This window comes from Molossus molossus, unplaced genomic scaffold (assembly GCF_014108415.1).
Source record: "Molossus molossus isolate mMolMol1 unplaced genomic scaffold, mMolMol1.p scaffold_m16_p_1, whole genome shotgun sequence".
NCBI lineage: Eukaryota > Metazoa > Chordata > Mammalia > Chiroptera > Molossidae > Molossus > Molossus molossus.
The window spans coordinates 10,954,789-11,018,795 of record NW_023425344.1 but is presented as its reverse complement, the minus strand read 5'-3'; the positions used below and the strand labels follow the sequence as shown (position 1 = coordinate 11,018,795).

General features: G+C 47.3%; 2 protein-coding genes across 2 annotated transcripts; one reads left to right on the top strand and one right to left on the bottom strand.

Moving 5' to 3' along the window:
• Window positions 1–3,273: 3,273 nt before the first annotated feature.
• Window positions 3,274–11,976, bottom strand: CLRN2 (clarin 2). The gene is made up of 3 exons (XM_036246638.1): window positions 11,625–11,976; window positions 6,080–6,259; window positions 3,274–3,561 (listed from the first exon to the last, which is right to left on the bottom strand). Exons 1-3 carry the CDS (start codon window positions 11,875–11,877, stop codon window positions 3,296–3,298), a joined length of 699 nt encoding a protein of 232 aa, XP_036102531.1. The 5' UTR covers window positions 11,878–11,976; the 3' UTR covers window positions 3,274–3,295.
• Window positions 11,977–15,712: 3,736 nt separating this feature from the next.
• QDPR (quinoid dihydropteridine reductase) lies at window positions 15,713–33,352 on the top strand. The gene is made up of 7 exons (XM_036269686.1): window positions 15,713–15,839; window positions 18,854–18,946; window positions 23,137–23,233; window positions 25,599–25,739; window positions 29,314–29,422; window positions 31,386–31,469; window positions 32,813–33,352. The coding sequence occupies exons 1-7, from the start codon at window positions 15,744–15,746 to the stop codon at window positions 32,916–32,918; spliced, it is 726 nt and encodes a 241-aa protein (XP_036125579.1). The 5' UTR covers window positions 15,713–15,743; the 3' UTR covers window positions 32,919–33,352.
• The last annotated feature ends 30,655 nt before the right edge of the window (window positions 33,353–64,007 follow it).

Sequence of the window (64,007 nt, the reverse complement as noted above, 5' to 3'; positions counted from 1 at the left end):
AATTTATTTCATATTTAGACCATGTCATATTAGCAGCAGGAAACCTTTTAAGTACAATTTTCGGGGAGATTAATAGTCTGTGAATCACCCTAGTCACTTTGTAAGAGGGAATGGAGGGGAGCCCCAGGACACCTGTCCCCTCCACTCCCCCAGGGCAGGATGCTGCGCAGACACCAGGTGAGGCTCCTGGGCTGCTAAGGCAGGTGGGGAGATTCCGCAGCAGAGCCTGGGCATGGACCAGGTGAGCTGGAGTGAGCGAGGACTTGGTGGACACTCAGGGGTCTGCAGCCAGTAAGATGCAAGATGAGGACGAGACTTCCGGCAGGGACTGAACATTTCACGGATTATTCCAGCCTCGGACAGTGCTGGGGAGGCTGGCAGGGCAGCAGTCAGGGGACAGGAGCCAACGAGCTCAGCCAGTGCACCCCGCCCAGAGCCCGCAGGAGGCCAGGGGACATTCCAGAAATTGGGGGTACTATATGTGTGTGCATGCCCCCCTCTTCCATGACCTGAGAGCCACCTTCAGGAGAAAGGCGGGTACAGATAAGAAAAATGACGAAGCAGCCATTTTATCCCAGGAAGGCTTAGCACTACCCGGAGAGTTAGTATAAATGATCAGATCAGGTTGAATTCAAACAGAACTGGGCATCTGTTATTATTTTTTGCTTATTCATAAAATGACTAGACAAAATAAAGGAGCTATATTTTCTCTACACCCCTGAGTGGTCATGCGAGTGACTGGTGTTGACGTGATTTTCTCCAGCAACACTGCAGCTGTACCTGATGGGTCGTGGTTTAAAACTTTTAAGGTTTGACAGACACTTCTGGAACTCTTGAAAACCGTGAACGCGCGCTGCCAGAAAAATGCACGCATGCACAAAAGCCCGAACTTCGACTCCTTGGAACACGCCCACCTTGATTAAGGGTACCATCTTTGTAAGGTAATTCTGTTATTAGGAGCAAAACCAAACCCATCTGTCCCTATGTGACAGTCTGCACATACCTGGGGCCGTGATCAGGTTGACGGTTTGGCTGGGCTAAGGGTTTAGGGCCCTGTCATCCCCAGCGGCTTGGAGAAGGAAATCTCTGGAGGGCAGTGAATTTTGTCTGTTCATTGCTCTGCTCCCAGCACTCAGATCAGTTTCAATACTTGTTGAATGAATAAATGTACCCAGATTCCCAGATGGTCATCATATAAACTGTTGCCTAAGTTCTGTATTTATGTTATTGTTAATTAATTAATTAACTAATTAATTAATTTTGTTACAGATGTTTCTCTTTTTCCCCTGCAGACACCCTCCTCCCTATCCCGCTGTGTTATTGTTTTTAACTGTCAGCAGGACTTTATGTTGAACTTGCTAGGACATTGACATTTCCACATGTTCTGGGACAGCACTGCAGTCTGTCACTCATTTGGATCCATCGCCTGTTGAATTAGCGATCCCTTCCAGCCATGTGCCATCTGCATATCTGCTGAGTGACGTCAGTCCACTAACGAGTACTGAGCTGTGTCTGGGATGGGGGTAGAGGCCTGGAAGGGACAGATGGGCCCCACGGTGTGTCATAAGCAATTAGGACAGAGAGATGCCATGGACACTTCCTGAAGCTCAGGGTTAAGTGAAGGGAGAGTGGGTCCCATCAGGTGTCATGTAAGATGGAGCTAATTTGGGGATTAGATACTTTTACTGGGCATGAAGACAGGAGACCTGGGAAAGGATTCACCCCAGCTGGCATCACGGAAAAATGAATTAATAGGCTGTATACCTGTATGAGTGAGGGTTCTCCAGAGAAATAGAACCAACAGAATGTGTGTGTGTGTGTGTGTGTGTGTGTGTGTGTAAATAGACAGATAGATGGATAGAGAGAGAGAGATTTTAAGGAGTTGGCTCACATGACTGTGGAGACTGGCAAGTTCAAAATCTGCAGGGTAGGCTGGTGGTCAGGAGATACAGGGAAGATTTGCATTTTAAGTCCAGTGGCAATTGTTGACAGAATTCCCTCTACCTTGGGACTGGAAAGTCTTTTTCTTCAGGCCTTCAACTGATTGGATGAGGCCCACCCACATAGGGAAAGAAATCTGCTTTATTCAAAGTCTACCCATTTAAATGTAAATCCCATCCAAAAAATACCTTCGTAAAAACATCTAGAATAGTGTTTGACCAAATATCTGGGTACTATGGCCTAGCCAAGTTGACACATAAAATTAACCATCACAGTACCACTTAGGAAAACCCAACCCCCCCCCCCCCCAAAACAGCTGGGTTGATCCAACAGGTGAATGAGCTCTAATCCCACTGGGTATTCATGTGCTTCCCAGCCCTCCTTGTAATTTCACACCTGTGTCTTCTCTCAACCTTGACACATCCTGGAATGCCCTTCTCCAACCTGCTTCTTCCCCACTGGAAAAGAGCTACTCATCTTTCAAAGTTCAGCTCAAATGTCACCTCCGTGACACTTCCTTTAATTCCACATTCCATCCTGTAGAACTGGTTCCTTCCTCGGCCCTTTAAGTCTGTGCTATTATAGCACCGATCACACTGCGTTCCAAGTGCTTGTACATCAAACCACAGATTAGCAAAGTGGTTACAAATACAAACTCGGGCTCCAGCTTCCACGATTCAGTTCCTGACCTCGGCAATTTATCCAACCTCTCTGTGCCTTAGTTTCTTCATCTATACAGTGGAAATAAAGTCGTACTGACAGTCTATGGTTGCAGTGAGGCCCTAATGTAGGGAAAACTCCAAGAACAGTTTTCAGCATGTAGTGACCATGACAGGTAGTTATTTTCATTCTTAGTGTTGTTGTTGCTGATTCCCATGTCATGTGAAAAGATTCAGTGTTTCTGGAGGGCAGGGACATCAATGTGTCCCCCTTCACACTGTGTGGAATAGACCAGGGGTCCGTAGGCATCTTTTCGAATGTTCAGGGTCTTATATTTGTGGAATGCTCTATAATACTCAAAGGCTTGCAACATTATAGCCCATTAAAACCTAAGTACAATCATGTGAGGTCATTCTTATCCCCATTTTACAGATGCGGGAACTGCAAAGCAGACATTGAGGGAATTGTCCAATGTCACACGGCTGGCAGGTACAAAGTCTCCCCTTCAACTCTAAGCCCAAGGTCGGTGAGAGAGAAGGACAGAGATGCCCAGACACCACCCTTCCTCCTCCCATCTCCTTGTTCTTATTGCCCAGGTCACAGGTGTTCTGGACCGTGAAGCCTGCAAAAAAGATGAGGCCTCTGTTCCTACGACAGAACTGATTTCGGAAAGGGTGTGGCCAGGAGAAGGCTATCAATACAAGATGTCCTCTGCCGTGACGGTGGCCTCCTCGACTTTGGTCTTAATCTCTGGGAGGGGAATTTGACTGATGGCCACCACGACCAAGTTGGCAGCGTGGGCTGAGGCGCTGGCCACGCAGATCCAAAACGACTCCTCATACTGTTCTTCCACCACGACAAAGCGAAAGAGCCTCTCCTGAAAGTTGGCGATTCGTTCTGTCAGGTCGTGGAATTTCACCGCAGCCATGAAGCTGGTGATGGCCAACGCCACCACTCCACCTGAAACGCAAAACGATGACCCTTAGTGGCAGCTCCCTTTATGGAAGGTGGCATTTCTGTGGCACAGGCAACAAACTTGCTTTGGGTTTAAAAATCCTTAGGGTGTCCGGCTGGTGTGGCTCAGTGGTTGAGCATCGACCCATGCGCCAAGAGGTCGCCAGTTCGATTCCCAGTCAGGGCACATGCCCAGGATGTGGGCCCGATCCCCAGTTGGGGGGCATGCAGGAGGCAGTCAATCGATGTTCTCTCTCATCAATGTTTTTATCCCTCTCTCCCTTCCTTTCTCTCTAAAGTCAGTATTTTAAAAAATCCTTAGGGGGACACACATTTTAAATTGCTGTTTAAAGCAGCAGATAACCCACACAGTGGTGACGGAGAAAGAATAAGCTTCATATCAATTTTCCCCTCGCCTAATGCCATTCTGTCCAGGGTATCCACATTTGGATAACTTCAAACTCTAAATATCTTAGGATTTGGATGTCGCCCCTCAGGGTGATGTGGGAAGATATAAGAACATCTTATGGTGCAGCTTGGGGTTTCAACGGAGGGTAGACTGTTCTCTGCATTTTTTTTTTTTTATCCTCACCTGAGGACATTTTTGCATTTATCTTCAGATAGAGTGGGAGGGACAGCGGGAGGAAGAAAGAGAGAGAAACATCAATGTGAGAGATACATCAACTGGTTGCCACCCACACGACCCCAACCAGGGCAGGAGACAAACTGCAACCAAGGTACGTGCCCCTAGTGGGAGCTGAACCCGGACTCTCTGGTCTGCGGGCTGACGCTCTAGCCAAACCTGCCAGGATTGTTCTCCGCGTTTCATTGAGTCTCTTCCTATGCTCCGGATGAAGAAGAACAGATAAGAGGAGGAGGAACGGGGAGTAGGGATATTGGAAGGGCTCCAAACTCCACCTGTTCCCTACCTGTTGCTTCAAACTTTGATCTCTGTCTGTCTGTCTGTTCTCTCTCCTTTTCTACTGCTTTGATTTTAATTAATATTAAAAAAACACATTTACTATGCTCATAGTTTAGATTACTACAGCTTCATTGAAGAAAATTTGGATACCAGAGAAAATCATAAAAACAAAAATACAAATTTACTTTTATCCCAAAAGCCAGGTATAAACATTTTAGTATATTCCTTCCATTTCTTCATCTGGAACAAAATCAGTGTTATGGTGCTCTTACCTTTTTACACCTGATCCCCCCCTTACTCGAGCATTTTCCCACACTGTAAATACTCTGTTACAGTACCACTTTACACTGCTACCTAGTATTTTATCCTAGCGACAAACCTAATTAATTTAATTAAGTCTAATTAAGTGTGATCTTATTTCTGGGTATCTAGATTGCTTCTACTTTTTGACGGTAGAAAGTGCGGCAGTTAACCCCTTTTTACGAATAGCTTTGTGTTCTTTTCTAGTTATTTCATTAGCAAAAATCCCCACTGGAATTGTTTAATGAAAAGATATTCATCTGTTTATGCCTTTTGATGCTAAAGTTCTGTCAAAATGCCTTTTTTTTTTTTACTACTCTGGTCGGTGGAGCTTGAGAGTATTGTCTCTCTGAGGAAGGAAATGGACAGAGACAAGCTTTTACCTAAGAAGCAGGACTGAGCTCTTGTTACATGTCAACACTGTGTGGGTTCATGAACAGGACCCCGGAGTCCAGGCGTGGGCGAGCATGTGTAGAAGTGATTCTATAGGATGGCCAGTCTGCAAACACGGGTGAATATGTAGTAACTGACTTACTGACACTGCATTCAAATGTATGATCAAACAACAGTGCCTGTTTTTATGCCTCATGGTCACCTTGTGCAAGGTAAAGGTAGTGGAAGATTACTGCTGTAGTACATTGACTATTGGACCTGGGTTTTCTGAAATGGCCCTCATTTCTCAGAATTTTGTTATTTTCATTATGGATGATTTTTAAAGTTTGTAATTAAAACTGAATTGATTTCTATGTATCAGTACACTTCAAAATCAACACACACACACACCTCTTTTGTATTGGGGTTCGGCTTGGGAAATAGGTCACGATGACCATAAAGAAGACCATGAATTAGTGAAAAAGCAAAGGGTTTAGACTCAGTTTCACCTGGGTTGGAATTCTAACTCTGCTACTTATTGCTGTGTGACCTTAGGTGTGCCTTTTGACTTCTCCGAACTCCAGGCTCCTCATCTGTAAATATGGGTCTAATAATACTTAATACCACCTTATATGGAGGTTGTGAGGTTTAAACAAAACAGGCAGGTAAAACCCCCGGGTTTCTCCTCCTTTGCCATTTGTGAGGTTCCTCCCAGCCTCCCAGCAGCAGCTGCACACTAACTCGTGCACACTAACCATGTGCTTCTTTGTTGGGACAGAGCTCCTGCAGCGTTGGGTAAAGAGGACCTCCGTGCCCGACAGGAAGGTACGGGCCCAGGGAAGGCAGGCCGAAACACCTTCCGCCCAGTTTCTTGGAACTCAGCCTGGTGATGGTGTGGACACAAATTTCTCCCCCAGGGGCCTTCCTCACCCGCCAGGACGTTCCATAGGCAGATGCCTCCGGGGCCATTGACTGCCTTGTAGGGAACCTGGATCATGTTGAGAATGGCAAAGCCCATGCTGACCAGAGCCAGGGCCAGCGCCAGGAAGAGGAGCAGCAGAATCATCACGTGGAGGCCTGCGTTGAGTTCCTTCACCAGCTGTGGGAAGACTGAGGAGAGAAGACACGGCCATTATTTCAGTGCCAGAGCTGGTCTCACGTTCACAGGGCCCAAGCCTGCTTACCACGGAGGCTTTGATTAACAGAGGGGTGTGAGGGCCGGGCAGTAAGCGCTGAGTTTTCAAGGAGCAGGAAAGTCATGGCCCCCAGATCTGCCAGTTGTCAGTTGACCCACAATCCTCTCTTCCTTAGAGAGAATGAAAAATAAGAATGTTTCCTGGTTGGCAATTTAAGTTGCGTTGACCTTATAGCTCTGGAATCTGGTGTGATCTGGTGCAGATAAGCCCAGATGGCATCTCTTTAGCAAAGGAAGCTGGCGAGAGAGTCGGCGAAAGAGTGCTGATTGCAAAGCTTGAATCTGGGTCAGAGAGTTGCCTTCGTTAAATCAGAATTGGTCTCAGGCATACCCGTGAGGAGGGTAGCGGGGTGTAGCTGAGTGAAACCTAGATCTGGCATCCAAAGATCTGGGTTCAAATCGCAGCTTTGCTCATTTGCCACAATTGTAAAATAGGATCTTCTAAAGAACCCTGCCCCCATACTCATCTTACAAGATTGTCGAGTGGATCAAGCATGGGGTAATAATAGCGCCCTCTATTGGGCACTATGGGAAGCAAGGAGTATCATCCTGCATGCCTCATAATGACTGCAAGGTAGACATTATTTCCCTACGTGTGATGGACACTCAATCCTATGTTGCACAATGCTCTTTTAAAATGCCCTTATGCATGAGGCAGGATAAGTGAGGGAAATAGTCATTTGTATTTGTTTTGTCCATATTTGCCACCATGTCCTAGCTGTGAAGATTAAATGATATATCATAATAGAGTATTTTAAATATTGCCTGGGAGTCAGTTCTCCAAAAGGGTGGGAGTCAGTTTTCCAAAGGGGTGGCTGTGGTGTTGCTGTTACTTTTTTTACTCTCTGACTTGAGGAAAATCACGTGATTTCTCAGAGCTTCAGTTTCCTCATCAGCGCAATGGGGATAATAATACATGCATGGTGCCCGGCCGGTGTGGCTCAGTGGATTGAGCCTTGTCCCATGGACTGAGTGGTCCCGGTTCTATTCCCAGTCAGGGCGCATGCCCAGGTTTTGGGCTTGATCCCCAGCAGGGGGTGTGCAGGAGGCAGCTGATCGATGTTTTTCTCTCATAGATATTTCTATCTCTCTCTCCCTTCCTCTCTCTCTAAAAAAAAAAAAAAAAAAAAAAATCAATAAAAACATATGTAAAACGTAAAAAGATATTAAACTCCTGACTCCCATTCTTTATTTACAAAGTATACTTGCAGCCCTGACCAGTGAGCAGTGGTTAGAGCATCAGCCCGTGAACCAACGAGTCGCAGGTTCAATTCCGGTCAAGGGCATGTACCTCAGTTGCAGATTGTCCCCGGCTCTGGTCGGGGTCCTGTGGGAGGCAACCAGTCCATGTGTCCCTCTCACATCAATGTTTCTCTCTCTCTGTCTCCCTCCCTCCTACTCTATCTAAGGATAAATAGGAAAAAAAAAATGTCCTCGGGTGAGGATTGAAAAAAAAACCTGCATAGTGTATGAATTGAGGGTAATCAGCATTTACTGAGCACAGTCATGAGCCAAGCATTTTACATTTGTTGTGACAAGGATGTGAGGTTGATTTTATGAGCCCCTTATAAGCCCCTTTCCCCAAAGGCTTGGAGACTTTACATCCCTTATCTTTGGGCAAGGTGACCCTGAAGTCTATATATAGGGTTATAGTCTTGTATAGCATATGGTATACAGAGTTTAGATCACTGTTTTCAGTAGTTATAAATGAAAACTTTACAATGATGAAAACTACAGAACGAGGCATACCCACTCTTCTGCAACTGTCCTGAGGTTTCTACTGAACACTTCCTGGTCAATTTGGGGTCCATCTTTGAGCTCCAAACTCCCTCCTTCATCATGTGACACCTCTTTGTCCCTCAGGAGCCAGGACTTGAAGGTCTCCCTGTGGCATCTTTGCTGGCTCACGGCCTCCCTTTATTCAGGGCAGGTCGACGTCGCCCACGCCTGAGACCTAGTGGTTTTGGCCCGTCTCCCTTTAAAGTGTCCTCTCCACTCAGCAGTCCCCAGATACTCCATGCTCCTTCGTTCCGATCTCTCTTTCTGTCCAGTTCTGTTTCCATTTGCAGTTATCTCCACCAGGTTATCACGTCAGCATTGGAAACTTTACCCTGGAAAATAAACGTCTTTCCAAGGGATTCTCCTGTGTACGGTTTCTCTCTTCCTTCTCCTTCCCTTCCATCTCAGGGCCCCTTAGATTCTTTTTTTTTTTTTTCTTTTTACACCTTCAGCCCCTTTTTATTCCAAACATGGCAGCTTATGCCTGGTTACCTAACTGTTTCATTATCCCCTTTCTTGAAATGCAATCCTGAGAACACATGACTAGCTTCATAATCCTCACCAAACACTTAACAGAAAATAATCACCTATGCGATTGGCAAAGATAAAAAGTTTGCTAATACACTGTGTTGGTAAAGGTGTAGGAAAGACGGTGCTGTCGAACTTCGCAGGAATTTTAATTCATACACCCTCCTTGGAGGGCAATTTGGTAATGTCTATCAAAGCAATTTCATGAGCACACCCACCTGGGCGCAAAGCTGTCTATATCGGATATTCATCACGGCAGCAAAAGACTGGAGAAAAACCGAACCATGAAATTGCTAGTCACGTGTTCTCTGGTATATAAAAAAGATCTTAACTGATTGTGATGTGCAGTTGACATTTTCTCCCTGAAAGTTTATTGATTGATTGATTTTAGAGAAAGAGGAAGAGAAACATCAATTTGTTGTTCCACTTATTTATGCATTCACTGGTTGAATTTTTTATTTTTAATCCTCACCCGAGGATATTCTTCTATTTATCTTCAGCAAGAGAAACATTGATGTAAGAGCAACACATCGACTGGCTGCCTCCCGCAGGACCTCAACCAGGGCCAGGGACGAACCTCAATCGAGGTATGTAGCCTTGACCGGAACTGAACCCGAGATTCATTGGTCCTCGGGCCAGCACTCTGACTGCTGAACCAAATTGTCCAGGGCCATTGGTTGATTCTTCTATGCCCCCTGACCAAGATCAAACCCACAACCTCTGTGTATCAGGACGAGGCTCTAACCAACTGAGCTACCTGGCCAGGGCTACAGTTGACTAGCACAACATGCATTTGAACTTCATGGGTCCACTTACATGCTAATCTTTTTCATCTTGTAACCAGACAGTGTAAACTTACAGTATGGATCGATACAGTACGGTACTGGAAATGTATTTTCTCTTCCTTGTGACTTTCTTAATATTTTCTTTAGCTTACTTTATTGTAAGAATATAGTATGTAACACATATAACATATACAATATGTGTTCATCGACTATGCTATTGGTAAGGCTTCTAGTCACAGTAGGTACATTTTGGGGGGGGGTCAAAAGTTATACACAGACTTTTGATGTTGGGGGCATTGGCATCTCTAACCCCCATGTTGTTCAAGGGTCAACTGGATAAAGTTCTTTGGTTTTCTCTATAATTGGTTTGGAAATTGATTCTCTGGAGTGAGTTTCCTTTTAACATGTCTTTTATTTTGATTTTTTTGTTTGTGTGTGTGTTCAGTCTTTTGTTATTATTATTTTAAATTCTCACCCAAGGATTTGTTTTTTTAAAAATTTGAGAGAGATGAAAGAGAGAGAGAGAGAGAGGGAGACAGAGAGACAGAGAGACAGAGACAGAGACAGACAGAAAGAGAAACATCAATCTGTTGACTCCCATATGCACCCAGACCTGGGATTGAACCTGCAACCTTTTGATGTATGGGATGACACTCCAACCAGCTGAGCTACCTGTTCCTAACAGCTGTTTTTTCCAATATCCCCATTCCAATTTAATTGCTGGGTAAATGCAACTATTCCTAGAGAATTTTTCTTGAATACACATAATAAATATGTATTTCCTTCATGTATATAAATGATGTCAATTTGTATTAGGGTATTTGTCAATGGCCCAGCTTCTATCTTTATAAATTTAATAAGATAGTAACCCTGGCCAGTTTCCTAAGAACTATAATTCTGAAATATAGAAATCAAATAATGAATAAAATTCCATATTCTCTTGCATCAGCAATGTGTTGATGAATTATGACTTTGTATTTTATTTTATTTTTTATCCTCACCTGAGGACATTTTTCCATTTTTTTGTTCAGATAGAGCGGGAGGGAGAGAGAGGAAGAGAGAGAGAGAGAGAGAGAAACATCGACGTGAAAGGGACACATCGAGTGGCTGCCACCCGCACGACCAACCAGGGCCAGGGACAAACTGCAACCGAGGTACGTGCCCTTAGCGGGAACCGAACCCGGGTCTCTCTGGACCGCAGGCCAATGCTCTAACTGTTGAGCCAAACCGGCCAGGGCGATGAATTATGACTTTGTAGGACACTGTTCTCACCAGCGATCTAACAGATTCTAAAGCTTGCAGGATATTGCCTTTTTCTGTTTTGTTGTTGTTGTTGTTGTTGTTGTTTTGTTTTGTTTTCCTTCCCAGAAGACCCTGCATGAGCCAGTCAAGGAGCCCTGCTCTATTTACATCCAGAGCAGCTCTGATGTGACACTGGATGCCAGCCAAAGTTCCTGCCTGCCAGTGGACATCGGTGCCCGCCCCCGCTCGTGCCCGCCCACATTCACAGCCAGCAGCCTTGCCTGAAGTCTTCCGCCAGCAAACAGGCAAGCTGGGCTTTGAACCGGGGTAGTCTGATTCCAGAGCCCAGGCACCGAGCCCCTTCACTTTTTCTCAGACTTCCAAGCGTATAAACGAACAGAGGTGGAGGCAGCGGCCACACCCCCTGAGGCTCATTTCTGCAGGCTGTCTACTAAACCTGCGTGCTGGACGGCTGAGAGCACCCGAGTCCCCTGGCATGGCTCTGAGGTCTGGCTCTGCTCTTCCCTGCCTGGGTGACCTCAAGCAAGCTAGGCAACCTCTCCGAGCCTCAGTGTAGTCCTCTGCAAAATGGGATCGCTAATAATTCCTTCTTTAAAAATTCATTATAGGGTTTAAGAGATGAGTCAGGTGAAGCACTAGTAGAATGTCCTACACATGTAAGCACTAAATCTTTTAGTAGTTATTATTAATAGTGCTGAACTTAAAGGAATACAAACCCCTATTTAATGTTTCTATGAGCCTCTATGAGGCAAGAAAAAAAAAAAGTCCCTTCTTAGTGCTAACCAAGAACCTTTGGGCTAGTGAGGACTTAGCCATTGTGCTTAGAGAGAGGCAGAAGTGGAGTTCCACATTTAGACCTAAGCACCCTTCCAAATTTGAAAAAATAAGTGCTCTAAAACATCTTTCATGCCCCGAATATACTCACTCGTGAACTGGGACTGGCGGCCCCCCAGCCCGCACTGCCGCACCTTACACCCTCGGAAGAGTCCGTAGTAAATGTCCCCAATGAATTTGACCAGCTCCGGATCTGTGGCGTTGACCAGGTCCACTCCAGTCTGACAAAGGATTTTCCCACTCAGCCAGTGGGGCACTGCCAGGGCCACGATGATGAGGATGAAGGAGGAGAAGCTGAGTAAGGATGCCAGCCCGTACCACACCTTTTTGAACCATCCAGGCATTCTAGTGGGTGCAGGTCATCGCCCAGGTGTCTGAGCTGCAGTGGGGGCGGTTGACATCTTCTGGGCACTCGGCAATCCTCTGGTCCAAGGTCGGCTCTTTGAAACACACCATTTCAAGATCCCAAGTCCATCTCCTGGTCCTCCCTCGCTGCCTGTGTCCACAGCCCGTGTTTACTACAACCACATCAGTACGTCTCTGCAGAGACGGTCTTCACCTGACAGTGTAGAGGAGTGTGTTACTGAAGGAAGTAACCCTACACCTCCCACTAGACTAATGTTTCAGCGGAGGGTTTAATTGTTCCTCGTTTCAAGTATTTAAATAACCCTGGTGTAGACCTCTTCATGATGAGGACATTATTAGCAGGCAAAACCAAGTAGATATGACTATAAAGAGACACTAACAATTCTCAAAAATGCACATGGTGGAAGGAAAAAAAAGGGAATGAATAGCACTTGAGTATTGCCAGCAATGAATGGTATCAAATGTCCATCACTCTGATGCGTGCCTGGGCATTTCTTTCTCTAAAATGTCACCGCTGTCAGAATTCCCCAGAACTGTTATTAATACCACGAGATGACCTCTGTGCTGAAGGCTTTTAATTGAAATGTGTAAACAAGCTTTATTATTCTTGGATTTATCACTGGGTGAATCTGCAGCATGGGTCCATTTGTGCCTGCTGGGGCAGCCTGGCCCCCAACACTTACATTCCTCTCTTCTGCCCAGTCTGTCGTGTCACTGAAATGGAAAAGGAAAGTGATTCCCTAATGTGTTAGCAAATAATCACCCAGTTGGAGTTTCTTTTTCTTTTAATCTGCAGGAACTAGAGATGAAATATTCCCTAATTCCTATCTTTTTTTTTTTTTGGACAGAGTGGGAGGGAGAGAGAGGAAGAGAGAGAGAGGGAAACATCGATGTGAAAGGGACACATCGAGTGGCTGCCACCCGCACGACCAACCAGGGCCGGGGACAAACTGCAACCGAGGTAAGTGCCCTTAGCAGGAACCGAACCCGGGTCTCTCGGGACCGCAGGTGGACGCTCTAAACGCTGAGCCAAACCGGCCAGGGCCCTAATTCCTATCTTACACAGTATCTTTAAAATTTTGACTTTTAGTCAATTGCTTAAATGTCAACTTAATATGGTGAGATTGGCCACAACCACTGTCACTGGCTTTGGGGAGCGAGACTGGGCAGAGGGTCACGGAAAAATTTCTTTTTTGGTCACAGAAGCTTGGAGGAGGTTTGGGAGGTTTTCTAGGTAACCAACAGGAGTTTCCGGAAACTCATCTGGACAGCGCCAAGGAGGAAGAGGGACCCGGGGATGGACATGCCAGATTCCTTCCATGTAATGGTGGGTCTCTCCATAATAAACACGAAGAACAGTGCCTCCGAAGCTTCTGCAGAGCTGCTTCCACCTACAAAGGGTTTTCCATGTGCTTGCTCACCCTGGTGCTCAGTGACCCTCTGTGCTAGGCAGGGGATGCACTATTCCAGCCATTTCCCTCCTGAGAAAACTGGAGTCGGGTCTTTGACTGCAATAGCTTATCTTCACCACAATGACCTTAAACTAGCAAATATTTTTCTGGTAATAAGTAACAACATACATATAAAGGAGTGCTTGGCACATTAATAAGTGAACAAGAATGATGTTCTTATTTTAGCATTTAGCATGCTTTGTGAGGCAGGACACATGTTATACTTTTGCATCACATTTCGGCTCCAAAAGATGGACCTAGGTCAACTTTTGGTGTTTTAGAGGTTAAACAATTATTATTATTTTTTTAATCCTCATCCGAGGACATTTTTCCATTTTTTGTACAGAGTGGGAAGGAGAGAGAGGAAGAGAGAGAGATGGAAACATCGATGCGAAAGGGACACATCGAGTGGCTGCCACCCGCACGACCAACCAGGGCCGGGGACAAACCGCAACCGAGGTACATGCCCTTAGCGGGAACCGAACCCGGGTCTCTCTTGACCGCAGGTGGACGCTCTAACCGCTGAGCCAAACCGGCCAGGGCTAAACAATTATTTTTAGACAAATTCTATGGGAGAAACTGATTCTCAACAAGCCCTGTCGAGACAAGCGGAAGCCGTGGTTAAGCAGAACTACCGAAGGCCTAGATTCAAATTCCTGCTCTTCTGGGCAAGTGCCTGGGACACTCAAGACTCCGTTCCCTAACGTGTTATAGGGTTGTTGTACGAGGCAAAATAAAATAGCACACGCAGAGCACTTAGCATAGTGCGTGGCATAAAGAGGGCCCTAGATAACTGGAGTTCTCCCCATCCAGTCTTCTAGCAAATCTATTTCTGGTTAATGAAGTTTCTGATAATAAAATCAGGTACAGGATGCAGCCTGTTCTCTCATGACCTATTTCTGCATGTCTTATCTGGCACAAGCATATTGTGCAAACATCTGTGTACCTGCTGGGTACAAGGTCCTGTGTTTGGGTGGAGGGTACACAAAGATGTATACATACACAAAGATGTATAATGTGGGATCCCGCTGTCAAGGTTACAAGAGTTAAGACAGTGATTTTCAACCAAGGGTGATTTTGCCTCCCTGCTCCTGGGGGACATTTGGAAATATCTAGTGATATTTTTTTATTGTGATGACTGGAGGGGTGGGGTGCTGCTACTGGCATCTAGGAGGCAGAGACCAGAGATTCTGTAAACATCCTAAAATGCACAGGACAGCCCCCCCCCACAATGCCTGCACAAAACCGACAGGGCTGCGATTGAGAAACCCCGTATTAGGGGCACAGGCCATGGGCAGAAGTGAACTAATAGACAAGAGAGAAAATGCCAGGCTCTGTTGGTGGGGCAGGTGGTGCCATTTGGTGAGGGCTTACATACAGTCACAGAGGTCCAAGGACAGTATTATAGGACTTTACATCATTGAACTTGTGTCCCTACAAGACGAAAGGCCTGTTATGTACTCCTATTTTTAAGCTTGTAATCATTATCTATGGTATTCTTTTTATTTTTTATTAAAAGCCTTAATTTGTAAAGTATAAACACTTAAAATATAGTATACTACAATTTTCGTATCAGTCGTTTGGCAATTTTTAATGCTTAACTATGCCCCCAAATAGATATTTAAATATCCCCCCTCGCACTCCCCAAATGCAGGAAGCCTGGAACTCACAATCTCTGAAAGGCCCAATGAATTGTAAGAGAGGTATTGGCAAAAATGACAATGTTAATAACGCTCAATCGGCATTCACTGAGCTCCTACTACTAGTCACACACGCTCTAATACTCTAGTGTTAGCTCTTTAAGAAAAAAGGAGAAACATCTGTAACAAAAATAAATTAATAAAAAAATAAAAGAAATCCTTTCCGAAACCCTAGGAAGATAGGCCATTAGTTTTCCCATTTTATTGGCTAGGGGACTGAGACTATCAAACAGGGTGGCCGGACAGTATGCTTCACTCTGACTTAGCGGAAAACTAGATTATACGTGGTTGGTCTTATCTCGCAAACAGACTCATTCTCTTGGTGCCGAGATGATGGCGGGGGCCACCCGCACTCAGCCCCGCGCTCTGCACGCCCAGGGTGCCCGGAACCTGCCGGCAGGCGGCGGTGCTCGGCCGATGGACCCGCCCCTGGGCGGGCCAGCCGGGTCCCAGCGCGGCCGAGAGCGCCCGCCCCGCTCGGTGGCCGTCCTCGCGGGGCGCGGCCGCGCGCTAGGGGGCAGCAGTGGGCGCAGCGCGGGGCCGGCCGCCGCGCGGTCCCTCCTGGCTGGTTGGCTGGCGCGCCGGGGCGGGGCGCGCAGGGGCGGGGCGCGCAGGGGCGGGGCGCGCAGGGGCGCGGCGTTCGGGCTCCGGGCGTTGAGCTGCGGGCCGAGCGCGAGGAGCGGGAGCAGCAGGATGGCGGCGGCGGGCGAGGCGCGCCGGGTGCTGGTGTACGGCGGCAGGGGCGCGCTGGGCTCCCAGTGCGTGCAGGCGTTCCGGGCCCGCAACTGGGTAACTCCGCGGGCTGGGGGCGCGGGGCTCCCCCTGGTGGGGCGGGCTGGGGGCGGGCAAGCACGATGGCCACTGGGGTGCTGGGGGCCTTCTGGTGCATCCTGGGAGGGCATGCTGGAGGAAGCTGGGACCCCGTGCACCCCCACACGTGGGTGCTTGAGAGTGCAAGCAAAAGTCGGCACGTCTGTTCCTGCCTCCGAGTACTTGCCCACGCCGGCCATAGGCTCGGGCCTTTGCTCTGCAAGGAGAGGGGGGGCTGCCCCTCGGACTCCGCTGGGCCCCCAAAGGCCGGGCATGACTCAGGAGAGAATTCCAGAGGAGGAGGAACAGGAGCGCAGGTGAAGGGGCCAGGAAGGAGAAGGAGAAGGAAGGACTGGGAAATTGTGCCGCCTTACTCTGGTGACTAGTCCTGTTATGTGCTCCTATGAACTGATTGCTGAACTTCCACACACCTGTTTCCACGTCTGTAAAATGGGGATTATGATAATATTTGCCCTCTGGGGAGTGGTCTGAGGATTAAATAAGATAATTGGTGCCCTAGTGTGTAAATTACCTGACTCCAGGTCAAATGTTAGCTATTATTGATGTATTTATTTTGTATATTGAAGGGGTTCAGAAGAGGCCTCCCCAAAATGAGCTACTTTGGTACATGAATTATTTTTAGCTGAAGGCAGTAGAGAACTTGTGGGTTCAAGAGAAACGTTTACCTTTCCCTTAAAAAGTTTAAATGAGGGGCCTTACCCATAATATGAGTTATTACCAGAAATATATTTTTAGGACCTATCTATAGGGCAGTGCAAACTTCTAATAACTAATCATCTGCTTTTTAATGCCCTTTAAATGACCTTTCTCTCTTGTGAAGCACCAAGGCACCTTACCTCATCCTTAGCTGAGACTGTCATATGTACTTTATTTTAACTTTCTGCCTCTACCCTCTCAAATATGTGGGGTTCCCATATGTACGTATGTAATTAAATTTGGTTCTCCCCCCCTCCCCTTTATTGATTTTAAAGAGAGTAAGAAAGAGGGAGAGAGAGATAGAAACATCGATGAGAGAGAGCATCTATCCGTTGCTTCTTGCATGCTCCCCACTGGGGTGGGGCCCAAACCTGGGCATGTGTCCTGATCAGGAATCAAAGCAGCGACCTCTTGGTGCATGGGTCCACTCTCAACCACTGAGCCACATTGACCGGACAAATTTGGTTATTTTCTCTTGTTAATCTCTCTCATGTTGGTTTCATTATTTGACCAGCCAGAAGGATCTAGAAGGGTAGAGAAATGTTTCTTCCTCCCCCGTTATTAATAATTGACCTGTACCCCTGTTCCTTTAGCCTCCTTTGGACCCGATACTTAGAGGTCTGGGCCTCTCGAATACTGGTGACTTCTTTGTTTTGCTGTCTATTTCAACTACTCTGCATAATCAGATTTTCACTCTCTGGAGGCAGCTGGTAGGAACTGAGCTCGTCTCAGGCCAGGAACCCTGACTCCAGCCTCCCAGCAGGGATCAGCACATTGCCCATGGAGACTCTGCCCTGTGTCTTCCTGCTGCAGCTGTCACTTGCTCAAAGTCCACGCTGGGGAGTTTTCCTGAGGGCTCAGTTAGCAATAGCAGCAGCACCGGGGTGAGGGTGCCCTGAGACCAGAGGGAGAGAGTCCCAGGGTTTTCTTCTGGCTCAGAATCTGGTATAGGAATATCCTTCTAAGGGATTCTAAATGCACCACCGCCTTCCTGCCGTACACCTGCTCTGGAACCTAGCGGTCTGCATAGATGGAAGGTGGTGACAATTGTAACGTTTAAGGACTTCCAGCCAAGGGCCAGGCATTGTGTTCCTACATACCAGATCCCTTACATTCTCTTAATTTCTTTTACTGTACGTAATAATCTTACTAGAGTAGTCCTGTTGGCATCCGCATGTTACAGATGCAAGGGCTGTGCATGTCTCTGGTGGGGGCACTTGCCCCTGATGGGGGCACTTAGTTTACCTTGGATTTGGCTGTGGAATCTGGTGGACTGGTTTACCTTTGACTGTCCCCACCCCCTTCATTCCTGGGAGCTCTGGGATGGAAACTTTTCTTTGTCTCAGTATCTCTCATGGCTGGTGACAGAAGTAGTGAGCGTTCTTGAATGGATGCTGTGTTCTTCAAAGCTTGTGGGAGAGAACTCTGTCTCTGGGGCCATCAGACCTCAGGGCCCTGGAGCTTTCTGAGTAAGAACCATGTGTCACCTGTGCGGGTGGCCATAGTCTCCTCTGTTTCACTTATTTCTCATACTCACCCTGTTATTGCGAATCCCCACTTCGCAGGTGAGGACCGTCTGCAGAGCACGAGCTCCCGAAAGCCACTCTGTGGCAGAGGCAGGATTCAAACCCAGTCGGCCTGATTCCCAAACCCAAAGCCATCCCCCTGTGTCTGGGGCAAGGGTCCAAAACTCTCGTCCTCCATGAGCCAAATCCAGCCTGCCGTCTGTTTTTGTACAACCCAAGAGCTAAGACCGGTTTCACATTGTTAAACTGTTTAAAGAAATCAAAAGAGGAATAATATCTTGTGACATGAGAAAACTGGTATGAAATTCACATTTCAGCGCGTGACGTTTTATTGGAACACAGCCACGGTCGTGCGTTCACCTGTGGCCTGTGGCTGCTCTCCTGTCACAACAGCAGAGTTGAGTAGTTGCAACAGAGACTGTAGGTCCTGCAAAGCCTAAGATATTTCCTATCTGGCCCTTCACCGAAAAAAATTGCCGATCCCAGTCGAGGGCGTCTCTGGAAGTGCAGGGTTTGGCTTTCAGGAGTGAGAGTGGAAGACGAGGAAAATGAGTTTGGAGGTGGCGGGGGTGGGGGTGAGGCTGGGCTAGGGTAGGACAGGCCGGCTCAGGTCAGTCCTCCCTGAAAGTAGCTAGTGGATTTTCCCTTAAACCTCTCATCTGCCTCCACTGCCCCTGTTCTGGGCATGGATCTGTAAAGGAATAACAACTCATTGTGCCTTGACCAAAGCTGTTTTCTTCTTGACTCCAGTGGGTGGCCAGCATCGACGTGGTGGAGAATGAAGAGGCCAGTGCCAGTGTCGTCGTCAAAATGACAGACTCGTTCACCGAGCAGGCTGACCAGGTGATCCCAGCAAAGGCCCCACCAAGCCCGGGGGCGGGGCGCCCTGGGGAGAGGTGTCCACTGGCCACGTGCTCTTCCTTTGTTCAAGTATCGTTTCTCTAATTAGGAAAGCCATGTGCACCCATTGAGGAAAATTTGGAAAAAGTGGGAAAAAAAAAGTACGGTGAAGATAAATTACTCATAGTCTGTTTCTAGTTAGCTGACTGTTCACATTTTGGCCCATTTTCTTGTCTTTCCTATGGATATGATACGTTGTTAGTGTTACGAGTTGAGATGATGTATTTATATTTTATGGACAGCTTTTTAAAAATGTAAATACATTTTATTTAATTGCAGTACTTCTTCAGGTCACTTAAACTCTCTGTGTCCACGAGTAATTTTTAATTTTGTGCCTCTTCAGGTCACTTAAACTCTCTGTGTCCACGAGTAATTTTTAATTTTGTGGATTGGCCACAGTTTTCTTAGTTTCCACATGTGCATTTAACTGTTTGGCAATTTTAAAATTTTTACCATTAATAAGACTATTGGTGCAAACGTCTTTGTCCCCATCTCTGATTATTAATTTAGGGTACTTTCTAAAAGGTGGAGCTCCCTAGTTCAAAGCAAGGATACTAACAAAACAGATTATTTTATTTCGAATTATAAAATGATGTGCTTATTGTAAAACAAGAAGTCAAACAAAACTCTGTAAATGTATCAGTCAGTGGTGAAGTACCCCTGTGCCCCGAGACAGTGTCCCTCCCCAGACGAAGCTCCGTTAACAGTGTGATGGTATCAGTAGCCGAGATGCTCGTAAGTGGTTCCCACCGGCTGCCTGGAGGATGCTTTCTGTGGCTCTCCGGCCAGCGCTCCAGCCCACATTCCCCAGGAAATGACATCCTTTTTGTGTGATGGGCCACATTTACACAAGCACTCAGTGAGGCAGGCGGGCGGAGGATGGCAGCCCCATTTATAGCCAAGGGGACTGAGTTTCAGACACTAAGGGACACGGTGGACCATCTAGCTAGTGGTGGGGTCTGGAGCATGATCTCCTATCGAGAGACTTGTTAACAACTCATTAACAACTTTAATGAGTTACGCTCTCCCCGGTAATCTGAACATCTGAACATAGTTGGGGATTCGATGTTTGTGGCCCTCAGCTATTTTTTATGACACATTTAAAGAATTTAAAAAGTGATATATGTATGATGCAGGAAGTATAGTAAAACCAAAAGGGGCACAGTCATGTCTCGTGCCACTGCAGTTAATGTGTTGAGTGATCTCTTTACACTCTTTCCTCCAAACATGCACATGAATGCATTTAAAAATTTTAAAAATGAATTGTAAGCATAGGATTTGCTCACTCAAGTTTTTGAAAAGCATCAGTTTGACTTAGGCTAGAATATAAAAAGCCAGTCGCCTTACTCAGAAGATGGATTATTATTGTTCTTACCTTTTAATTAAAAAAAAATTAGTTTTAGACAGAGAGGGAGAGAAACATTGATTGCCTCCTGTACTCAGGGATCGAACCCGCAACCTGGGTATGTGCCCTGATCAGGAATTGAACTGGCAACCTTTTGGTGCATGGAATGACTCTCAACCAACTCAGCCACATTGGGCCAGGGCCTTTGTTGTTCTTACTTTTCATCATATGGTCCTGATGTTTCCTGTACTATTGGCTTAAATGGGCTGAACAGGAAAGCCTGAGATGGCATTGTTATGTGTCAGGCCCGGTTCTGAGCGCTTCATTCACATCAACTTGTTGAATGTCTGTAACAGCCCAGAACAAAGTTTCTAATTTATCTTCCTTGTAGAAACGGGGAGTCTGAGGCACAGAAAGGCCCTCGTATTTGCTCAAGGTCAAACAGGCGGTAGGTGACACAGCCAAGATTTGAACCGGGGCAGTGGGGGTTGGATGTCTGCTCTCCTAGCTGCATGCTAAGCTGCCTGGTGGCAAAGCAGCTCCATGTGAATAAAGTAACAGAAGCTAAAATTAAAGGCAAGGGGAGCTCTGGGCTCTGATAGCAGGCGGGGCAGTGTGGTTCCCTGCAGTCAGGGCTCTCCGCTCTTGTTAGTTGCAGGCACTGATGTGTGCTTTTTGAATGGGAACTTGTCCGTATCTGAGACTTGACTCTATAATGCTTTTAAACTCTTTAACTGCTTCTACCGCTGTCCGCTGTATTAAATACATTTAATACATGTATTAAATGTATAAATGTATATTTATACATTTAAGAATTTCTGGACAGCAGCATGACATCCAGTTTTTGTTTGTAAAGCTCTAGAAGAGGAAATTCAAGCCTGATACATGTCACATTGACCCCCTGGGCAGGAATTCCCTAGTGACAGTGAAGAGATGCAGCGGTGAGGAAGGCCGGAGAGCTATAGAAAACTGTTGGGCAACAAGCAAAGTTTAATGGGGAGGAATTAAAAAATGGGTAGGTGTTAAAAAGAAAAGTTATACAGGTGCTTTTTCTGCTATGGGCTCCAGGCTTTCATAACAGTAGGACATATGTCAGGGAGGTGACCCAGCTTCCTGCAGCTGGGGTCTGTGCTCTTGGCAACAGGACATGGCTTCAGAATGAAGGGAGGGACCAGCCAGGGAACCAGATTAGGGGAGACACTCGTGAATAGAGGCCAAGGGACTTCAGGAATTTCTTGAAAGAAAGTTTTAGGTGTGGGGTGTAGGGAGAGGAGAGATTGGTTTCCTCTGCCAAAGCAGTCTCTTTGAAAGAGTAATTGGAGGCCTCAGGTGTTGCTGGGGAAAGAGGGCAGGGACTGGAATGTTGTGCTGAGACAGATACATTGTCTTTCTCTAAGTCTTCCTTGTGATAAGTCTTCAGAAACTTGATCCTAAGGAAGCAATTGGGAGGGTTCATCTCAGCCCTTCCAGAGAAACAGGGAAAAGGGTTGATGGCCAGAATGCCTCTTGCCAGACTTTTTTTAAAAATCCTCATGCGAGGATATTATTTTTTCATTTATCTTCAGAGAAAGTGGGAAGGAGGGAAGGAGGGAGAGGGAGAGGGAGAGAGAGCAAAACATCAAAAGGTTGCCTTCTGCACAACCCTGATCAGGACTGGGGACTGAACTGCAACCAAGGTACGTACCCTTGACCGGAATTGAACCTGCGACTCTGGTCCTTGGACCAACGCTCTAACCGCTAAGCCAGACTGGCCAGGACCAGACTTTTGTTTTAATAAATTGTAACTGAAGGACATATAAATATTTTCAACACTTTAAAATTTTCAGTCAAGCAGAAATAGATAAATAAAATGTCTGTATTTACCAACATTTTGCCATCGACTGTATTTTTGTTATTGCTTTAAAAAAATATTTTTTCTTTGGCATTTTCTTTTGGAGTTGCATTTCAAGGGATTTTTGTACTGGGGGAAGAGTAGAATTATCTCAGATCATGATCCTGTGATTTGCAAAGTCTGGAGAGAAATATGCCAGAAGATATAGCTCTAGTCATTGAAGCCCTAGGTGACTCTTTAAGCCTTTTCCTACTTTTTATTATTATTATTATTTTTATTTTTTTTAACTTTAGAGAGAGAGAAAGGGAGAAGGAGAGGAAGAGAAGCATTGATTGGCTGCCCCCCTGCAACCCAGGCATGTGCCCTGACTGGGAATCGACTTCTTGGTGCACAGGACCACGCTCAACGAACTCAACCTCACCAGCCAGGGCAAACCTTTTCCTACTTTTTTTTTTTAAATCCTCACCTGAGGATATTTTTTTCATTGATTTTTTTTTTAGATAGAGTGGGAGGGAGGGCGAGGGAGAGGGAGAGAGACGGAAAGAGAAACATTGATGTGAGAGAGACATGCATGACCCTGACCGAGGCCGGGGACTGAACCCATGACCCTTTAGTCCATGGGCCGATGCTCCAACCACTGAGCAAAACCTGCCAGGGCTTTCTCCTACTTTTTAAATTAATTATTTTATTCCAAGGATGCTTATAGCCCCACACTTTAGAATGTTCAAAAGAAGATTCTAGATTGCTTTGTAAAAATTACATTGGCATACAGGTGGGCTTTACTCTCCAAGGTGGTTATCATAGGTTTTTCCTACATCTGGTTTTCAAAATGTTAACTGCCAGGTACTGTTAACTACCTTAGAAGAAAGTGAAACGTGAACTGAAGTGTCCGTGAAGCTGTCAGCCTGCTGGGGTTTACCAGGCCGTTTATGCATCTCTTTGTCCTTTTCGGTGAAGGTGACTGCTGAGGTCGGAAAGCTCTTGGGTGAAGAGAAGGTGGACGCAATCCTGTGTGTGGCTGGAGGATGGGCCGGGGGCAATGCCAAGTCCAAGTGTGAGTCCTTTCCTGAGTTGATCATTCACTCCGCTCTGCTCTTTGTCCTGCGGGGCAGGGACTGGGTCAGTGCCGTGTACCAGATGTTTTCCTGTGCGTCTGCCAGAGTCTGCGGGAGCTCTGTGCGGTCGAGACAGACACCCCGCTTACAGACGAAGAAGCAACTTCCCATAAAGGCCATCGGGGGAGGGGGCATTGAGTTGGAAGTTTAGAGGCCGAGCGAAATCAGCATTATCCCCGCCCCAATCTTACAGGGCTTGGTACTGGGAATCAGGGCACGTGTTTGAGACAGAGAGATCGTTTGCAGGTCGGATTCGGGCCTCCCAGTGGAGCTTTTATTAATGCCGAGGACATTTTCCAACTTTTTATTATGAACATTTGCAAACACACAGAAAAGCTGAAAGAGTTCAGGGAGCACCCGTCACCCTCCGTCTAGACCCAGGGACGGCTGACGTTTGCCTCACGTGCACTCGCTGGCTTTCCCGCGTGTGCTCTGGGCGGCTGTCTTTGTTAACCACTTGCAGGTAAGTTCACACTTCACCGATTTCAGCCACATCCTGCATTGTCATGCGTTCGTGCATCCTCCTTTTCCTACTTTATCATAGTACCCTTATTGTAGCTAAGAAAATTGACAGTGATTCTGTAAGATTGATAATATCCAACTCCTATTTGTTGGATATTTTCTTTTTTTTTTTTTTTTATTTTCTTTTTTTTTTATCCTCACCCGATGACATTTTTCCATTTTTTGTACAGATAGAGTGGGAGGGAGAGAGAGGAAGGGAGAGACAGACAGAAACATCGATGTGAAGGGACACATCGAGTGGCTGCCACCCACACAACCAACCAGGGCCGGGGACAAACTGCAACCGAAGTACGTGCCCTTAGCGGGAACCGAACCTAGGTCTCTCCGGACCGCAGGCTGACGCTCTAACCGCTGAGCCAAACTGGCTAGGGCGGATATTTTCTTTTTTTTAATATATTCCAGTTAGGGTTTATGCCTCGTTCTGTTGTGGTTTTTAGTCTCTAGAAATTTTTTTTTTTCTTCCTGCGATGGACTTGGTGAGTCAGGGCAGTGTTCATACAGAATGTGTCTCACTGTTTCTTTAAGGTGTCATTTACCTTGTTCGTCTACCCCCATTATTTCCTGTGAACTAGAGTTTAGGTTTAGGGATTTGACTTAGGCTCAGGTTAAACATTTGGGAGGCGAGACTTCTTCCTGACAATGAGGACGTCACACTAGTCACAGCGGGGCTGTCACATCAGAGGCCCTGCCCACCCCGAGTGATGGCAGGTGCGATGTGTGGTTAGGGTGGCGGCTGACAGGCTCCCGTTCTTCTGTTTGCAGTTAGTCAGTGACCGTGGGGTGTGCCTTGGCACTGTGTGTGAACGTCCTCTTCCCGGACACCGTGAGAACCCCACAGTCCTGAGGGTTTTAAGCATCCATGGATAACCGCTGCCTGAGACAGTTATCCCATCGGGATTGAAAAGTGGCAGTTTTCTAATTCTGTCATTCCTTCTACATGTATTAGTCGCAGCCATGTAAAAAGGAGTCGATTTTCTGTAAACCACGCTTGAACACGACACTGGTATTTTGTGGGGTGATCAGGTTGGCAGAACACCCGGATGGCCTTTTGTGTATTTTGGGAACAAGAAGTGGTAAATGTGGGTCCATCGATTCTTTTTTCCCCCCTAGTTCTGTTTCACAGGGAAATGCCGTACTGGGGCCGTCCCTGAGGGCGCCCCCTCCTGCTGAGTCAGCAGGCTTTCCCCCTGGATCTGGGCACAGCTTCCCTGGGTCCCCTGTGCCGTGTCAGGGAGGAAGGGGACTGCTGCCCAGCCCCACACTTGCAGGTGTTACCACTTGTTTCTTTGTGCACGTTTAGCAAGGCCAGACAGTTAAAATAAGTGTGGAATGGTCGTCATTTCAGCTCTCTTTTAAAGGGTCTTTAAAGCAGCATTAAACGTTTGGCCTTAAAAAACATAGCTCTGAGAAGCCCTCTGTGTCCCTGTGGTCATGGTCCCTCAGCTCTTTATCACGCGTGAAACCTGCTGAGACATGCAGGTTCTTGTTACAGATCTCATGCCCTTCACCAAGGAGAACAGCCTCTGAGTGAAGGCCAGTCCTGCATGGCTGTGCACAGTCCTCATTTACGGGCTGAAATGTTGCCAGCTTACAGGTGGGGAGCTGAGACTCGGGCGAGCACGTGGCTGGATTCGAACCCGTGCCGCTGACCACAGGGCCCTGTGCTGCTTGCACTAAACCTTGCTTCCGGGCCGGGAGAGGCTGGTGCTTCCCGGGGTCAGCGCCGTGAGCTGGGCTCGCTGTCCAGCGCAGATCCGAGCGGCCTGCTGTTGTCTCACTCAGCTCTCTTCAAAAACTGTGACCTGATGTGGAAGCAGAGCATGTGGACGTCCACCATCTCCAGCCACCTGGCCACCAAGCACCTCAAGGACGGAGGCCTCCTGACCTTGGCCGGCGCCAAGGCTGCCCTGGACGGGACCCCTGGTAAGCCTCCGTTCCCCGTCTGCGAGATGGGAATCTCCTTGTTCACTGGGCTGCGGGCACGTCGATGAGACGAGGCACGTTGAAGCCCTTTACCCTCTGGGGTGCTTTGGGTGGGTGGGCTTTGCTTCCCTTCGGCCTGAATCTTCGTAGGAGGACTCCTGATCCTTTTCCTTACATTGTCCTCAGTTCCTGGTGGTTAAGGAATGCTGTAATCTGGCACCCCCTCCCCCCGATGTGGTTTATTTATCCGTGACCCACCCAGGGAGTGAACGGTGGTGGCGTGGACGTGAATTCGTTAACAAACATGTACTGTCACCATTGCACCGTGTTCACCTGTCCCTGGGAGGCAGCTCGGCCACTGGAAATTGTGTAGGTTATGGAGCGAGAGAGGCTGGGGGTGGCTGCTTCCTCCTCGCTGTGTGGCCTTGAACACGGCACGTATCTGTTCGACCAGATCTCTGCTGTAGTTTCCGGCGTTGTAACTAGGGACGTAGTGGTATGTACCGGAGGAGCAGCTGTGTAGCACTAGGTATGACCGTGTGTGACGTGCCGGCACGTGGGGTCTTCTCAAAAGGCACTGCATTGCACACGCATCCTCGCTGCACGCTGGGGCGACGGCATCGCTGCTCTTTTTCAACTTATAAGTAAGGAAACTAAAACAGCGCAGTTAACTCACTTGCCTGGGTCTATGCAGTCCGTTGTGATCTTACTTTACATTATGTGCTTTTCCCACTATAGCAGGCAGATCCAAGTGCCCTGTACATTTTTTACTCCCTGTGTGGTTTGCTAGGGCTGCCGTAACAAAGTACCCCAGTGGCTTAAACAACAGACGTTTGTCTCATAATTCCAGAGGCTGGAGGTTCAGGATCAAGGTGTCAGCAGGGTCGATTTCTTGATTTCATCCAGGAGCCTCTTTCCTTGGCTTGTTGATGACTGTCTTCACGTGGACTCCCCTCTGTGCCTGTCTGTGTCCCCATCTCCCCTTCTTATGAGGACACCAGCCACACTACATTAGGACCCACCCTAATGACCTCATTTTAACTTAATTGCCTCTTTAATGACCCCATCTCCAAATACAGTCACACTCTGAGGACTTGAACATGAATTTTGGGGAGAGGTATAATTCAACCCATGATACTCCCTTTCAGATACGGTTAAGGAATTAAGGACTTTAGGTGGAGGTTTGGGGTTACAGCACAGAGGTAGAAAGTGTCCACCTCTACTACTAAGTTAAACTCTTCTTTAATAAGCAGGGGAGCTGTTTGTGGGCTCTTCAGTGTGCTGGAGAATGAGCTCCTTTTGCAGTTATAATGTAACTCACTGAACTCCGAGGCTCTTACAAATCAACAGTTTCTTGCTTCTTATTTTCTACTGTGTCTCAGAGCATATGATCTCACCAGTCTGAGGCTCTTAGAATCATTAAAGCTGTGTAAATGTCACATGTTGGTTCTGACTTTTATTAAAGGTGACGGAGAGCAGAGGCACTAGCAAGTAAACAGAAAAACGAGTAATAGGTTGACATTTAAAAAAGAAAATCCCAGGTCTGAAAGACTAATTTTTTCTGAAGGACAAAACAGTCTCTGACTTTTCTGTGGTTTGTAAATATCTGTTTGTTTATAATTTGGGGTACTGGTTATGACTGCAGACTCTGGGACTACACAGGTTGCGTTTCTTTTGTGATTTTGCCACTTACTGTGTGATATTTGGTAAGTTACTTAGCCTCGCTGAGCGTCAGTCTTGTCACCTGTAAAATGGGAAAAATAATTAAATCCTTTATGTGGCGGTGGTGACCTGCAAACATCTTAATGGATGTAAATGGCTTATAAGGGTATGACAGGGAGTCGCTAATGAATGTGAACTGGTATTGTTTACTCTAGGCTTACTTTTGCTCAGCTGCTCTTGCTTCATGTGTTCATGACTGTGTTCGCCTTGAAGTTCTGGGTTAGATATTGTTAAATTTATTTGAGTCGTGAAATCTTTCAACTTTGATTCAGACCCCAGAAAAATCTAGGGAAATCTATAATTTATTGAAAGTAAATAACAAAGAGGCTTAGTAGTCTTTCAAAACCAAGAAAAGTTGTTCACAAATGAAAAGATTTTTTTTTTTTCACCTGGAAAGATCCTGAGAAAACCCCCACCCTCTTATTTCCAAGATTATATTTGTAGATTACCTACTGGGGGATAAACTATTAAAATGCTAATAATCACTTTTGTTTTGCTGTGTTTAGAAATCAGTTTTGAGGGACTACCTTGATCATTTTATAATTAGGAAGAAATTATTTATCTTCTTATAAAAGACTTTTTTCCCCTCATTTCTTGCAAATGACCTCCTTCCCTGCATTGTATCGGGTTCTGTAGAATTAAACCATTAGAGTTGTGGGTTGCACAGATCCCTACACTTGTGTTGTTTGAATGGAGTGAAGACTGAGCCCTGGAGTTGGCTGGGGACAGGCCTGGATGAGTGGGATTCATACGGTGGTTTTTTAATCTCTGCAGAGTTTGTGTGATCTTTCTACCACTGTTGGCCCCCTGCCCTTGATTAAACAGCAAAGCTGAGGATGGCGAAATATTCTGCTTGGACTTCTGAATAATTGTTGGAGGCTTTGACCTGCCTTTGCAATTCAAGGTTGCTGTGGAGCTGACTGGTTCCTCAGCTGGGCTGTGATCCCGCCCCCCTCTGTACTTTTGATGCCTCCTCAGCTGTTATACTTCAAGGAGCATGCTTGCTGGGAGTTTTTAAAGAGGCTGCTGACTTCTGGAAGAAGTTTTGTGAAGGAGGAGAGGTGTTTACGGCATTTAGGGAGCATCCAAGCGGGGTGCTGTGGGGGACTGTAGAGCGGAGGGACCCTCTTTCTGCCACATGTCTGCAGAGCAGATGGAAACCTGTCCTGATAAAAGTCATGCCTTGCTTCAGTCAGCAAACACAGACATTCATCGGTGGGAGCAAAGGAAGACTAGTAGGTAGCTCTGTGTGCACAGGTCAGAATGGTTCACGCTCTACACAGGAGATGGGCTCTGGGGCGCATTACTTCTGTGCATTTGCTGGGAAACATTGAGTGCCTACTCTGTGCTGAGCCCAGAACTAAGTACTTCATCCCCATTTTGCAGATGGGGTGACTGAGGATTAGAAGGGCAATGAGAACTGGCTCAGGGTTTCTTTAGTGGGAAGTGGAAGAGCTGGGATGTGAACCTGGGCAGCCTGACTCCAAATGACAGCTCGATTTTCCTCACAAGCTATGAATGATTCAGGGGTTCAGAACCCAGCTCTTGCCTGGCCTTTTGCCTCTGGGGCGGCCTTGGTGCAGGTGCGTGTGTGAGCTTGGGCATGTCAGTCACCCTGTCTGAGCCTTGGTCTTCTCAACAATAAAAATAAAAATAGGCTCAACTTCATGACTTTTGTGACAAATGTCAGGTGATAGTAGGTGCACTTGAAACATTACGTACCTTCCATGTTCCCCCCCTAGATGTCTGTCCTTCTTGTCTTCCTGGCCTCCTCTGGACCCCTGGTGTGGCGGTCTTTGGACACACCAGCGGCGGCCAGGGGTCACCTGACCGTTTCCTCCCCATCTCCCAGGGATGATCGGCTACGGCATGGCCAAGGGCGCCGTCCACCAGCTGTGCCAGAGCCTCGCGGGGAAGAACAGCGGCATGCCGCCCGGCTCTGCGGCCATCGCGGTGCTCCCGTAAGTGCCTGGGACTCTGCCCACCTCTGCCTGGAGTCCACACGGCCTAGGGCCGCTTTCCCCCGGGGACTTTGTGTCACCTCAGCTCCTAAAATTCACCCTAGGCCCTGAAGAGCCTTCTTCAGGTGTTGCATGAGCTTGGTGCCCAGAGTGGTGGGCTGGCTGATGGATGGGTCTGTCTGTCTTGCCTCTTTCTTATTTTCTTTCCTTCGCTCCATTCGGCCCCCTCATTAAACACAGTCTACACATTTGATTTTAACACTTGTAGTTCTGTCTTTCCCACCCTTGTAAGGTCCCTGTGGAAGAGAGACTGTTTTGAGCAGTGGTTCTCAACCTGTGGGTCACGACCCCTTTGGGAGGTCGAACGACCCTTTCACAGAGGTCGCCTAAGGCCATCGGAAAACACGTATTTCCAATGGTCTTAGGAACCAAGACACCACTCCTCTGTCCGTCTCCAGGCAGGTCCACCCACATGCAGATACGCCCACATACATGAGGACCTGTATTAAAGGGTCGCAGCATTAGGGAGGTTGAGAACCACTGGTTTTGAGTCTTTGGATGGGGGTGGGGAGGAATCTGAAGAAGAATACGGGGACCTGGGAGATGGTCCTGTCTGCGATCGATCGGGGGGAGGTCCTCACTCAGGTGCACTGGGTGGGCAGCAGCTTTGGAGCCGAGTTCCTTCCTGCTGGAGAAGCTCAGGCACTGTCCAGCTTAGCTCTCGCCTACAGTCCCGTAAGGAAGCCGTTGGCACTGTGGTGGGACCGCACCGTCCAGGTCCCTTTCGTTTGTGAGCTCCTGGGGTCCTGTGACCTCATCCCACAGCTATTTGAGGGTTCCTGAGGTCTGACGTTCTCGGGGAAGTCGCACATAGCTGAATTCTGTTTTCCCGCTGAGAAGCCTGCGAGTTCAGCCGCAGCATGCAGGAGGCTAGGCTGTCCTTTCCCCGAGGCTAAAGGAACGTTGTCGCTAACACTTCAGAAATCCTCAGAAATGAGCCTGCCACGTTCAGGGAGCGAATGAAGACCTTACACAGCAAAGCTGGTTCCTTCCATAAAAGACTGTATTTTTAAAAAAGGCTAAATGTGGCTATGGAAAACAATATGGTGTTACCTCAAAAATTAAAAATTGAACTGCCATTTGACCCAGTGATCCCACTTCTGGGAATATACTCTAAGAAGCCTGAAACACCAATCAGAAAGAATATATGTACCCCCATGTTCATAGCAGCACTATGTACAATAGCTAAGATCTGGAAACAGCTCAAATGTCCATCATTAGACAAATGGATAAAAAAGCGGTGGTACATATACACAATGGAGTACTATGCAGCTATAAGAAAGAAAGATCTCTTATCCTTTGAGACAACCTGGGGGGACCTGAAAAGTATTATCCTCAGCGAAACAAGCCAAGCAGAGAGAGACAAGTATCATATGATCTCACTTATTTGTGGAATATAATGAACATAATAGACTGAGGAATGGGGTCGTCCCAGAGATGTGGAAGTAGGGTACAGACTGACAATCCCCAGAACAAGGGGTGGTGGGGGAGAGATAAACCATATAACTTATATGAATGTATGCATGAACAATGGACATGGACAACAAAGCTGGGGACAGGGTGGGGAGGGAGGTGGAGGGGGAATCCATGGGGGGGAAAGTGAGAAACATCTGTAACAAAAATAAATTAATTAATTTAAAAACATTCAATTAAAAATAAAAATGGCAAAATGTGGCTCTTTCATTTTGTTCCTCTCTACCTAATGGGTGAGTCACAAAACGCCTTATGGAATTATGCTTGGATGCGACCTTTGTACGTGCCCCGGCTTCTCTGTCATCATGTGGTCTCTGCACGTGAAACACTGCCACCCACGGTGCCAGAGGCTCATGGTGCATTTTCCTGGCCGAGGAGGCCGGGCAGTTATAAAGGGAGGCACAAATGACAGGCTTATCTCTGCACCCAGGATCACCCTGGATACCCCCATGAACAGGAAGTCAATGCCCGAGGCCGACTTCAGCTCCTGGACGCCCTTGGAGTTCCTTGTGGAGTGAGTATCACCGTAATGACATCAGTGACCAGGCAGCTCCCAGCCCCTTTCTCTGCCCCCGATGGGCCAGAGGACACGACCCTGTTCTCTTGGTTTAGCAGTGAGGATCGTCTTGGGAGCTCACTGGCCTCTGAGTGTACAGGGTACATCAGAGTGAATCTCATAGAGTGGGGGTGTCGGTGGTCTGGGAGAGCTGTCCCCCAGCTCTGCCCGACCCCCAGAGATGGGGTCATACACATCACAGCACTGCAGGGAGTTTTAGCAGCGCCCTGCCTTTTGAGCCTGTGTACCTTCCCTTGGCTTGTTCAACCCTCGGAGTGGAGCTCGAAAGGCTTGGCAGTTACACATCAGTTCTGGTCCAGAAGTTACTGCCCGGCACCCAGGACTGTCCCAGGAACTTCAGAGTGCTTTCCAAGGAAAGAGGGCCCAGAGTCCCAGCCGGGGACTGTTAAAGGGATGGTGTACTTAACACTCAAAGGAAATTTTTTTTTATCCTCACCCGAGGACATTTTTGCATTCATCTTCAGATGGAGCAACAGGGAGAGAGGGAAGAAGAGAGAGAGAGAGAGAAACATCAATGTGAGAGACACACATCAGCTGGCTGCCACCCACACGACCCAACCCGGGCTGGGGACAAACTGCGACTGAGGTACGTGCCCTTAGCAGGAACTGAACCCCGGTCTCTCTGGACCACGGGTTGACGCTCTAACTAATGAGCCAGACCGACCAGAGGTCAAAGGAAATGTTTTACAAAAGATCAGCTACTTGTTCAACCTTGTGAATTTCTTATACCTTTTCTTATTCTGTTTTCTTTGAGATGGTCTTCTTGACTCCCTCAGGCAGGGTTAGTTAATAAATGTCCCTGTTCTAGCATTTAATGTACTTTATTGTAATAGTCTGTTTTTTTGCATTTTTTCCCCATTGCTTGACAGAGCCGTGGGTGCTCCATCATTGTTTGCTAAAAAAAAAAAAAAAGAGAGAGAATGAGTTTCTTCTCCCTCTCCTTCCAATTTCTGGGAAGGAAATATAGCAGCGTATGAAGTATTGTGCACATATCTCTCTCTTATAATGAACTAATTCATTTTTTTATTACTTAAAATCATACCACTGTGTTATAACATATCCTAGCAATGCACAGAAAGACAAAAGTGAAAGTTAAAATCTCTCCAGCTCCTGTCACTGAGAAATTGGAACGAGTGACTTGCAGACATCACTGGGGACCTGGTCACGAGTCCGTGACTCCTTAGTGGCTTTAGCACAGTGGCTCCCAAGCCACTGATGTGACTATAAGCACGTGTCAGATTTTGGCTTTTAAAATGTAATGCTTTTCTCATTTGTTCTAGAACCTTCCAGGACTGGATCACAGAGAAAAACCGACCAAGCTCAGGGAGCCTCATCCAGGTGGTGACGACGGGAGGGAAGACGGAACTGACCCCGGCGTATTACTAGGCTTCCTGTCGGCGCCTGGGCGGGACCTGCCAGAAGAGTCTCCGCACCTCAGTGTCGCCGCGTCTGGCCCGTGTTCGCTGTGATCCTGTTTGTGGGACGAGACGGCGAGACCCGATTTTCTCTCACCTAATGTGCGTTTGCTTCCGTGAGACAGTGTGAAATGTTTGTGTGAAATAAAATGTGGGTGGAGGCCTACAGAGAGCCCCGTTGTCCATCTGTGTTGACCACCGGTTTGGGAGGTCTCTCCAGGGCCCTCTGGGTGGGCGTCAGGTGGACTTGCCTTTGATACTGTATCTGCCCCGGCACTGGTGGTCTCCACTAGTACGGAGATTTATCGGCACCGGGGACGCCGGGGGCCTGGGTTACTGTCGAGTGCTGTTTGTGTCACAGATGTAGTATAGCAGCGCTGAATTAAACTGCCTTAAAACCCCTCCCGTGGGGTAAGCGAAGTCCCGTGGACTCTGTCCGGTACCTTTTCCCTGTGTGGTCGGTCGCCAAGTGTTTGAGAGCCCACTCGTGACGACGTGGAGTTTATCTTCCTAATAAATGTGCCTCGGTGATTGTGCTGGCTCCTGTGATCGGCGTGTCCTACACACAGTTACAGACGAACGTGCCGCAGCGGGCTTCCGTCTGCTGCATTTGGAAGCGGATAGACTCAAACCCTGAAATAAGTATTTAAAAAAATTTTTTACTGTAGAGACAGAATGAGAGAGAGAGAAACGTTGATTTGTTGCTCCACATTTATGCATTCATTGGCTCCTGCTTGTTTGTGCCCTGACCGGGGATCAAACCCGAAACCTTGGCACACTGGGATGGCACTCTAACCAACCGGGCTACCCAGCCAGGACCTGAAAGACATTTCCACACAGTGACAGGCACGACTCTCCCTTGGGCGCGTCAGAATTGGGTGGCAGGGTGGCCCTGTGCACTCAGAAGCTGTCCTGTGACTGATCCAGGTTGTCCTCACTGGGGACGAGCGACCTGATCTCACCCTTATTTTACACTTGAGGAAACTGAGTCGACTTAGCACCCTCATTGCCAGTAAGTGGCAGAACTAAGCCCGGACCCTGGGCACCAGCTGGCTGCTGTTTATAAAGGCCTGTACCAGGTGTTTTCTTGATTAAAAAAAAAAATTATTGAGATAAAATTTACATAACACAAAAGTAATCACTTTAAAGTGAAAAGGGCAGTGGCATTTGGTATATTCATGATGTTCTGTCACCACCAACTCTGTCTAGTCCCAGACTGTTCATCATCCCAGAGTAAAACGCTGTACCCACTAGGCAGTGACTGCCCCTTCCCCTGCCTCCAGGCCCTGGCATCCAGTCTACTGAATTTGCCTGTTCTGGATATTTTATGTAGACGCAGTCATGCATTACGTGGTCTTCTGTGTCTGGCTTCTCTCACTTGGCATGTTTTTGAGGTTCATCCATATCATAGCAACTATTAGGAGTTCACTCCTTTTTATGGCTGAATAATATTCTATTGTTTGTATAGAGCAGTTGGTGTGTCATCCATCTATTGACAGACGTTTAGGTTGTGCCCGCCTTTGGCTGTTGGAGACAGTGCTGCTGTGGACTCTTGTGGACAAGGGTTTGAGGACCTGTTTTCAGTTCTTTTCTTATCCTCACCCGAGGACATTTTTGCATTTATCTTAAAATAGAGTGGGAAGGAGAGAGAGAGAAAAACATTGATGAGAGAGAGACATCGACTGGTTGCCACCCACACGACCCCAACCGGGGCTAGGGACGAACTGCAACCAAGGAACATGTCCTTAGCGGGAACCGAACCTGGGACTCTGGTCTGCAGGCTGATGCTCTAACCACAGGCAAAACCGGCCAGGGCATGTTTTCAGTTCTTGTGGATACATTCCTTGAGTGAGCTGCTCTATCATCTGTTGTTTCTGTGTTTATTTGAGGAGTCTTTCCTGATTCTTGACATTCATTCTTCAAGGTGACATGCAAATCTTCCAGGAGATAGGATGGGGGCTCAGAAAGTTAGGGCTGATTTGTCCCATCACCCGGTGCTGTGGTCTGAACGTGTGTGTCTCTCCAAATTCATAGGTTTGAACCCTAATGCCCAGTGTGATGGTATTGGGAGGTGAAGTCTTCGTGGGGTGAGCCCTACTGCTGACCTCTGGGAAGGGGGGAGAGGCTGGAGGGAGGTCAAGTCCACTGCCGGTGGCCAAAGACGGCCTTGATCACGCTTATGTAACGAAGCCTCCTTAAGACCAAAAGGATGGGTTCAGAGAGCTTCTGGATTGGTGAACAGAGAGGTGTTGGGAGGGTGGCGCCCTCACGGGGGGCAGGAAAGCTCCGTGGCTTCCCCTGTATTGGCCTGTGCATCTCTTCCAGTAGGCTGTTCCTGAGTTACATCCTTTTCTCATAAACTGGTGATCTAGGAAGTGGAATGTTTCTCTGAGTGCTGTGAGCCGCTCCAGCAAATTCATCAAACCCCAGGAGGGGTCGTGGAAAGCCCCGATCGAGAGCTGGTTGGTCAGAAGCACAGGTGACAGCCTGGACTTGTGATTGGCATCTGAGTGGAGTGCAAGGGTATGTTGTGGGGCTGGGCCCATAACCTGCGGGATGTGATGCTGTCGCCAGGTAGACAGTGTCAGACTTGAACTGTAGGCCACCCAGCTGGAGGTCGGAGAATTGCTTGGTGTGGGAAAACCCCACGTGTAACTGATGCCAGAACCCTTACCTGCCTCTCCTTTGCCCTCCCTGTTCCTTATCTTTGTGCCAGAAGGATGCTGAAGGCTGCATCCCACATGGTGCAAGCAGACAGGTGCTGTGTGCCGAGGGAGGACGCCTGGGCCGCAGGCTGCCCTCTGTCGTGGTCTTGCTCCTTCATGTGAGGTGAGACCTAGCAGTGGGTCCCACGCCTCTGCTTTTTGGGAAACAGCATAACTTCGGAATCAGTAAACTTGATACTGAATTCTCTTCATCCCTCACTGTATTCCAGCCTAACACACTTTCACCTGTTCCTACAGCGGTCTAGACAGTTTTTCTCTACTTCCAAGAGGCTCAGACGAGCTCCATGGATGTGTGGGCCACCTCGGAGAGTTGATAACGTGATGCTTCTTTGAGTGGATATGAAAAATACCTGTTGTGGAGAAATAGATTTTTGGGTAAACATTTTATGCAGGATGCTTTCTTTCTTTTTTTTACTAATTTATTTCCACGGGTAAAAGCAGACCCAATGTTTTGAAAATGCTTTGGCAACATCACTTGTTTGTACTGTTTATTCTGTATTCACGTTTTTCCTGTCTGACCTTCCAAACCAGACTTCTCGGGAGGCCCATGGAAGGGACCTCAGATCTTCATGGATGGTAGGCAGCAGAGAGGCAGGTGTGATCTGAGTCAGAACCTCAGCGCCTGGTGATGGTGGGCTCTTAGCTGCCTGTGACTCCAGGTGTAGAAAAGGAAAAAAAAAACAAAAACAACAACTCAGATGGGAGTTTATTTTTAATTGAATTGATTAAAAGGTTATAAGGGTTTCAAGTATACAGTTCTACAGTACATCATCTATACACTGTATTGTGTGTTTACCAGCCCAAGTCAGGTCTCCTTCCGTCACCATTGACCTCCCCTTTACCCTCTTCCACCTCCTCCCACCCCCTTTCCTCGGGTGATCACCATACTGTTGTCCGTGTCCGTGAGTCTTTCTGTTTTTCAGGTAGGAGTTTAAAGTCGGCTTGGTGGTGCTGTCAGCTGGGGGCTTAGCTGGCAGCGCGTTATTCCAGGGTGCTTCAGGGATCCTCCAAAATGGATGCCCCGGACCACTTCCTGGCTCCTTCAAAGACAGGTCCCACACTCCTAACCAAACAGCTTGCTATCAGAGATGAGTAAGTCCTGGAGATCCAATGCACAGCACAGTGACTAGTCAGCAACATTATTACATGCTTCAAAGTTGCTGAGAGTCCAGCTTAAGTGTGCTCACCATGAAGAAGAAACAGATGATAGTGTGGTGTGGTGGAGGTGTTAGCAACACTACAGTGGTAATCATGCTGCAGTCTACAAATGTATCTCATCAACACGCTACACAATGTTGTATGTCTGTTATATCTCAGGAAAGACCAAACAATAAAACAAACACCCACTTTGGGGTGCTCATTGCCTGTTTCACCCACAGGACGGTCAGCTTCCCGGAGGCATTAAGTAGCAGGGCTCCCCGAGACGCTGCTTCTGTCTTCTCTTTCCTCTAACTTGAGTCCTCAAAAGAACCATCCAGGGAGTTTATTAGAAACCGATCCTTGGAAGCTTCCCCAGTTGTGAATCAGTAGTTGTGGGGAGAAGCCACATACTGCTGGCTGACAGAGCACCGCAAATGTGGTGGCTTAAAGGAACAGTACTTAGTGCCTTTCACAGTTTCTGTGGGTCAGGAATTTGGGGGCTCTGGCTGAGGGTCTCTCATGAGCTTTCTGTCCAGTGTCAGCTGGGGCTGCGTTCATCTGAAGGCTTGACTGGGCGGGGCGTCCACTGTAGGCAGTTCGGGGCGGGAAGGACTGGGCGGGGCGTCCACTGTAGGCAGTTCGGGGCAGGAAGGACTGGGCGGGGCGTCCAGTGTCCAGACAGTTCGGGGCAGGAAGGCCTGGGCGGGGCGTCCAGTGTCCGGACAGTTCAGGGCAGGAAGGACATGCGGTATGGAGTCAGGTATATTCAGCCACAGATGCTGCTGGAATGGCAGAGTTTTAAGTGCTGGTTCTTTTGTGGATTGCTTCCCTCCTGGGTCCTCTGACCACAGCCTCTAGCCAGGAACCCTGAACATCATGGTTTTCTGGTTTGGCAGGTGTAACCTTCAGCTCCAAGTGTCCGTGGCTCCCATCTGTGCTGGGCCACTGTGTCCTCTGCCTCTCGCCTGGGCAGTGTTCCTTTCACGATGCCTCGAGGTTGGCTCCTTGCCACATGGCCCACACCTGGCCTGCGGGAAAACAAATCTTTGCCTCCTTTCCCGCCCCTTCTCTGAGAGTGAAGGGAAAGGGGAGATGTCCCAGCTCTCTAGTAGCTCTCCAGGATCTTGTCTCTCCTTTGTCACAGGCCATTGGTGGGTGTTCAGGACCCTGGTAATGGCTTCCCCTCTCTTCCCCATCTCTGCACAAATGATCGGACTCTCTGCTTGGGGATGTGCAGACTTGGTTCCTATCATGTTCTTTGCCTGTGGGCATCAGCAGAATAACGGACATATCAAGTCCTTTTGATCAAACTTTTGACTTTAAAGCTTCCCTAAGTACCAAATTCTGGTTCCTAGGAGCCTCTGGACCCTCCCCACTTCGGTGTCCCAGAGGTACCTCAAAGCTGGTACCCATCCCTCTGTAAGTCTGGTCCGCTGTAAGCACGTGCCACACGCTGGGAGCTTATAGACAACAGACGTTTGTTTCTTGCAGTTCTGGAGGCGGGAATTCCAAGACCAGGGTGCCAGCATGATGGGGGAGGGCCCTCTTCTGGGTCCCAGACTTCTCCGTATCTCCCCATGGTACATAGGGCTCGAGAGCTCTCTGGGGCCCCCGTTATAAGGGCACTAATCCCGTTCATGTGGGCTCCATCCTCAGGACCTAACACCTCCCAAAGGCCCCGCTTCGTGATACTATCATATTGGACATTAGGATTGCAGCAGATACATTTGAGGGGACACAAACATTCAAACCATTAAAATCCTTGGGAGCCAAATCTTTTCTGTCTCAGAGGTGGCACTCAGGAACCATGTGTCCCCCTGGACCCCTTTTGCTCTCCCTGCCTCCTCTAATCATTCACCAAATCCTGCTGATTTTACCTCTTAACTAATCCATGACTGCCCTTCCTCCGCTCTGCACTGCAGTCTCCTGGATCACCCAGCCCGGCCCTCCACCAGCGTTTTCCCCATCCCCGACTTGCTCCTTTCCCCTGGAGCGACTGTGTGCACCAACTCCAGGATCCTTTGGTGATAAAAGCCCATCTCTGACCAAAGGCTGGGCTGGGTTAGGTGTCTCTTCTCTACTCCTGTGCCATCTTTGGACACCTCTGGTGCCCAGCCACGCATCCCATGTGCCTGTGTGTGATTCCAGCCATTGCTGGGGCTGCTGGCTCTGAGCAGGTGCAAGCTGTTCGCTTCCTCAGTTGTCCTGCCTCTCACTCTGCCCCTGCTTGCCTGACTTTGAGGCATGGGATGCCTGCAGAAGTGGCCGGGCACTCACCTGGGAGGCGAGGGTGTTCACTCTCCAAGGGCCACTCTTGACCTTTGGGGCCTAGGATCTGGTAGATGAATGTCCCATCTTGTGTTCTTCAGGAGGTCAATACGAGGCACATTCCTTGTGGCTCCTCAGGGTCCCAGTGGGATCAAACCCCAATTGCCCCTGTGATCCGGCTTCACAAAGCCCCTGTACTGACTTCCTGTCCAGGTTCACTCTTCCCAGGCCCCTACCCCCGTTCCTGTTCCCTAGGACCACTTCCCAAAATAAAGTCTGCGATCCTTTCTCTTAGTTTTGCTTTTGGGAGGATCTCAAACTATCTTTAATTTTACCACTGCCTTTGCCAAAATTAAAAATAGAATAATTATGTGTTTATATTTCTTCCTCTTCCACCTGCCTACAAGGTCTTTAAAGGCTGTGCCTTATTTGCCATCCTTGTAGTTCATAATAAATGCTCATTAAGTGAACTGCTCAGAGGTGGAAAGAACATGAGTTTACAAATAGCAGCTAAAGGGTATGGGGGTGTCTTGCATTTGCATGGTGCTTCTCATGCTTTATCTCCGTCTACAACTCTAGGTGCTATTACTGTCTTTACTTTACAAATGAGGTACAAGCTGAGAGAGGTTAGGTAACTTACCCAGAGTCACACAGCTGGAGAAAAGAAGTCAGGTTTTTGAACCCTGGTCTGATCCCCAGAGTGGTCTCTTATCAACGCTGTTGTTGGGATCTGTGGAAGCTTGTTATTACTGGATCATAAAGTCCTGGCAGGGAGTGCATGGAGGGGAGGTTGTCTTGGCTGGCAGGGGATGGGTCATGAAGGATCTCTGTCTAGGGAATTTTACCTTGCAGGAAACAGAACCTCTGAACACTTAAAACGTTTTCCCATTGTGAACCTTTCTGAGTCCTCATGTTTTAGAAAATATGAGCAGTTTGAGGAATGTCCACAAGGGGGCAGGCATTGGCAACAGAGGAGAAAACGTGGTGTTGGAAAACCAGCCTGCGGAAACTTGGTTCAATGTTGCCTTCCTCATGGGGCCTCTGCTCAGCTCTCCGAGTAGATCTAAGATCGACCCGTAACCTCTAACCTCGAGCACTGGAGACTTGCTACTGTTCATTCTGATTGTTTTCTCCCTCCCTCCTTTCCTCTCACCCTTTCTTCCTTGCATTCTTTTTGTTTACTTTCTTCACTGAGGTGGAAAACCAGGTTCAAAAAAGTAGTAGATGCTCCCTAAACATTCTCAAGCTTGCAATGTCTTTAAAGCCCAATCCACATACAAACAGATGACAACACACACACACACACACACACACACACACACCCCACTACCAGCACCACAACAGTTTAGGCCACTGCAGGGTACTGGCCACTGGGAAAAGGTCTTCTCCCCGCCACCGTCAGGAGTCTCTGCAAAGGTCCATCACCCGCACGTCCTGGGAGATGGTACTGAACGCAGTGGGGCCTCAGTAACATCCACTGAGTTCCTACTGCGTGTCAGGCTTGGTGCCGGGAAGTGGAGCACATGCTATTTCACTGGATCGTCACACTACTACTTCGAGGTAGGAAGGATTTCGTCTATTTTTTATTTATTTATTTTTATTTTTATTTTTTATCCTCTTCCGAGGACATTTTTCCATTTTTTTTACAGACAGAGTGGGAGGGAAAGAGAGGAAGAGAGAGAGAGGGAAACATCGATGTGAAAGGGACACATCGAGTGGCTGCCACCCGCACGACCAACCAGGGCCGGGGACAAACTGCAACCGAGGTACATGCCCTTAGCGGGAACCGAACCCGGGTCTCTCCGGACCGCAGGCGGATGCTCTAACCACTGAGCCAAACCGGCCAGGGCAGGATTTCGTCTATTTACAAAAAAGGCACTTGAGCCTCAGCGAGGTTAAGATCATGCTATGGGCAGGTCACAGAGCCATAATTTCAGCCAGAGCTTGGACTTGAACTCGAGCGTTGCCACCCTGGAACCACACTGGATTGCTCGATGCATCGCCATCTCCCTGTGGGAGTGTGGCCGAGGGCACCGGTGTCGGGGAGGCGAGAAGGCAGCTAAGCTCAGCACAGAAGCTCTGGCAGGGAGGGGGGTGAGGGACGGGGTGGTGATGGCTCTAAACTTTCCGAGTCGAAGGAGAGGCGGGAGGGCTCAGGCCAGAGGAGCGGATGTGGGAAGCCGGGATGGGGAACCTGGGGCCCAGCCAGTGGTCTGTGATCCCTGGCTCAGCCAGGGCCCGTCCTGGATGTTCGTTGTGGCAGCATGGGCTGAAGTCCAATAAATACAGTGATACCTCGGTTCTCGAACATAATTCGTTCCAGGAGGACGGTCGAGAACCAAATTGTTCGAGAACCGAAGCAATGAAACCCAATAGGAAATAATGGAAACTGGATTAATTCGTTCCAAGCCCCAGAAAATGCCTATTTACTGGCCTAATTTGTATATAATATGTAGAAAAACATAAGTCTCAACAAGAAATAAAAGTGTACAGTATGTCTAAGGGTTAAATTCAGTGTAAAGCGTGACTCTCTCCACAAAGTGTGACTCTCTCTCTGCACTCACACTGATGGCGCAAGCAAGGCGCGCTGGGCCGAATGAACGCCATTCGGCTCAACTCGGCTCATCTCGGAAGTTCGAGTTCCAAATATTTGTTCGGATTCCGAGACAAAAGTTTCTCGAATCTCCTGGTCGAATACCGATTTGGTTGAAATCCGAGGCGTTCGAGAACCGAGGTATCACTGTATTTGTTCCACTTACCCCTTGTATAAAAGGGGTGAATAAGGACTAGGGGTATTAAAATGACCAGTCTAAAGCCAATGAGTGGAATAGCCAAGTGTGGGACCCTGGTCTCTCCTCTTGGGGGCCTGTGCATTCCACCAGTTTCCAAGAACATGTGGGTGGGGTGCGACACAGGTGAATGCTTTTTATTCAACAATCACGTTTTTTTTTCTTTCTATTTTTTTATTGTAAAATACACACATCATAAAATATACCATTTTAACCACTTAAAAAATTTTTTTAATCCTCACCTGAGGATATTTTTACATTTACCATCAGATAGAGTGGGAGGGAAGGAGAGAGAAAAACATCAATGTGAGAGAGACACCTTTTTTTTTTTTAATTTTTATTTATTTATTTATTTTGTTACAGATATTTTACCTTTTTACCCCATTGGCACCCCCCCACCCCACCCCACCTCTGCCCCGTCCCCGGCTTAGTTGTCCATGTCCATTGGTCATGCATACATGCATATAAGTTCTGTGGTTTATCTCTTCCCAGCCCCCCACCCTCCACCCCCTCTTCTGAGGGATGTCAGTCTGTGCCCTACTTCCATGTGTCTGGGTCTACTGTATTCCTCAGACTGTTATGTTCATTATATTCTGTATATAAGTGAGATCATGTGGTATTTATCTTTTTCTGCTTGGCTTTTTTCACTTAGGATAATACTTTCCAGGTCCCTCCATGTCGTCTCAAAGGATAAGAGATCTTTCTTTCTTACCGCTGCATAGTACTCCATTGTGTATATGTACCACAGCTTTTTTATCCATTCGTCTACTGGTGGACCTTGACTGGTTGCCTCCCGCACGCCAGGAACGAACTACAACCAAGGTACGTGCCCTTGACTGGAATCGAACCTGCGACTCATTAGTCCAAGGGCTGACGTTCTAACCGCTGATCCAAACTGGTCAGGGCCCATTTTAACCACTTTAAAGTGTACAGTTCAGTGGCATTAAGTACATTCACAATGTGGAACCATTACAACCACCACCTCCAGAACTTTCTCCGCCCCCACACTGCAGCTCTATATGCATTCCACAGTAACCCCGATGGTAACCCCGATCTCCCCCTCACCCCGTACCCACCGTTCCACTTGCTGGAATCTGACTGGACCTTACACCCTGCACACAAGCGAATGTAAGATGGACCGTACACCTAACTGTAAAACAAAACACAACTCCTAGAAGAGAACACTGGAGAAAACCGAATGGCCTGGGTGTGGTGAAGCCTTTTTAGATACAACGCCCAGGACATGACCCAGGAGAGAGAGACCTGGCGAGCTGGGCTTGCAGAGGAGGCTGGGCCCGCACCTCCAGGAGGAAGGCCACCTGCCGACGGCTGGCACATGGGACGAAAACCCAGAAGGTCTTATTTGAAGGACTGGAGATCGGGAAATACAGGCTTCCACCCCAGCGGCCTCCTGAGGGGGCGTCTGTGGACCAGCTCCCGGAGGGCTCTGTGTGCTTGAAGGGTGAGGTGGAGGCCACGTCAGTGTTTGGGAGTCTCACTGCCTGTTCATGAGGGTAGGCCCGTCACAGGAGAGCCCTCGGGAGCAGGTAGACCTGGGTGACAGAGGGAGTCGGGGCTGAGAACCCGACTGGTGGCTGAGGCACAGCCCTGCTGAGGTCCTGTGCGGCCCGGGCACTCGAAGAACAGGGGGTGACATCAAAACCGGAGTTGCTTTCATTCTCATCCGGTAGCTTCTTTGTCTCATCTCATGCTTGGGGAAGTAGAAAATTGCTGTGTGTGTGTGTGCGCACACCCTTGAAAAAAATTATTGGCTCTCACTGGCCAGCATTTTCACCCTTGTCCTCTCCTCCCTCCGAATTAAGGGAAAGGTGGATTTCCACATCCGGGCCTTGAGGGACCAACTGTGAACGGAACACATGCAAGACAGGGAGCTGATGCAGACTGAGTCGCTAGGCCTGGGCAGAGACGACTATGAGAGAAGAGCATCTGCAGATATCTCAGGATGCTTTGGTCTCGCTCGTGCATTTTCTCAGTTAATCCTCACCAGAACCTCTGAGGCCCAGAGAGGTTATGCAGTGACCTTAAGCAGACCAGCTGGGATTTTAGGTGTATCTGTGTGATTGCCTCTAAGGCACGTCTGGAATTTGTGGTTCCGGACAAACATGCCTGGTTACAGTGTTTTGGAGACAGGGTGGTCTTGATGCTCGAGTTCGCACCTTGCCTAGAACTCACTGTTGCATCACCCAGAGCTCCAGTGTTGGCTTTAATGAGTATCCTCTGAAAACTGACAGTGTGTGGAGAACTGTGCTTGGGGGTCAGGGTTTGCTGTGTTGTATCGGATGTGGACCTGCACTGTTTCCCAAAGCGTGTTCCTTAGAACATCATTGTCTCAGGACTGTAATAGGTGTCTTCGATAAAAGGGTTCTATAGTAAGGAAAATATTGAAAACCTATCTATCTGTCTGCCTGTGCATCCCTCTCTCCCAGCTCCATCCATCTTTTGCATCTCTCATTTTTTCTATCTTTCTATGTATTCTTTGCAGGACTTCTCAGAGCCTCTAACATGTGCATTGGCAATCTCCAAGAAGAATGTATAATACACATCCTTTCCTGGAGGATCACTATCTAGAGAGAATTCATGACTGGCACAGGGGGTACTCTGGAATGTGTGTGGCCTAAATGAATGAATGGGTAAACGTTAGAGTCCATGTACTGCAAGAGTTCGAAGAGGGAAAAGAGAACTTCCCTCATCAATACGCAGCTCAGGACTCCAGGCACGACTGAATGGAAAAACGTCTATGAAACATTTGCTATGCTAATAGCTACCATTTACTAAGTTCCTACTGTGTGTCCGGCATGATGCTAGATGCTTTCTTTCTTTCTTTTTTTTCAAATCTTTATTGTTGGATGTAAAATGTATTACAGATGTTTCACATTTTTCCCCCATTGACCCCCTCCTCCCCTCTCCTCCCCCCTCCCACCTTTTCCCACACTATTGTCTGTGACCATTGGTTATGCCTATAAGTTCTTTGGTTTATTTCTTCCCACCCCCCTAACCCCTTTCCCTTTGAGGTTTGTCAATCTAGCAATGAATTTGTGCTTCTTAATCCCTTCACCTTGTTTACCCATTCCCCCGTCCCCTCTCCCATCTGGCAACCAACCAAATGTTCTCTGTACCTATGAGAATGTTTCTGCTCTACCTGTTCATTTTGTTTGTAGATTCCATTGTTGATAGATATGTATTCATTGCCATTTTGTTTGTTCATACATTTTATCTTTTTCTTCAAAAAGACCCTTCATCATTTCATATAATAATGGTTTGGTGGTGATAAACTCCTTTAACTTTTTCTTGTCTGGGAAAGTCTTTATATGTCCATCGATTCTAAATGACAGCTTTGCAGGATAGAGTAATTTTGGTTGTAGGTTCTTGGTTTTCATCACTCTGAATATTTCTTGCCACTCCCTTCTGGCCTGCAAAGTTTCTTTTGAGAAATCAGCTGACAGCTAATGGGAACTCCCTTGTAGGTAACTAGCTGCCTTTCTCTTGCTGCTTTTAAGATTCTTTCTTTGTCTTGAACCTTTTGCATTTTGATGATGATGTGTCTTGGTGTGGGCCTCTTGGGGTTCATCTTGTTTGGGACTCTCTGTGCTTCCTGGACTTGTATGTCTCTTTCCTTCACCAAGTTAGGAAAGTTTTCTGCCATTATTGTTTCAAACAGGTTTTCGATTTCTTGTTCTCTCTCTTCTCCTTCGGGCACCCCCAAGATGCGAATGTTGGCACACTTGAAGTTGTCCCAGAGGCTCCTTACACTATCCTCATTTTTTTGGATTCTTTTTTCTTTTTGCTGTTCTGATTGGGCATTTTTTGCTTCCTTATATTCCAAATCGATGGTTTGCTCCTTGGATTTACATACTCTATTATTGAAGCTGTGTAAATTATTCTTTATTTCAGTTAATGCCTCCTTCAATTCTAACTGTGTATCCATGATTTCTAACTGGTCCATTTTTATGCTCTTGAGGCCCTCACTAAGTTCACTGAGGTTCTCACTAAGTTCATTGAGCATCCTTATAAGCAGTATTTTGAACTCAGTATCTGTTAGGTTGCTTATCTCCATTTCGCTTAGTTCTTTTATTGGGGTTTTGTTCTGTTCTTTCATTTGGGACCTGTTTCTTTGTCTCCTCATTTTGGCTGCCTCCCTGTGTTTGTTTCAGTGTATTACTTAACGAGAGGTATGGGGCTAGCTGAGACCAGATGCTGCTCGTTTGAAAGAATTTAGGAAAAACCTGAAGCAGGATCCAAGACAGGCCAATCCTATGGTTAAGCAAGTAGCAATAGCTTGGGTGGGCTTGAAAGTTGGGTGGGGTGGGGCGGGGCCTTAGGGAGTCAGCAGGGCGGGGCTACCAATGTGAGCCAGGTTGCTGGAGTCCCAGATATGGCGACTGTCTGCCGCCCCAGGGAAGGGCTCACCAAAGGAACAAAGGCCTCTGACTGCACGTTTGTCCTGGAGAAAGCCCCCTCTCCAGCCCTCGCTCCAGTGCCAAACAGCTCAGTTCTTCCCTGTGTGTCTCTGGCACCCCTGGAGCTGCCTCCCCTCCAAGCTCAGAGGGGGGAGAGTCCGATAAGTCCGTGCGCGGGCCCTTTAAGGAGCTGCCTGGGACTCCAGCCGCCTCAGCCTCCCTGAGCCTCTGTTCCCGCTGGTTTTTCCAGCCAGAAGTGATGGGGATTCTCTTCCTGGCACTGGAACCCTGAGCGGGGCACCTGGTGTGGGACTGGGACCCCTCAGTCCTCAGGAAGGATCTTCCCAGCCGCGGGAGCCTCCTGATTTTTATCCGCCACACGTGGGTGTGGGACCAGCCCGTCCCCTCCGCCCTCCTACCAGTCTGGATGTGGCTGCTGCTTTAATTCCGTAGCTGTAGGACTTCCATTCAACTCGATTTCAGGTGGTTTTGAATGATGGTTTTTCTGTAGTTTAGTTGTAACTTTGATGTGGTTGTGGGAGGACGCGATACCGCGTTTACCTACCCGCCATCCTGACCGGAAGTCTCTAGATGCTTTCTTATATTATCATCTTAGTTAAAATGGGTTTGAGAGATGTAATCAGTCATTTTGGGAGGGCTTTAGTAGACTTTCTCTATGCAAGTCATCCTTACAAAGCAATTGTGATAGTCCGACAAAGACGTAACCTAATCTGCCATCATACTTGGAAGGGGGCCAAAGACCAGGTGACCCTTCAAGCCACTTGAAATACAAGCGATTAACACCAGGGTGTTTGTATGATCAGACACCACTAGTGTGCAGCTCATTTAAAATGCAGCAATACACTGGGTACCAGTGATTCCTTCAGTCAGGAAGCCAGAGTGTTCTGTACGTCGTTACGTGAAAGCAAGCACCCGGGTTAAATTCTAATTAAATGCTACCATTGTTATTTGAAAAGTAACAGCTTAGTGTTGGTGTCAAATTGACTTTTATCAGCAGATAGAGTTAGGAGCATTGTGTCGTGTTAGGGCTGTCTAATACACGCGAAGAATGCCACCCGAGAGCCTTCCCGAATGCTACTGAAGGATGAAACAAAGAGAATTAATATGGGGAGGATGTAAATGAGGGAGTCATTTAGCAGAAGAACAGGATTATGTTTTGTTCGGTTTTCTCTGAGCCTCTATTGATGCGTTGTAAGCAGGCTGGACAATTTCCCGTGTAGAGAATCCCAAACAACTCGTGTTCCTGGTTGACAGTTCAATGGACAAATTGTTCCCTTTTCCTGTGTACAATTTCCCTGAACCAGCTGTCTGAGCAAGGAAATGGGAGGCCTTTCCAACAGGCAGAAGAATAACCTATGGGAGAACTTTGAGTTTTAAGCGAGCACGTACTTATCAAGTGGAAAAACAAATCAAGAGTCATCTCAGGATGGGAAGTCACATTAATACGTGAGCTGTCAGGAAGGCGGCATGATGGCAGCCTTGAACATCAGAGGTTTATTCTCTGGTCCTGGGGGAGTCCTCCTGTGTGCTGGCACCATGGGGTGTCCTCGTCATACAAGGCAGTTACTGCCTCGAGGCTCGTGGGTTCCCGAAGACTGGGGAAGGTCTACAATTGAGGGTGACTGACAAATGGACAGAGACCCCCAAATACCAGATGTTTCAGTTTCTATGTGACCTTGGACATGTTACTTCACCTGTGGTTCTCAGGTTCCTCATCTGTAAAATGGGAGCACTAGCACCTAGCTCACAGGTTCACTGTGAGGCTGAAGTGATGAAATGTGTTCAAGGGTCCAGCACAGTTCCCTGCAGACACACGGCCTGCCCTCAGGAGCCTTCTGGCTTCCTTTCTCCAAATGCCTTCCTTTTTAGATGTGAGAATGACTTCGATTGGACCAGCAAGAAGACGGTGACATCAAGAGACACAGGTCATGGCCGTTCTAGACAGTGATAAAGAATGAGGAGGCAAGTCGATCAGTGGGGTCTGTCTCTTCTCATGGGGGATGACTAAGCATGTCTGGTTAGTCCATGGAATGATCTCAGAACAACGGTGTTGTCCTCTTTAATTATCAACTAATTATCAACTTGAACTCAAAAGGAAGTGTTGACATCATTCATTCTTTGATTCAAGAGACATCCACTGACTAATGGGTACTGTGGGTGAGGGATGAGTGACTAACAGAAGAATGGCAAGAACTAGTCCTCTAGACTTAGGTTACTTATTGGCTTCATGCTTAACATCTGTAATATATGAAGACTAATTTCTACCTGATAGTATTGTTACGGTGCTTAAATGAGATGATACATTGTGATGGTTAAATGAGATAATATGTGTTATATAATTCATCTATATATAATGCATATGGATATGTACTACATAAAGAGGTTGGTACCCACATTTACATATAATATTATAATATATCTTAATGACAGTTTGCTCCTTATGCAAAGGGCCCTATTAGACAAGTGAGGTGCCATCCTGGTTAAGTGCGTGAGCTTGGGGTCAACCTGGGAGTTTCAACCTTATCTCTACTATTATCAGCTGGTATTCTTGAGCAAAATACGTACCTCGGAGACTCAGCATCCACAAACTGAAAATCAGGAGAATAATGTCTTCTCACAGCATTTGTGAGAATCCAGTAGAATATAGTGAACTTCTGCTCAAGGACGAGGGAGGGGCTACCTGGGAATACACCGACCTGCCAATGTCAAAAACATACAAGTTGGAAAAGTGACAAAACAGCTGCTTGAAGGCATAAGAGAACAACCAAAGCAGCGATGCACTTTGGCAGTGCCTGCTTCTTGATCCAGGCCGTGGTTACTTGGACGTGTTCCCCCTGTGTAAGTTGACTGAGCCGTGTGCCGTGAGCTATTTCTGGGGGGGAAGGGGCTGTGACCACAGGAAAATTCACAGTAGTGTGGCATTGTTAGCAGCCCTGACTGCAGCGCTCGAGTGGACTGTGTGCATCCAGATGTTATCTGGTCTTTTTTGTGTGATGCCTAAACCTCGCCCTGTGCCCACACATAGGAGATGCTCAGCTGATCTCTATGGGACCTAATGAATTGAACATGGTGTTCCTTCCTCGTGCCTCTGGGAAATATATTTCCTCTTCTTTGTTTCCCTCTCAGAAACCCACTGGCGTATCAATTTCTTCCTCCATTGTTTATAAGGAGTCCTTTCGGCAGAAACTTCAAATGCACTGCATGTCCCTGGGAGGCATCAATAGAATACCTAGTTTGATTACAAAGAGTAATTTCAATTTCTCTAATACTATTAAACTGTCTGCCACACTTGGGGCTGAGTTTCCAAACACACCCCGAGCACACGCAAACCCATGTGTGATGTCTCATGACTTCTCACCGCCACCTTAGAGGTTTCTCCAGGTGACACGCTGTTCACACCACAGTCCCGGGCAGCAGACTTCCACAGAGAGAGTCCTGAGTAGGCAACTATTGTCCGTATTTATGATTAAGTGAAGAAAAAGGACATGTTCATACAGTAAAGAAAGCTCAGCTGTTGACTTAAAATGAAAGCGTTGCTCTACTTTTTAACCCTTGAACAAAAAGACTCCGTCGGGAAGGAGCCTTTTGTGGACTGGGAATTTGGAGGTGTTCTGGATAAAACATCTGGAAACAGGGAGGCTTCCTTGCTCAATGCAAAGAGGGACCGGAGATCTGGTTCCCACTCTAAGACCCTCCATTCACCTTTTCCTGTCCCCTCCTTCTGCACAACAAATTAATTCCTAGTTGTCTTTCATAAGCAAGTTATAGTCCTTTAGAGGGTCACCTTTATATGCAGGTAAAACTAAGGGGAAGAATTAGATATCTACCTTGAAAGGGGTAAAAATGTTAAGAATTGGCTGCTTTAAGCAGACTGGTGGCTGTGTCTCCCTCTGCTCCCCTCACCCCAGGCAACCACCCAGTGAAGTGCAGGTGTGCAGCCCGGGACTCCAGAGTGGAAGGCATTTCGAGCTCAGTTAGCCCCTGCTTTGGTTTTGTTTGTTTTTGCCTCTGAACAGTCCTTAACCTTACTTAAGGTTATAATACTTAGTGATGCATTTCAAACACACTCTTAAAAAAGTATCTTATGTTTATTGTTGAAAGTATCACAGATGTGCCCCTTTTTTCCTTTCAGTGATTCTTCCTTGGAGAGGCGGTTCAAAGTGCCTGACCTGTCATCCTGCTGGAAATAAAGGTCCCATCAATGATTAGCCCAAAGGGCAGTTCTCTCCCCAAGAAGAGTTCAGGTCTAACCTTTGAAACTCCACCCCTCCCCCCACTGCCACCTACAGCACTCTGGGGAGGTCTGCTCATTTGTTTGTTCCGCACATACCTCCTGAGTGCCCGCCGTGTGCCGGCCCCGCTTTGGATGCTGAATACAGTGAGCAAAGTAGACCCGTTGTAAAAAAATAAAACACACTGGCACTATTCTAATTTTGTGTGTAACGTCTCCTGGAAATATGTAGAAAATCAAATGTAAGACAGTCTAAACATTTGGCTTATTTAGCTAAAGGGAGGGTCTGTTCTCAAAGAGCTAAAAAACAATACTAGAAAACTTCTATTTACATCTTGCCTGTTAGTTGCAATTTTGCGGATACATCTCAGGATGTTTCTCGGTGTGTCTTTGCCCTTCCATGGTGGACACACAATCGAGCGTGCTAAGCCCTGTGCGGGCCTGTTCGCGGCTGAAGGCTTGTTACTGAGACGCACGGGCACTGATTTCTACGCGGTCTCGGTGCTTGGGCTCCGGACACTGGCACCTCCATCGGAGTGTTAGCGTTTTCTTTCTTTTAGATTTTCACTCACTGTGCGAGCTAAGGAACCAGTGCTCTGTGACTTTGCCAAACAAAAGAACAGCTGATTTCTATAAACTGCTCCCTCTGTGAGGAGCACGGTGACAAGGGAGCCTTACCCCATTTGAGCCGGGATGGACGTGCGTCTCTGGGCCACATTATGGGACTGCGTTGTGTTCTGTTAGCTACTGGGGGAAGGGAAGTTGAGGCAGTCGAAAGGATCACCCTGGGCCAACAAGCACTGCCCCAGAGAGAGGACCAGCATGCTTTCAGATGGCAACTTCCTCAACGAGGACTGTAGTAATTCAAGAGAACAAATGATCTCTTAAATACGTGCTTCAAGCAATGCTGTGTCCAAAAAAGGCCGTGTGCCAATAACTTCTAAGTTCTACTTGATTTGGGGTGAATTTGTGGGACTCCCTTGTCATGAGATGTGGGTTTAGATCCCCCTTTCCCACTCTTACTAGTCGTGACCTTGGGGAGACTACTTAATTCTCTGAACCTCAGTATGTTTGGCTATAAAGTGGTAGCAATCATGACAGCCTTAAAAAGTTGTGAAAAGGATAAAGTCACATCATTTGTAAACAGCATATAGTTTGAAGCTTGGAGCATCATGCTCATTCACAAATACCCAGGTCCCCATTTTCTGCAGTCAGGCATGTGGGAAGCAGTCAGCGAATATTCGTTGGAGGTGTTGAGTTATGTTGTTAATAAGCAAAATGGGGTATAATATTAAAGTACAATTAGTTATTGAAGTTGGAAAGAGGGCTGAAACCTTTCAAACTTGACTCTTTTGTCCTTTCCTGGTCAGGGAGCACTCTGAGGCCGGATGTCCTGAAATGGGCAATTTTTTGCCTAATTGCTTTGTTTCTTTCCTAGCTAATTGGTAAGAACACGTCTGTTAAACAGGGGGGTGAATAAGACTGTGGATGAGAAAGGGAAGGAGAATGCACTTCCTCCCCCTGCTCTGTGCGGATGAGGTTTCGGTCTCGGGGATGCTGGGGACACCTTTCCCGGCTTAGTCTCTGAAGGTTAGTCTTCTCAGGATGGAAGGCAAGCTGCCTCTTCCAATCCGCCTGCCTCTGGCAGATGCATGGAGAGGTTCCCCGGGCTGGGCGAACGGCTCTGCACACGGCGAACGGCTCTGCACACGGCAACAGCACTGCACGTTTTTCACCTACAAAGTCCGTGTGCAAGCCTCGGAAGTGGGCATCACCAGACCTCACCACGATCTGGTTTTCCTCTCTTTCCTGGGTCCACAGAGGTCTACACGCCCCAGTCTCCTTACCCATGAGTGCGGATCATGTTGGGTTGTGGCCAAGGGGCTGTGTGTGGCTCATGCAATAGGTATCCCTTCTGGGCCAAAGCACAGGACATGCAGACATGAGACCTCCTTGCTCGCTCTCCTTCACCTCGGCTTGAGATGTCAGAGACACCAGGTGAGAGTCACCTACAACCCTGAGCTACGGCACTGACCCACAGTGGACTTGGTGAAAGTCAGAAATAAACTGCTACAGCATGAAGGCACTGCAGTGTAGGGGCTAGTGGTTACTGCCTCGTGATCTAGTGGGTCTCAGCTCTCCAGGAAGGGTTGGAATGGGGCAGATGCTACCAACTAAAGATTTTAAGATTGTGTCGCACAAATGCTTCTGTCTTACATTAGGGAGGAGCAAGACTTGCAGTGGGCAGCGAGGGGAAGGGAAGCCACGATCGTAGATAACCTGCAAGGGAATCGCTGCAGAAAATACCGTCTGATGACTTTTCCTGGGCTTTGGCCTGTAAACTTTCTGGATTCCAGACTTCTCAAATAAATTTCATACTCTGCCTATCTCAAAAGAATCCCCCTGAAGACCAGTGTTTTCCAAATGCCTTGAAGACTGCTCACAGCAGAAAGCAGCTAATTAGGTGCCTGCCTGTGGCTGAGCTCCTTTGCAAGCTGGGAATGATAATCATGAGACTCCAAGCTATCTTCTTCCTTCACTCGAAGTGAGCAAATATGGGTCAACATGTACAGATGGGGCTCACCACCTCAAGTCGTGTGCTTGGCTCTGGGATACAAAGATGAATGAGGCATGCACCCTCCCCTCGAGACAGAGAAAGATGCAGACATAACTAGCTACACAGGTTAGCCTGGGGAAGGGCTTCACAGAGGCACAGACAAAAATTCAGGACAAGCAGGAGGGAGAGACCCATTATGATTTGGCGGTTGCTGCGAAGACTCTGTGTTTGAGCTAGTACTTGAAAGACGGGAAAGACCTTGGCAATTTTCTGTGAGATGTGAAAAGCAGCCAGTGTTGTATCTTTAGCCTTTCAGATTTTAATTTTAAGCTGCCAAGTACTAGCTCAGGAGATGTGTGATTTGGGCATTTTCAAAGCCCATGTAACCAGAGATCTGGGCTAATGGGAAGATAGTCATAACATTGTCACTGAATGCAAGAACTTGTTGATATATTTTGCTAAATTGCTCTTATTAATGATTCATTAAATCTTTTTTGCTTCCTGCATTAAAAAAGTCTTGCGGCAGAATTTAACCCACACATATACACACCCAGTTCTGGCCCTTGGCAGCCTTCCTAAGTGGAGTGTGTTTTGCAGATGTGGTTGTTGACATAACAAATTTTGGAATTCAACAACAAATGCATATAAGGGGGATAAAAGCCCCTGAATGAATCATCTGTGGTATACAAGGATCAGCGTCTCCTAGGCTGTGGTCCCCGGAACATTTTTGGGAATATAAATAGATGTAATATTTTAAAAAAGGGTTTGTGTGCTGTGTTTCCAATCAGTATGCCAGCTATCAATTTATTACCCCCGAGTTCCAAATCGCCCCAGGACCATACTAGCTCCATCCAGGAGCTTTAAGCTGTAAGCTTTAACAGCGAACACATTACGCTTTGTCAGGAGAGGGCGCTCAAGGGACATCGCAGGAGGGCACGATGCGCCAGATTGCAGTGTTTGCTTCTTGCTTCTGATGCTTCTTGGCAACAGCACCCAGCCCCAGCTGTAAGCTCGGAGCAGCATTTCCTTAGCAAGCTCCCAGTCCTGGCCCAGACCCTCCGCCAGGGCGCTGCCTGGCCAACCCCATGGCCCACCCCTCTGCGCTCTGCAGGGGTGTTTCCCGCTTATCCGCAGACGGGCCAGCTTTAGCTTGGGAGCTTCTGGGCCATCCACAGGGCCACAGCTTTTCCCCGGGAAGGGGCCGTTTGATTTTGTCCTTCCTTGGGGACTCCTCCTAGGCTCTCAGGCATTGTTTAGAGTTCTCTTGACGTCTTTCTAGTTACTGAAATGTTATGTTGGAAACTTCCTCATAGTTAATAATTCTTTGTATTGAACTTTCCCTGTTCAAGTTTCTGTGCAGCTCTGTCTCCTCTCTGGATTCTGACAGGGATGTTATATCAACGTTCTCGAACATTCATCCCCTTTCATACTCTTCAGATGACTGAAGACCCCAAAGAGCTCCTGTTGGCGTAGGTTATATTTACTGATATTTACCGTGTTTGAAAGTAAAACTGAGACATTTTAAACACATTTATGTATTAACTCGTTTAAAATGATAAACTATTTATGTTAAATAATGATTAAAATTACCTATATTTTTCAAAACAAGAAGTATCAGTGAAATGAGTATTGTTTTATATTTCTGCATATATCTTTCACATCTGGCTTAATGGAAATAGCAGGATTCTTATATCTGCTTCTGCAATCTGTTGCTGACCTTGACATGTATGAAGAAAATCTGGCCTCTCCCAGATGTACAATTGGGAAGGAAGGATTATTGAAATAGCCTTTTAGATAATTTTGAATATTCTTTGATTGAACACCAAAACTCAACAGGTGGTAATTTTCAAGAGATTTGTCGCAATGTAGAATCTAAAGTTAAACCATTGATCTATCTTGTACTTTGAGTATCTTTTACCCTTGACTGATGTGTCATAGGTTATCAATTAATAGTCCCCGAATGGATACCTGAGTAAAAGAATGGAGAGCTACCCTGGAAATAAGATTTCTTCCATGCTGTTTGTTGTTTGTACCATTTAACTGGCACTTACTGATGGAAGTGCCGCTACCAACCCCCCCTGTTACCATGAAACAGAACTCTGACACCTGTGCACGGTGGGTCGTATTCGATGGCATATCCCAGTGAGAACAGATTTGGATTAGTCCCTCAAAAATGATGGGAGACTTTGAGAACAATTCAGAATGAATTAGTAATGCACACCCAGACCAACACTGACCACTCCTTGACCTCACAGCGGGGAGGCAGAGGCTGCAGCAGAGATACTCGGACAGATAAGAGCGTCCTTAAGTTCCCCTGTCACATCTGTGTGGTGTCAAATGAGGAGCAGTCACGGCTGCAGCTTAGAAAGATAGACGATGAAGCCTGTGAGCAGCAGTGAACACCCCTCAGCCAGCCTGTGAAACTGGCACCCTCCTTCCACTGTAGGCCGACGTGGAAGTAAACATGGGGAGGAAGGGAGGGCCTTGAAAAGTGCTGTGACCGCTTGTCAGTGGCCGACTCCATGAAGGAGAGCTTCGCAGAGAGTTCAGTGGTGCTGGCTTTGTATCCATGTCCTGGGATGCTTCTGATGAAGAATTAGTTCATTTCTGTAATGGTTTGAATTTTTCACCCACTTATTGGAAACAAAATAAATTTGGAAATTCATTCTGTTGAAGGGAAAACATCTGACTTTATGGTAAATGTTGTCAGTTAAGTTAAAAAGTTCAACATGGAAGATAAAATGAGTCTTAACATGATAAAAATGATATAAACACAAATTTTGGTGCCACACAGGATCAAGGTAAAGCAGTATTTTTACTAAATTACAAAACCTATGGAGTAAAGTTGTACTTGGAATTGGTTGTATTGTACATACAATTCGCAATTGTATCCAAATAAGTTGTGATAGTGTAATTAACATAGAGCTTCCCCTATCAAAATTTTTTTGTTAATCTTCACCTGAGGATATTTTTCCAATGATTTTTAGAGAGAGTGAAATGGAGGGGTTGATGGGGAAGAGACATCAATGTGAGAGAGACACATCAGTTGGTTGCTCCTGCATGAGCCCTGACCAAGGCCTGGGATTGAACCTGAAACCCAGGTACATGCCCTTGACTGGGAATCAAACCCATGACCCTTTGGCAGGTTTGATTCCCAGTAATCAAACTGACCCACTAATCACTGAGCCACACAGCCAGGGCTTTGCTGTCAAATTTTATACCATTTTATACATAGGCAGTTTGAGTAACCGAACTACAAAATTTTTGTGAGTAAGCTAATGTTAGATTGAAAAACCCTCTGGGCTGGCCAGGTGGCTCAGTTGGTTGAAGCATCATTCCATACACTAAAAGGTTTCGAGTTTGATCCTCAGTCGGGGTGTGTATGGGAGGCAACTGATCAATGTTTTGCTCTCTCTTTCCCTCCCTTCCTCTCTCTCTAAAAATCAATAAAAACATATCCTTGGGTGAAGATAAAACAAAACAAAACAAAACAAAACAAAAAAACAAAGAAACCCTCCATCATGACAGTATATGCCTTTTTTCTTAGGTTGCCTACTAATAATCAGAAATTAAAAATGTTAGAATTTATAGACAAGAGTCAGTCAAAGTTGTCAACAATTTCAAATTATTAAACATAAAATGCAATTTGGAAAAAAAATGCAGGCAATTTTATGAAAACACTAAAAATGATAAGACAATTCTTTAGAAAATACTCTTGAAACTGTACTGGAGACAGATAAATCAAAGTATTTGATGTATAAAGAATAATTATTCTGCCCTGGCCGATTTGGCTCAGCAGTCAGAGTGTCAGCCCAGGGAGTCCTGGGTTCGGTTCCTGCTAAGGGCACATACTTTGGTTGCAGTTTGTGTGGGTGGCAGCCAGTCAATGTGTCTCTCACATTGATGTTTCTCTCTCTCTTTCTCTCTCCCTCCCGCTCTTTCTGAAGATAAATGCAAAAAAAAAAAAAAATGTCCTCGGGTGAGGATAAAACAAAAGAATAATTATTCTATTTCAATGTTCAGAAAATCAATATAAAGAAAATTTCCTCCCATTTTGTTCTAATAGTCATTAATATTTTTTTTAAAGAAAAAAAAACACTTATTTTTGAAAGCAGTTTTTGAATAGAACTATTTTATAGGTCCACCAGCTTAATAAAACTAATTTGCAAAACTTGTATAATTTTAATTAAAAAAAGTGTTTACTCTAAATACTGCCATAGTTTGAAGGATACATTGTATGGTCGTTCTAGGGGTGAGAGTGCCCAGTCCCACTGGGAAACCACGAGGAGGAGCGACGAGGGTCTCCCCACAGGGAAATAAGAACAGATGTGTAGGCGAACCCAGCAGCAGCACACCCCCGAGTTCCAGGGTAGGACTCGTGTTTTCTGTCTTCGACGCTCCGGCACCGAATTTCATTTCCCACTCTCCCCACTCTTTTAGGCTATAACATTTCTTCCCCATGCCCTCGTGCGCCAGGTCCTCAGGCCAGCTCCGAAGAGCGCAGCTTCCTTCAGTGCCCTGCCAGCAGCCGAGAGCTTTTCTCCTTTAAACTGTTCTGAAAGCGGCACCAAGCACATGTCTCAGGTCACAGCAAAGCAGATTCATGATGTTTAAATCATTCTCAGCAACACGAGCGAAAACAGAGCGGAGGCAGAAGCTTTCAAACAAAGCCTGGGGAAAAGCGAGAAGAGACTCCGAAATACTTAATATATAGCTAGTGTATCTCCCGCTCACCCTGAGGGGGCTCCCCCCTCAGTAAGTTGTAGTTGCCAAAGCAAAGGAGTCACTCCATTAATTATAAAGTAAGGGAGAAAAATGGGTATCGATCTTAAGCAGTTCCATTCTACTTGTTCAGTATTAATTGAAAGTTATTCCTCAGATACCACTTCAAAGAAATCTTCTCAGGCCCTAGAGAAAATAATGTTTAAAATATTCATTCGAGGTTAAGTGAACTCAGAGTTGAGCTTCTATAAACAAATATTTTAAAATCTGAACTGGATTTCATGTGAGTGGCAGAATGGTTTCTGCGTTCTCTTTGGATCGAATGGTTCAAGAGCTCACCTGCCAAGGTGCATGGCGGGGTGGTCAGATCGTACATCTCCCCAGTGCGAGGAAAATGAGTACCCCCACCCAGAAATGTGCCTGGTGAAGACATATCCATTCGTTCACTTACGGATTCATTCAGTCACTCTTTCTGAGTACCACGATCTTGATAGGACACCAACCAGGATATAATATTCTACTGATCTGGGTATAATAATATCTTGAGTTAAACGCTTATATAATGCTGTTTTTATCAATATATTGTTCCGCATGCTTTAATGTTGTTGTTGTTTTTTAATCCTTACCCGAGGCATTTTTACATTTATCTTCAGACAGAGCATGAGTGAGAGAGGGAGGAAGACAGAGAGAAACATTGATGTGAGAGAGACGCATCGAGTGGTTGCCACCCACACGACCCCAACCAGGGCCAGGGACGAACTGCAACCGAGGTACATGCCCTTAGCGGGAACCAAACCCGAGACTCTGTGGTTCGCAGACTGACGCTCTAACTGCTGAGCCAAACCAGCCAGGCTGTTCCGCAAGCTTTTTACATATTAACTCATGTAACCTTCACTACCGCTTGTGAGGGAAACACGATCATCATCACCTCCACTTTACAGAAGAGGAAATAAAAATAAATCTCCCGTGGTCACCCATGGTCACACACCTGGTAAGATTTGCACCCAGGCCACCTAGCTGTCCAGTCTGTCCTCTGCTGTAGCTTTAAAATTATGTTTTCTATCTAGAAGAACATGTAAGATGTCCCTCGTGACTATGACGTGGTTTAGTTTAGCATGTCTACCCCACACTCTGCAGCAAGTGCAGAACAGCCCGAGGAAGCATCATTTTATACAGTGGGCACGATACAGTGGTATTTGTTTTCAATCTCTTCTTATTTTTTTCTTTATTGATTTTAGAGAGAGAGGAAGGGAGAGGGAGAGAGGTAGAAACATCGATGAGACAGAACATCATCTGGCCGCCTCCTGCATGTCCCCACTGGGGATTTGGCCCACAACCTGGTCATGTGCCCTGACCGGAAATCCAACCGGCGACCTCTTGGTGCAGGTTGATGCTCAACCACTGAGCCACACCGGCCGGGCACAATCCCTTTTTAAAAGAATTGGTGGAACCCTTCATGTAGAAATGGCTAAATCTCTGTTCCAGTCAGTTCTGGACTATGTTATGTTGTTTATTTGTCTGTGGAACACAGAGAGATCGAGGCATAAGAAAAGCCCTAGTTTGCTATCCAAGCTCCCTCAGTTTCTTCTCCAGTAAAATGAGTGTCTGCCAACTTTGCAAGGTTGTGGATAAGAGGCTGTAATTTCTTGACTCCAGAGATGTTTCACAATTTATTTTTGCTGTAATTTGGTGCCTAACTTAGTGTCCACTAATCACAGGAGTATCCTGAATATTAATTGAGCGATGAATGAAAGCGCCCGCAACGAAGGGTGTTTCATTGGCTCTCGGAGCACTTTCTCATATTATAACTTCTCCGAGACTGGGACAGAGCCCGCAGCCCGTGGGCTCTCCCAGAAGGTCTCCACTGGGTGGCTGTGGAGAGGTAGCGGACACTGTTCTGGGATGCATTTCTGCGGAAACAGTGGGATCCTTTCAAAGAGTGTTGTTAGGCTGGAGGAGACCCGAGGGCTGTCTACTGAGCCAGCTTCCGATGCCTGTGAACTGCCAGGCGGTGAAAGCATGAACTATCTGTGCCCTGGCGATGCTCCCTCTGCTCCTTCAGAGCATGTCTCCCCGGGGCAGGTAGTCTGCGAAGAAGCATCGTACTCAGCCGAAGGGGTCATGACAAGCTCCTGTAGGTCTTCCTCTTCCCTCTCTCTCTCCCTCTTTCTTTCTCCTCTCTCTGTCTCTGTCTGTCTGTGAAGCCCTCTCCCTTCTGTCCTGCAAACTCAAGCCCCCCACCGACTCCCGGCTTTATCAAGTCTACTGGGAAGCAGCCAGCCTTCTCCCATCTTTCCCCTTCGAGCATGGCAGCCTGGATGCTCTCCCCAAGGGGTCAGCTGGGCAGCTGCAGGGCCCACCTTACTTATTCCCCCTTTCTCCTGGGGCACTGCCCTGAAGTCCCCGATGTCCAGGAAAACCGTCTTTTCATACGTGTGCCAGTCTGCTTTAGACAGGGCTTTGGAGGCAGACAAACCTGGGCTTGATTCCTGGCCCGCGTGCTGCTGTCAGGGAGACGCCGGAGAACTGACCGGTGATGCTCCTCAGAGCCTGTTTCTCCGTCTGCAGAAGGGGTGACAACGGCCGCCTTGCAGAGTCATTGAGAGGGTTATTGAGGTAAGGTATGCAAAACGCACAAAACTAGTTCACGTGCATTATTAAGCACTTATGTGCCACACCTTTAAAAATGGATAAGAACCAATTTAATCCTGTAACATCTCATGAAATAGGAACAATCCTTTTTGCAGAGAAGGAAGCAGAATTTGCATCGCCAGGGCCAACTGTCAACCCCAGGCCGCCTGCTCCAGCTGCTGGCTCTCAAGCCCCACCCTCTCCCGCGCCCCAGGCACACAGCAGTCACTCCAGGAATGTACTTACATCATTCACGGCCTGGACTGCCCAGGCAGGGCCCGTGGCAGCATCTCCGGGACCTTGGCAGGCATGCAGTTCCCCTTCTGCATCTTGTCTGAGTCCAGCTCATCCTCCAAGACTGGCTCAGATGGCACCTTCTCTAGCACATTTTCCTGACTCCCAAGACTCGTGCCCTTTCTCCATGGTGCTCCTCTAGTACCTTGCACCGGTCTGCATTACCTGGATTGAAATGCCAACAGTTCCCGTGTGCCACACACGATGCTAGATGCTAAGGCTGCAAAGCCAAATGAGTCTGGTCCCTGCCACTAAGAGCTGACCCGCTGACCCACACATATAATATGGAATGTGACCCACAGCATAATAAAGGGACACAAAGCAGGGAAGTCATGCAGCATCCAGAGAGGTCGTTTAGCTGGGGCAGTGGCTCATGAAGGCTGCTGTCTAAACACAGTGATGTCACATAGTAGACTTTCCACAGATGGTTGTGGAGTCAATAGCTGCATAATAATGATAGCGAACGGATATTGAGTGCACATTATGTGTTTAGCCCTATGCATCCTATCATGTATTCCACATAACCACCTGTGGGGTATGTGTATTGGCACCATTTTACAGATCAGGAGACTGAGGCTTAAGTCTCTTGACCATATAGTCACCCTGGTTGGTAAGTGCTGGGGCAGCATTTGAATCCAGGACTGTGTCACTCTAAAGCTTGGTCTTCCTAGCACCATGCTGACCTCCTGCTCAATATGAGTGCAGTAGGGTTTTGTAGAATGAATAGGAGTTTCTCACATGGTCAACAAGCATGATGAACACTCGAGGTGGAGGGCAAAGCAAAGGCGTTGTAAAGGCGAGGCTCAGAGAGGTTAGTTAATGTGCCTGAGGCGAAACGGTGGAGACTGAGAGATTGAGCATGTTTCAGAGACTCAGCAAGTGCCGAGGCTGGAGATGGTGAAATGAGAAATCGGAAGAAGTTTTTCTTTCTTAAACCCTTTTCTCTCTCCCACTTGCCATGTAAAAATGAAAGGACTATTGATTGGTAGGACAGAATGCGCAGTTCGTAATGAGATTCCCTCTGAAAATCCTTTCAAATCTCCATAATTAATTTATTTGGGAGGCGAAACAAACTGCAGGTGAAATGAGTTAAAATGATGAACAGGCCCGATGCGGGCCGCCGGATGCAGGTCCGCACACCGCGGCTCCGGCCGTCACCCTTCAAGTCCTGTTCTCGGAATCAGATGTTGATCACGCCCTGGTGGGAGCAGTCATCTCTTAGCTGTCACAGCTCAGCTCTGCTGCGGCTTCGGCCTCTGTTCCTGCCCTGCTGGGCTGAGCCAAGAGCAGGGGCCTGGAGAGGGGGGCCCGGGGCATGTCAGTCGTGCTGCAACCCTCCACCCCGTTCTCCCCCGGAGCTGCTCTGAGGAGATCCGGTGGGAACACGTGATCCCGGGGACTCCAGCCTCTGAGAGGCCCCTTATCGCCCACAGGATAACCTGGGTGAGAAAGGAGGCATTAAATCCAAGAACTGTCGAGACGAATTGCCGAGCGCCAGAGCAGTGTTATCTGGGTGGGCGGAGTGTTGGCTGGAAAGGGACGTGGGGAATTCTCTGGGGACTTAGAAACGTCTGCCTTGAGCCTGATGGTCTCCTCGTACGGGTACTGTTTGTGCACTTTATTGTGTGTAAACTATACTTTAGAAAAAGAAAGAAGTGAGTTGTGTTTTCTTTTCCTTTGGTACGTGCCCCTAGCGGGAACCGAACCTGGAACACTCTGGTCTGCAGGCCGATGCTCCAAACCAGCCAGGACATGATTTATTTTCTTTGCATATAGAAATATTAATAATTAATAATAATAAATAATGGTTAGCTCTGAATGCCTACTTTATGCTGGGCATTGTTCCAAGCATTTATTTTTAATTAAAAAATTTTTTATTATAAGAGCACTTTTAGGTTCACAGCAAAACTGAGGTGAGATGCAGAGATTCCTGTATTTCCCTGCCCCCCACAAAGTCTTCCCTGTTATCCCTCCCCACCCCCCCAAGGGTGCTTCTGTTACCCTTGATGAACCTGCATTGATACATCGTAACCATCCACGTCCATAGTTTCTAGTGGGATTCACTCTTGGTGTTCTGCTGTTCTACGGGTTTGGGTAAGTGTGTAATGACATGTATCCATGATTATGGTATTCACTTTTTACTGCTCTGAAAATCCTGTTCTCTTCTTATTCATTTCCCTCCCCCAGTTCTAAGCATTTTTTTTTTCCCTCACCCGAGGACACTTTTTTGTATTTATCTTCAGATAGAGCAGGAGGGAGAGAAGAAGGGAGAGAGAGAGAAAAACATCGATGTGAGAGATACACATCGAATGGTGCCATGCACACGATCCCAACCCGGGGCCGGGGACAAACTGCAACTGAGGTACGTGCCCTTAGTGGGAACCGAACCTGAGTCTCTCTGGTCCGCAGGCTGATGCTCTAACCGCTGAGCCAAACCGGCCAGGGCTCTAAGCATTTTTAATCTGTCTAATCCTCATGGCAATTTATGAGGTGGGTTCTGTTATTAAATCCATTTTGCTGATGTCAAGACACAGGGAGGTTAAATAATAACTTTCCTAAGATTATGCAGTGATAGGCACTGTCCCTGTGCTGTGGACCATCATGCTCTCCTGTGACTCCCTTACCTCCAGTGTGTGCCTTGTTTTTTTTTTTTATTCTCACCTGAGGACATTTTTTGCATTTATCTTCAGATAGAGTAGGAGGGAGAAAGGGAGGAAGAGAGAGAGAAACATCGATGTGAAGGAGACACATCGAGTGGTTGCCACCCACATGATCCCACACGGGGCCGGGGACAAACTGCAACCAAGGTACATCCCTTAGTGGAAATCGAACCTGGGACTCTCTGGTCCGTGAGCCGATGCTCTAACCGCTGAGCCAAACCGGCCAGGGCTGCCTTGTTGAGCTATTGTCCCAGGGGACAGTTAGCAGCACCTTGACTTCCAACAGCAGATAGTGGAGCTGCGGCTGGTTGTGGGAAGGCAAAGTGCAGGGTGTTGAGGGGGAGAGGCGAGCTCCACCCCAGGGAGAGTTGGATCTGGGGAGTAAAGACTCAGGGACTCTGTGGCCCACCCCCAATACGGCGCACAGGTTGCAGGACCTCCAACAGAGGGACTCCACGGATGCCTAGGTACTGGGCACCCAGCATGCAGCCTTGACCCAGTTTTAGCAAAGGTCCAAGAACTGAGTCTGGTGCCAAGGGTGTGAGTCCTGTGGGCAGTAGAGCTGTCCACCTCCCATCACACCATGCTGCCTCGGACAGTGAG

Coding starts and splice junctions, on each gene's coding strand:
- CLRN2 (XM_036246638.1), bottom strand. CDS start 11,877: ATGCCTGGATGGTTCAAAAAGGTGTGGTACGGGCTGGCATCCTTACTC. Junction 6,260..11,624: donor CCGCCAGTCCCAGTTCACGA/GTGAGTATATTC, acceptor TTCTCTCCTCAG/TCTTCCCACAGCTGGTGAAG. Junction 3,562..6,079: donor CCTATGGAACGTCCTGGCGG/GTGAGGAAGGCC, acceptor TTTGCGTTTCAG/GTGGAGTGGTGGCGTTGGCC.
- QDPR (XM_036269686.1), top strand. CDS start 15,744: ATGGCGGCGGCGGGCGAGGCGCGCCGGGTGCTGGTGTACGGCGGCAGG. Junction 15,840..18,853: donor CGTTCCGGGCCCGCAACTGG/GTAACTCCGCGG, acceptor TCTTGACTCCAG/TGGGTGGCCAGCATCGACGT. Junction 29,423..31,385: donor GCGGCCATCGCGGTGCTCCC/GTAAGTGCCTGG, acceptor CTCTGCACCCAG/GATCACCCTGGATACCCCCA.